General features: G+C 38.2%; 1 protein-coding gene and 1 non-coding gene across 3 annotated transcripts; one reads left to right on the forward strand and one right to left on the reverse strand.

The window, feature by feature from the left end:
* The first annotated feature begins 4,011 nt into the window (after positions 1 to 4,011).
* On the forward strand, positions 4,012 to 51,716 carry ATP6V0D2 (ATPase H+ transporting V0 subunit d2). 2 transcript variants are annotated; one of them, XM_042923672.1, is made up of 9 exons: positions 4,012 to 4,184; positions 16,193 to 16,364; positions 34,146 to 34,324; positions 35,525 to 35,604; positions 37,365 to 37,442; positions 43,560 to 43,736; positions 44,896 to 44,973; positions 46,673 to 46,871; positions 51,339 to 51,716. In XM_042923672.1, the coding sequence occupies exons 1-8, from the start codon at positions 4,055 to 4,057 to the stop codon at positions 46,832 to 46,834; spliced, it is 1,056 nt and encodes a 351-aa protein (XP_042779606.1). In that variant the 5' UTR covers positions 4,012 to 4,054; the 3' UTR covers positions 46,835 to 46,871; positions 51,339 to 51,716. The 2 variants fall into 2 exon arrangements, with proteins under 2 accessions (XP_042779606.1, XP_042779605.1); XM_042923671.1 differs by lacking the exon at positions 51,339 to 51,716 and having other exon boundaries at positions 46,673 to 47,547.
* A 16,351-nt stretch (positions 51,717 to 68,067) lies between these two features.
* TRNAK-UUU lies at positions 68,068 to 68,140 on the reverse strand. Its single transcript has one exon. It is a non-coding gene; the product is annotated as a tRNA-Lys (tRNA).
* Positions 68,141 to 72,089: the final 3,949 nt, after the last annotated feature.

The following is a 72,089-nucleotide window of genomic DNA, read 5'->3' on the forward strand; positions in this document are numbered from 1 at the left end:
ACTCCCTCCAGCAGGACCCCCGTCCTTATCCCAGGAGTAAAAGCACAAGCTGTCCAAGAAAATCAGAACCCAGAAGGCATAGATTCCCTATGGAAATTGCTAACAGCAGCGTATGAGGCCTTAAACCGATTGGACCCTGAGGCAACAAGGGCCTGCTGGCTATGTTATGATATAAAACCCCCCTTCTACGAAGCCATAGGTCTCGCTGCCCCTTTTTCACAGTCAGGAGAAGAGTCGCCAGCAGCTTGCAAGTGGAATCGAAAGGGCCCCGGCCTCACACTGCAAGCGGTCACTGGCAATGGGACTTGTATAGGAAAAGTCCCCTCTAGCCATATCCAGCTCTGTGCCCCGACTAATTACTCTATGGATGAATCTAAATGGATAATTCCAGCTCCTGACAGTTGGTGGATTTGTTCTAAGACAGCGCTCACCCCATGTGTTAGCAGAGATATTTTTAATTCGTCACCCGAATATTGTATCATGGTATTAATATTTCCAAAGGTTATTTACCACCGAGAAAATGTTGTATATGATCTGTGGACAGAAGGGACAGAAGCAAGAGAGTCAATAAGAACAAAACGGGAACCCTTTACGGCCATAACCTTGGCCACCTTATTTGGCCTCGGTACCATAGGGGCAGGAACAGGGATCTCATCACTAGCCATCCAGCACCGAGGGTTCAAGAGCCTAAGGGCAGCCATTGATGAGGCTATAGCCAGACTTGAGGACTCAATCTCGCACCTCGAAAAATCTCTGACCTTCCTTTCTGAAGTAGTCCTACAGAACCGAAGGGGACTAGATCTAGTCTTCTCCAACAGGGAAGTTTATGTGCAGCCTTAAGAGAAGAATGTTGTTTTTATGCTGACCACACCCTAGTAGTCCGAGAGTCCATGGCTAAAGTTAGAGAAGGCCTGCCAAATGGAGGCGTGAACGAGAACAACAACAAGGCTGGTTTGAGTCTTGGTTCAGTCAGTCCCCATGGCTAGCTACCCTGCTTTCTGCTCTAGCTGGGCCCCTTATACTCCTCCTTCTCCTCCTCACCTTCGGGCCTTATATTATTAATAAACTAGTTGCCTTTATCAAAGACCGAGTTAACACGATCCAACTGATGGTCCTTAGGACCCAATACCAACCCGTCATTACCGAAACATTTGAGTCAGACACATAAGATCCAAGATTGGCTCTTAAGGCACCAAAGAGAGGGGAGAATGAGAGACTAAGAGAAAAATTACCAGGTGTACTCACAACTGCAGAGAAAAGACCCCCCCCCCCCCCCCCCCCCCCCCCGCCGCCATTCCCGGAACCAGCCAGGGCATGCCCAGTTGTGGTTTGACCTAAAGGCGGGAACCAATCAAGTTCTGCTGAGTGGTTTGAAAAAAAGGCGGAAACCAATCAAGTTCTGCTGAGTGGTTTGAAAAAAAGGCGGAAACCAATCAAGTTCTGCTGAGTGTTCAAATTTAAATGTCAACCAATAACAGCTCTGTAACCTCAAGAAATCCCTAACTTGTTTGTGCCTGTCTATAAAAGAAGCTGTAAGATCCTCGCTCGGGCCTCTTAGCGTCACCGGCAACGAGTGCGCGGAGGACCGGGTTCGAACCTGCAATAAACGACCCTTGCCGCTTGGCTTTGACTCTGGACTCTGGTGGATTGTTTTCGGGGGGTCTCTCGAATCGGGGCATATCAGGCTCTACATATAAATGTAAAAGATAACAAATTAAAAAGTCTTTTTGCACACACACACACACAATATTCTTTTTTGAGCACGTTGACATCAAGGCTAGCTCTGGGCAAAACTCTGAGGATTGTGAGTTATACTTCGAATGTTTAATAACAGCTTTCCCCCCAAAATGTGTGTATATGTTTATTATAAATTTTATAGTATTAAGGATATGTACCACCCAATTTACAAATAACAATAAAATAATACTCCAAATTGTAAATTCCATATAGTCCATTGATTTTCACAAAATGATTTCATTGATCTTTGTTCAATTCTACTCTCTGTAGCCAAACTTTGGTTGCAATTGACAAATAAATGTAGTTCCAACATTAATGGTGGTTGACATTTTTATTTACATTAAAGATTAGGATGAAACAAGAAAACCATACATCAGAACTTCACTTGTTCCTCATTACGTGAGTGCCATCTTCGCTACATTGGATAATAGTTTTTGAATAATGAAAAACGATTTCTTCAAATTTTGCAGTTCACATTGTAATGGCTATAGATACCACATACTTTTAAGTTTAATTTGCACTGTTAACATTTTCTCCATCATTTTCTCAAGTCTGGACAAACGACCAACAATAATAAATAAAGCCCTGATTTGTACCATTTGCCTATTTCCATAGTATAAACACTCTCACCATGGTCAAATTCAAGCTACAATTAGGACATCATTAAACCTTTACTTGAAAAGATAAGCATAGGAGCACACGATTATACAGAATATCTACCACATATATACAATAGACATAACCTCAAGTGCATTCATAGTAGTAATATGCTAACATGTCCAGGGAATGATGAGTTTGTTTTATAATTTATTTAATTGTAAGTTTGTATTGAATTGAACTGTATAAAATTACTGATATGCAACCATATATATATATTTTTGATCTACACAAGTTGTAAGTTCAAATGATTCAACCTAAAATGTACTCAGGTAGTTTGGGGATGGTGGAATTATTGGGGGGAGGGTTGGATAATGATGATGGTGATAAAAAGAACCTCTATTTACTGAATACTGTGCTAACTCAAGTTTGGCTCTCTGATTTTCAATAACTAAAGCGGAATTTCTTGTGATTCAATCTTATCTAGCTTCTCCCAGTTTGAACATACTGAGACAGAGATCAGGAAATTTCTGGCACTTTAAATTCAATTAAGAATTTGACACAATATATATATGAAAGTGAAATACTATCTATGTAAAATAGTGTTCAGGATATTTGACACAATTTTTGAGCTAAGTATAGGAGAGAACAAGCACTCCTTTTTGGAGCATGAAACTCAATAATTAAGTCCTGGCTTAATTAACTACTTACTGTATTATGAACTGTACATTTTGAACTGCCTCATGGATTCTGAGATCTGGTTTCTTATCTGTGATTTGGGTAATAATACTATCTGCCTGATTTATATGTTCTAGTAATCATGAGATTTAAATGGGAAAAAGAAAATAAAGAGCACCTTATAAACGGTCCAATTTTATAAAGGTAGTGGCTTATTATAGAATCACAGCTCTGTGTATTTGTCTCCAGGATTGTTTTCTGGGCTCGGATCCCAGACAAGGGGCTAGGGGAAGGGGGGGAGGTGGGGTGGGGGGAAAACAGCTATCAGGCTTTGGTATGCGAAGACATTACTAAACATTTGTTTTACAGTAAACAACTGCATTGCTGAATTAGCTTCTCAGGATCCTTCAAACTGCCTGCTCACACCTGATCTATTTACAAAACTTAATTTTTAAAAGAGAAAAAAAGCCCTCTCCTCTTTCTGCCCCTTACCCACTTGTGTTCTTTCTTTCTCTCTCTCTCTCTCTCAAAAAAGAAAGAAAGAAAGAAAGAAAGAAAGAAAGAAAGAAAGAAGAAAAAAAAAGAAAAAAGGCCTCTCTTTCTTCATATTAATAATCTTCAAGAGATTGAGGACAAATGTAATTTACAATTGAAAGCTCACAGGCTCCGAGGGAGGGAGGAATGTTTACCAAACATTCAGGTGTTTCAGGCCTTCCAGTGGCACAGCTGGGAGGGGGACCCTCCCTTTGGGAGGGATAGAGCAGAGCCCTGACCCTCCCTGTCTCCTACTCTCCATGGTTTGCTTCCAGGGTTTACTCGAGTTATCCAGCTGATTCACTGTTGCTGTGAAAACAGGGCTGAGCAGGCTATTGAAAGCCACAGAAACCAGAAGAAACTAGTCATGAAAACCCTGACTATCAGCTGACAGATTTCTTCCTGAGAACTCATAATTGAGCATTTTTTTCCAGACTAGAGCAAATCTTCAGGAGCTGACCAGCATCCGGAGCTGTTTCAGCCCAACTTGGCTCTGATCCCTTTGGTCATGCTGGAGGGTGCCGAGTTCTACTTTAACGTGGACCATGGCTACCTGGAAGGCCTGGTGCGAGGGTGCAAGGCCAGTCTGTTGACCCAGCAGGACTACATAAACCTGGTCCAGTGCGAGACCCTGGAAGGTAAGAGCTGCTCTTCTCACCATGTAAAAAGGGGAAAAGGGAATGACACCTCCCATTGGGAGCTTAAAGAACCGACTGTGTTCCCATGGCCTGAGAGTCCAGAATAGGTTTTTATTCCCAGGGTCCAGACTTCAGGGGTCCATGAACTTGGAGGAGGAAAAAAAAAAAAACAACTCCATCTTTATTTCCAATTTTCTGTAAGTGAAATTTAGCATTTCCTTTCATTATGAATGTAGGCAACAATCAGTGGTTAGTGCTTTGTCACCAATAGAAAGTCAGTATTTTCATATCCCCATACAATTCCTGCAGATACTTTGAAATATCATTTATATTTTCACAATTTTGCACTTATACTAGGTATTACACTTACTCTTTAATCTTGATATTTAATGTCTTAGTAAGTAAGTATGTTTTACACATTTTAAAACATCTTGATAACTGTATTTTAACATCTTTTGTTCACTCGTAATCTTATGTATTTTCATCCTACATATTTATAAATAATATTTGGAGAAGGACTCAGCAAACTGCCCAGGGACAAATGCCCTCCCCACCCCCCAACAAAATGCTAAGAAACTTGGTTTAGAGAGTTTTATTCTATACCTAGTTTATTAGTATAAATTGGTATGAGAGTTTATTTCAGGTTTTTACCTTTAACTGAAGCTTAAGAAAAAAATCAAGAGATGAGCAAGTGGTGAGGCTAACCCTGGATTCAAAAGTACTGACTTTGACCTCTCCCGGGGCTAGGTAGGTGGCCTAAGGCTCAAAACCTGAGCCTCAGTGTCCTCATTTGTAAAATATGATGGTAAAGCCTGCTTTGCCTGCTTTGTTTGGAGAAATAAATGAGATAATACATGAGAAATGTGTTAGAAACTGAAGCACTAGGTAAACGAAAATGATCTTGTTTTAAGCACTTTATTGAGGTGTGACTGACATGCAAGAAACTGTACATATTTAATGTATACAACCTGATGAGATTAGCGGTAGGTATACATCCATGAAATCACCACAATCTATGCCATAAGTCAACCATTACCTCCAAAACTTTCTTCCTGCCTGTTATTATTTGTGTGTGTGTGTGGGGTGGGGTACTACAGGCTCTATGCTATACAGATTTCTAGGACTTACTTATCTTGTGTTTCCAAAACTTTGCACCCTTTGACTGATACCTCCCCATTTTCCCCTTTCCTCTGGAAATTATCTTTAAGCTACAATACTTTCAAAACTTTCCCAAAGATTTTCATCTATGAAACATTATTTTTATTATAAAAACAACTACACTAGTTCATTTTGAAATGTACTTATAAAATCAACACACGTCAATAATAAGGTGCTTTAAAACTTCCAGATATTTCTAGAAAAAGCAAGAAAGCAATAAGGATCAAAACCGCTAGGAAGGGTATTGAAAGCAAAAACAAAACAAAAAACCTGAAGGTGACTTTGCTGAGTCTGAGGGTCCTACGTCACTTGTTTGTAATTCTGACCAGTTAAAGCCAGAGTTAAGGTGGAGCTGCCCAAGTTGAGATTAACCTACTCCTTTCATTAGCAATGGAGACAGCTAGAAAAATCTTTCAGATGATAAATAATTCTGTAGGCTACGTATAATTACAATATAATCCCAAACCATAAATCACTTCAGCATATTAGGAGTTTGGTGACTGAAGAATGTTAATCATGTACAGAAACTCTGCATAAATATTGTGATAATTTTGTGTAGTGACTGACAGTCACTATACACTTATCGCAGTAAGCATTTTGTAATGTATATCATTGGGTTGTTTTGTTTTGTTTTTTAAAGTTTATTTATTTTTGAGAGAGGGAGAGACCAGGAGCAGGGGCAGAGAGAGAGAGGGAGAGAGAGAATCCCAAGCTGGTTCTACACTGTCAGTGCAGAGTCCAACACGAGTCTTGAACCCACAAACTGTGAGATCATGACCTGAGCCGAAATCAAGAGTCAGATGCTTAACCAACTGAGCCACCCAGGTACCCCGATAATTGTTGAATCACTGTGTTGTACACCTGAAATTAATATAATGTATGTCAACTATATTTGAATAAAAAAAGAAAATGTGCTTAAGTTGAAGTAGAAAAAGTGAATGAACACAAGGCAGAATGAGTGTTTCTAACAGAAGCCACTTCAATGAATTCTTTTTAGTTTTCAATCAAGCTTTTACTTTTTTAAGATTATTTATTTATCTATTTTAAGTAATCTCTACACCCAAAGTGGGGCCTAAACTCATGACCCCAAGATCAAGAGTCACACGCTCCTCTGACTGAGCCAGCCAAATGCCCCAGTCCAACTTTTAAATAAGCTAAAAAATGCAAATTTTAACACAAACAATACAAAAAATACCTAAAATATGATACAAAACCAGATTTAGCCAGCTCACTAAAGAATTCAGAAAGAAATCACCATCAGCTTCAATTTGGGAGGAAAAAATGGGTTTCGGACCCTTTCAGAGATCTAGAGAATGACTCTTCTTAGAAAAACACACCCAGGTAAATGCACACAGAATTTTCCATGTAATATCAGGGGTCCTGGGCCACCCAAAGCCATCCTTGCACCCTGGTTAAGAGATCCTGTCACATCCATCAACACTTTGTTGTTCTTTTATCTCAGGTTTCTATCTTTCTTTCCTCCTAATATATTTTTTTAACCACTCATTTCATAACTATGTTTGAATCTGTGTGCCAATCTGTTTGGAGACCCCCAGGAGTGTCAAGTGTGGGTCATTAAACTACGGGTTATACTGGCTGCTGAGAAAATAAATCTAAATAAGGATTTCATGTCTGCAGTTAACAGTTGAGGATGCTCAGGCTTCGAATGCCTCTGTCTAATCTGACACTCTTGTCAGGGATGGAGTATAGACATATCCACAACTCTTTTTCCACTAAAATGTCTGTGCCTCCTGAGCACGAATTAAAGATAAATGATTATGCCTATGTTGATGTCAGCTCCTTTTTGATATGGATAATAATAAGGTCTGCCCTACCTGATTATTTCATAGGACGTTGGGAAATAAATAACTTGGGAAAAGCAATGCAGCTGTTGTATCTGCAAATACACTGAGAGAAACCGAGCCATCTTCTGAGTTGATGAAGAGTTGAAGAGAAGGGTGCCTGGTGGGCTCAGTCAGTAGAGCACGTAACTCTTGATCTTGGAGTTGTAAGTTCGAGCCCTACGATGGATGTAGAGATCACTTAAAAATAAAATCTTAAAAAAAAAAAAAAAAAAAAGAGTTGAAGAAAAAAAAATCAAGGGCATTTATCAGGATCAATGTTAAGGACTTAAGGATTTCTGTTTACATTTGCACAAAATCTGCACTGTACCAAGACAGGGGAAGAAGAGTGGATAAAACTGTCATTGTGGTACTATGTGCTGACACAGACACTTTCTGTAAAAGAAGAGCTAATTTGGCAGAGATTAAATTTGCCTTTAGTGTTATCAAGTCCTCTAGACTTCAAGAGTGTTCTGACATCAACAAATTGTTTTACACTTACTTAGAAAGAATATAAGTTTTCAGGTAAATTTAGAAGAGAAAATGAACATTGTCTAGAAAAACTTTGAAAAGTCCTAGAATTCATAATTGTGCTTAACTGCATATATAATTGTGCTAGTGTGACCAGAAATACTCATCTGTTCCAAGGTTTGCCCCTGACTAACAGTGACCTGAATCAGTTGCTAGGACACTCTGTGACTCTGCTGTTCCCAGAGATAGAAGGGGGAAGCTAGTTCACATGGCCTATCCCATTGGTAGTGCTGGAAGGCTGTACTACGTGGAAACTTTGAAGTCTTTAAAAGTGACTTTGCAGAAAAATAATAAAGTCAAAGTGGCATAAAATGTTCTTTTAAAGAATTAACATTTTGCCGGGGCATCTGGGTGGCTCAGTTAAGCTTCTGACTTAGGCTCAGGTCATGATCTCCTGGTCTGTGAGTTCGAGCCCCATGTCAGTCTGTGCTGACAGCTCAGGGACTAGAGCCTGCTTCAGATTCAGTGTCTCCTTCTCTCTCTGCCCCTCCCTGTCTCTCACTCTGTCTCTCTTTCAAAAATAAACATTTTAAAAAATTTAAAGAATTAACACTTTTTAAAAAATTAAGACTTTTTTTTTTAGAGCAGCTTTTAAGTTAATAGCAAAATTGAGAGGAAATTTTAAAGATTTCCCATATGCCTCCTGCCTGCATCCACTCACAGCTTCATCCGTTGTCCACATTCCCTACCGTGGCCTGTTATAATTGATGTTATAATTGATGAACCTACAATGACACATCATAATCACGGAGAGTCCATAGTTTGCATCAGGGTTCACTCTTGTTGTTATACATTCTATGGGTTTGGACAAATATATTGACATGTATCCATCATTATAGTATACAAAGTATTTTCATTGCCCTAAGAAGCCTCTGCTCCACCTGTTCATTCCTCTCCCCCATCCCACTTCTGGCAACTGCGAATCTTTTTTGCTCTCTTGTAGTTTTCCCTTTTCCAGAATGTGATATAGTTAGAATTATACAGTAAGTAGCCTTTTCAGATTGGCTTCTTTCACTTAGTAACATGAATTTAAGTTTTCTCCATGTCTTATCATGGCAACACTGCTATTTTCGTCAGAATTTTTAATTTTTTTAATTTTTTAACTTTATTTGTTTTCAGAGAGCACAAGTGGGGGAGGGGCAGAGAGACAGAGGGAGAGAGAGATCCCAAGCAGGCTCTGCACCCCCACTGCAGAGCTCAATGTGGAGCTCAAACTCACGAGCCGTGAGATCATGACCCGAGCCGAAGTTGCACACCTAACCAACTGAGCCACCCGGGTGTCCCTCATTAGAATATTTTATTTTATTTATTTTATTTTTTTTAAACGTTTTATTTATTTTTGAGACAGAGAGAGACAGAGCATAAACGGGGCAGGGGCAGAGAGAGAGACTCAGAATCTGAAGCAGGCTCCAGGCTCTGAGCCATCAGCCCAGAGCCCAACGTGGGGCTCGAACTCACGGACCGCGAGATCGTGACCTGAGCTGAAGTCAGACGCTTAACCAACTGAGCCACCCAGGCGCCCCTCATTAGAATTTTTTAAATTACAAGTAAGACTTTTGCAAATATTCTTTCCTCTTCAAAAATGACAAGTTGGTAAAATTAATATTTTAGATCTCTAGAATTTAGTAATTCATATTTTCTAAAATTTTTGGTGAAAAGTGTCCACTGGCTCTCTGAATTAAACTTTTTCCTTTTTTGAAAAGTAATTTTTTGAAAGGGAATGAGGAAAGTTGATTATATCTCACGTTTAGAGGAGATGACCTTCATTCCTTTCCAATAAAAATTAATTTAACAACAACATATTAAACATTTCTGGCTAGAGTCAAGGAAGTAAAATTAAATAAGATACAGTCCCTTCCCTAAAAGGGCTGCCACTCTGGTGAGTAAAAATACTGAAAAAAAAAGATCTTTAAGGGGGCCATTGGGCAGTACCTATCAAAATTCCAAGTGCATATACACTTGGCCTGAGATTTCATATCGCATTGTTTAGAATAGCAAAAGATGGAAACAAATCAAATGTCCATCTGCAGGGAACTAATTAAACAAATTATGTAACATTCACATCACAGAATATTCTGCAGCTATTAAAAAAAAAAGCATGAGGACACTCTCTTAAGAGAACTGATACAAAAAGATCACCAAGATCTATTAAGGGAGGAAAGCAAGGGGAAGAATTATGTGTGGCATAGTACTCTTTAGTAAAAAGGCAGACAAATTTAAAAATATTTTTTCTATATGATGGTCTAGATACAAAGAAACTGAAAGGATATAACAGAAACTAAGAATAGTTTCTGGGAATGAGTGGGCGGGGTGGTGGATGACAAGTATGGGTGACCTTTTACTTTTTACCTGTATTTATACCTACTATCTATTTTTAAACATATATATATGTATGTATATATGACTTAGTTCAAAAGGCTTTCTTCATGCTCCCTTAAATATTATTTGTGCCTCTAATTATAGCACTTTTTTCACCTTGTATTAAAAGTGCATATCCAATACCTTCACTTTCCTGTTCAAAAATAGTTCAATGGTTTTCACCATATAGGATAAACTTCACCCTTGGCTCAAAAGACTGGAGCAGTCTTGCTGATCTCTACCTTGTAAGCATTTCCTCAAAATCCTTCTACCTTTTGTAAAGCTATTCCTTCAGTCACAGATTCCATTCTCTATCCTGTTTGCCTGGAGAACAGTCATTCCTCTTTAAAGTCTCCACTCTGAGTTACTTCCTCTGTAAATTTTTTCCTCCCGTACCCCTATTGGAGTACAATTGACAAGCCTTAACTTTGTACTCTATTATGCCTTGTAACAGTCCTAATTCTGTGACACTTGCATAGATGCGTCATGCTGAGGGAGGACATTTGTCGCACTTGACTATCTTCTAGCTCCCTGAATTACCACAGTTAAGGGCTTAACTCATAATTGAATAATGAATCTATCTCCTCCTATATTCTAAGCTTCTTAAGGGCAGAGCCTATCAATATGTGAGGCCACTGAGGTGTCAGTTAAATAGGTGTGTGGGGGGGGATCCTTTCACAATGTATATGTGTATCAGATGTACACTTTATTGTTTTTTAAAGTTTATTCATTTTGACACAGAGACAGTGTGAGTGGGGGAGGGGCAGAGAGAGAGGAAGAGAGAATTCCATGCTGCCAGTGCAGAGCCCCACACAGGGCTGAAACTCACGAAACCACGAAATCATGATCTGAGCTGAAACCAAGAGTGGGACACTTAACCAACTGAGCCACTCAGGTGCCCCATCAAATGTACATTTTAAATACCTTAAAGTTTGCAGGACGCCTGTGTGGCTCAGTTGGTTGAGCTTCCGATTTTTGATTTCAGCTCAGGTCATGATCCCAGGGTCATGGGATTGAGCCCTGAGTGTGGAGATTTCTTATAATTCTCTCTCTCTCTCTCTCTCTCTCTCTCTCCCTTTGCTCTCTCCCGCTTACACACACTCTCTCTCTAAAATAAATATCTTATAGTTTTATTTGTCAATTGTACTTCAATAAAGCTGAAATTTTAAAAAGAAATATCCATTTTTTTAAAAAAAGGGACAGAAACTATATAATTTTCTGTCCAAGTTCCTCTAGCCTAAGGCTGTGTTTTGTACCTTGTAAGAATCTGAAAATTCACATTAGAAATATCTACATGTTTGGGTTCAAGTCCTAGCACTTCCACTTTCTGGTTCTAGGATATTAAGCCAGCTGCTTAACTTTTAGCATGGTGTTTTCTTATCTGATACTTAGATGGTATCTCCCTGGCCTAATCCTAAATCATCAGGAGCATCAGAAATTCCTGAAAATGTTTTGTAAACTGCATTACCATAAGAATTCCTGGGAAATCATAAGAACCTCCCTGAACTGTAGTGTATACACAACAAGAATCAGTTTCCCCTCTTTTGCTAGACTTTTGAATTCCTGAAATAATTCTTCCCATCTCATGGTTATGATTAATGGTATTTAGTACATGGTTCTATGTAGCTGATTCTGTTCTTCAGAGAGCACCAGTTTGTTTAGAAACATTCATTCTGGTGAATAAGAATCAAAATGTGGAGTTTCAACCTTGGTAACATGGAATTGTATAATGAAGTGCTATATTGGTCCTGAGTTTGTTTGTTTTTTAATTTTTAATTTTTTTTTTAATTTACATCCAAATTAGTTAGCATATAGTGCAACAATGATTTCAGGAGTAGATTCCTTAATGCCCCTTACCCATTGAGCCCATCCCCCCTCCCACACTCCCTCCAGTAACCCTCTGTTTGGTCTCCATATTTATGAGAGACCATGTTTTATGGTCTTATGTTTTATGCCCCTCCCTGTTTTTATATTATTTTTGTTTCCCTTCCCTTATGTTCAACTGTTTTGTCTCTTAAAGTTCTCATATGAGTGAAGTAGTATGACATTTTTCTTTCTCTGACTGACTAATTTCACTTAGCATAATACCCTCCAGTTCTATCCACATAGTTGCAAATGGCAAGATTTCATTCTGTTTGATTGCCAAGTAATACTCCATTGTATATATACATACCATATCTTCTTTATCCATTCATCCATCGATGGACATTTGGGCTCTTTCCATATTTGGCTATTGTTGATAGTGCTGCTATAAACATGGGGGTGCATGTGTCCTTTCGAAACAGCATACCTGTATCCCTAGGATAAATACCTAGTAGTGCAATTGCTGGGTCATAGGGTAGTTCTATTTTTAGTTTTTTGAGGAACCTCCATACTGTCTTCCAGAGTGGCTGCACCAGCCTGAATTCCCATGGTCCTAAGTTTTTAATCACAAATTAAATCTACTAATATTTGAAGTTCATCTATGCAATAAAAATTGCATTAGATGATGTGGAGAAATGATATACAATAAGATATTATTCATTCCCTAAACACTATCTAGCTGAAAGGATATCATAAATAAGTAAAAACAATTAAAATTTAAAAATACAAAAACAGTTGAAACCTATAAATAGCAGATATACTCAAAAGTGAAACAGATCTTCATGGCTATAGGCTAGGAAAATGCCAGTGAGATGCAGGGAAGCAGTTTTGAGATGGTTGGGCACTGGGCCCCAGCAGGGAAAATTAATAAAATACAGATTCCTATATAAAAGCATATAGGTGAGGAGTAAACCAGTTTGGCTGCAATACTAGAATACCTAGAGAAAAGGCTAGAATTTAGACTGGGAAAAATTTTGAAGGACCTTGGAGGTCTGATTATGGAGTTTTAGAAAAACTAATGAGGACAAGAGACATGTCTGAATCTTCAGTCAAATACTTGCAAGCATAGAAAACATGAACATGTTATTTCTCTGAACCTCAGTTTCTTCATCTATGAAATGGGAAATTTTGGTAAGGCTGAGAGTTGATGTCCATTAAAACCATTCTGTCAGTGGCAAGACACAACAAATATTATGAAGGTCATTCTTAATCTCCCTACAACTTTCAGTGACTCCAAGATTCATATAGGAGCATTACAAAATCAAAATAATTATTAGTAAAGATTAAATTTGAGGCAGGGAGTACATGAGGAGGAAATGAACTTGGGAGAATCAATTTAAGAGCTCACAGTAATCTTGATGTCATGTGGCCATTCTAAACCAGGGGCACACAGAGTGGAAACCAGAGAGGACATTAAGGAACAATAGAGGGGATTTGGAGTGAGAAAGTACCAGAGAGGATTTGAAGTTTTATCACCGGGAGAATGGAAGTATATTAACAAAAATGGAGGGAGAAGTTCTGGTTTTATAGATACTGATATATACAAATTAAAATCTGAGTAATTATAAGATGTGATGGCTGATGCCAATATATTGGCTGAGAATAGTCTGATTTAGAGAATAAAAACCAAAGTCTTTAGCGAAATGAATCAAATTATTTTTGAAATAGGTGGTAAAAGTGAGAAGAAAAAAGATAATATTAAGTAGTAGTTCCTATATGCTGGCTCTTCACCTACATCATCTTGTCTAATCCCCACAACAACCTAAAAGTACGAATTCTATATCCATTTTGCAGATGAAGAAACAATTCAAAAAGGTCAGATAACTTTTGTAAGTTCAGCTTCAGCAGGGTGCAGGGAAAAGGCAGGGGACTGCTCAAGGATAGCACCTTTTCCAGGTACCTCTTGAAGGTGCTTCCTTGGCATAAAACCTACCTGGGGGGGGCCTGGGTGGCTCAGTCGGTTAAGCCTCCGACTCCGGCTCAGGTTGTGATTTCACGGCTTGAGTTGGAGCCCCGCGTTGGCCTTGTTGCTGACAGCTCAGAACCTGGATTCTGTCTCCCTCTCTCTCCGCCCCTCTGTCACTTGCTCTCTCTCTCTCTCTCTGATATAAATATATAAATAGAAACAAACATTAAACAATTTTTATAATGAATGAATAAATAAATAAATAAATAAATAAATAAATAAATAAATAAAACCTACCTGCAGTGTGAAAGGTCTGGACATTCACTTTTATAGAGAGCCCCAAATGGGAAACTGCACAGGAAAAAAAAAAATTACCCTTCTCTAAAAATGATCTGCTCACAAGCTAATAGAAGATAATCATAATGTCCCAGATCATTATCCTGTTTCAGTAGCCAAGTGACCTCAGATAATTCCCTGAACCCAGTGACTGCAACCCACAGAAGACCCATTTTTACACTACAACCTGTACGCACACATATGTATATGCTACTCGGTGTTATATACTCTGATATTTGTTACAACAGCCTAATCGAATCCTTTTCTTCTTTGCTGTTTGGGACCTATTAAACTGATTTAGTTGGTAGTGATCCCAGTTTGGAAAACATTCCATTGCCTCATTTGAATAAAAAAGAGAAATGTCACTTGCCACATTACTTCTCCGAATAAAAAAGCAGTGTAATTTTCCAGTCTGCTCTGTGGGTGGTTCCATTGTTTTCTAGTGGCTTGGGAGGTTCGGCACCATACTCTTTTCAAAAATCACTCAAATTAATGTGTTAAATGCTTTCAGTTCCTGCAGCTAAGAAGCCTGTTTATTCCAAATTTATTTGACCACAAAGTCCTTTTTATCACAAACCTATTTAAATAAGCACTTGGGGAAATGCAGAGAAAAAATTATGTTGAACCCATTTTGAAAACTATAAAACTACATGCATTGTTGACCTTATTGGCAGTCAATCATCATCTCAGAGCAAACGGTTCAGATCCTGAGATTTTCTTAGTATCTGAATGCAAGTGTCCCTTGGATTGTTTTCATGCTGGGAAAAAAAGGTTCCTTCTATTTCATTTGCCTCTCCACTGACCACAATATTACAAGATTCCTATGGGGTCTGAAATACTTGAGACGTTGAATTTCAGGATCTCACTGGCAGCTGAAAGGTTTGGAAGTTATTTTGCTTAGAAGAAACATATGCCACATGAGCAAAATATCATGGTTTTGAAAGAAATAACATTTGTGTTTCTTCTGTTGGCAAATATTCCTCAGTGCTGAGAATACAAACTGTCAAATTGTATAAAAATCTGAACTGCTAGAATAAAAGCCAAATAAGACATGGCAAAAAAAGGTGGGGGGGGGTATAATTTTTAAAAATTAAGTTAATTAAATAGGTAATTGAGCAAATGAATTCTGCTGTGAGGTAAAGAATATTTCCAGTGCATAATATACTCCAGATACTAAGGAAGAGTGCCTGCCCTCTGAATCTCAGATATGTTAAGAATCACTTGAGTGCCTAATTGCAAACCCACTGTCTCATCAGCTCCCAGAGCAATCAATTCATAGCCCACTGTGGCTCCCTCTTATCCTCAGGATGAAGGATGCCATTCAAGCCTTTCTTGGGACATCCCCTGCTTACTTCTCTGGCTTCATTTCTTACCTCTCCTCTCCCACTTAATGCTTCAGCAATCACCTGGCATTCAAAAACATGGCCATTTACAGGACGCCTAGTATGGTCTTCTGGAAATGATGTTGGATTTTAAGATAAGTAGATCCATCTCCTAATTCAAGCCTTACTACTATCTGACTCCACCATTTAGCCCCAATGAGACTCAATTTCTTCATCTATAATAAAAGGGTATTATTGATGACTGCCCATTCCACCTTCCATAGCCATGGTAAACATCACTAATAAAGTTCTCTTTTCCATCAAGCTGAGATGGAGTCTTAGTATCCTTCTCTACAGTTTTCTGAGCAGCTATTTCCAAATGACTACAACCGGCTAAGGTAAACTTAGAAGTAGGTGGTTGTTAATGTTCTTTTCAGCTGTGTTAAATAATTCTAGATTTTTTAGATAACTGAAATTCTTCTGTTGTATCAGAATATCTGTATTAACATTGAATTTTGTATTGCTTTAGAGAGTAACACTCAAGGCTGTATCATATAAATACCTTATGTTAAGGTCTAATAAGATAATTTAATATACATTTATCATAAAGTCACAATAAACTCAATTAACATTGTAAAAGCTAGATATGTATATTCAAATTTTAATCTGATTTGAGGTTTCATTTAATTTCAGATGTGAAAATTCATCTCCAGACCACTGATTATGGCAACTTCTTGGCTAATCAAACAAATCCTCTTACTGTTTCCAAAATTGACATGGAGATGAGGAAAAAGCTGTGCAGAGAATTTGAATATTTCCGGAATCATTCCCTGGAACCTCTGAGCACATTTTTTACATACATGACGTAAGTGGTAGCAGGAAGCCCTATTTTTTTTTTAATTTTTTTTTTAACGTTTATTTATTTTTGAGACGGGAGAGACAGCATGAACGGGGGAGGGTCAGAGAGAGAGGGAGACACAGAATCTGAAACAGGCTCCAGGCTCTGAGCTGTCAGCACAGAGCCTGACGTGGGGCTCAAACTCACAGACCGTGAGATCATGACCTGAGCCACCCAGGCGCCCCAGGAAGCCCTATTAATCCCCATTGTGATTGTGCAAATGACCCTCAACAGTTATAGGTGGGGAACTAGGCTGACATGAGGCTTAAAACCTTTTCTCGTTTGTAAGTTTGAAAAAATTCAAATTTTAGCAACTGATAAGCTCACAGAGCCACATATTCACTGTTAGAAAACAGATTTATTTATAAACATGATGATGTAGATGGTGGTGGCCCCCACATGAAGCAGTATTTTCAGGGGCACCTGCCTGGCTCGGCCAGTAGAGCATGTGACTCCTTATCTTAGGGTCATGAGTTCACGCCCCACATTGGATGTAAAGCTTAGTTTAAAAAAAAAAAAAAAAAGGCAGTGTTTTCAGTTTCCATTTTAAAAAGTGATAAGTGGTGCTGATGTTGAAGGATTGTGGCTGCTGGCACTGAAGGTAAATACATATGACATTTTTGGATCACTTGTCAGGGTGGAGCTGAAATATCACAAATTGATGTTAAGGCCACATCTACCCTTTTCTGATTCCCCTTGCAACAGCAAAAGTAGCTCCCATCATAGTTATATGTATTTTATTTCTGTCATTTTCCATCACCAGTAGCTCCAATCTTTCATTGTGAAGGCCTTTCATTCTAAAAAAAAATGTCTGAATTTCCACACAATAATAAATTGTACTTTTATTAACCAGTTAATAAATTATAGACAGTGCTCCAAACTTTGGGCCTCTCCAGTTTTTCTAACTGACAAGCTGGGAACAAACTTCTGCAATAGATGAGCTGTTTATCATGTGTATACAATTTCATTGTAATATACAAAATTGTGAATACTAGACTGGGCCCTAGACTGGTTTACAAATGTATAAAATAAAAATGTTCCTCTATTTCACATCTCCCCTTCTTCCCTTCTCAGTTCCTTTCCCCCAAAGTAAACACTTCTCTATTTCTTATGTGTTTTCTAGAAAAATATTTACATCTGAGTATGTTTATTGGTACACACTCAACCCACCCCACTTCCACATTTCAAATTTATGCAAACGAATCACATTCCTTCTGCACTTTGTTTCCCACCTAATATTTCTCAGAAATGCCCTTGTCAACACCATTCTCTTTAAATAACTGCCTAGAAATTCACGTTTGGTATGTATCATGACCCAATTTACATCTATTAACAGAGAATAATTTTTTTCCATTGTAAAAAGTTTTGTGATTAGCTTATTACTGTGTCAGTCTGGAATTTATTTTTAAGCTAAATTTTTAGCAGTGGAAGTAGTGAATCAAAGAAATGTTCTTTTTTTTTAATTTTGGTAAATTTTGCTAAGTTGTGCTCAACAAAAGTAGCACCAGTTTGCACTCCCAAAACAGTGCATGAGGAGACCTGTGGACTGACACCATTACCAACATTGAATATTATCTTTTCAGTTTTTGCCCATCCAATAGGTTACAAATTATATTTTCTGTTTTTGTTTTAATTTGTGTTTATTAGCAAAATTGAAGATCATTTTGTATTTATTAGTCATATGGGTTTTCTACCTGACCAAATCCTTTGTGCATTTTTTTTTTTATTGGAGTATCCAGCAGTTTTTGTTGATATGTAAGGGCTCTTTATAAATTAAGAAAGTTAGCACTTCATAATATATGTTGCAAAATTATTTTCTCGGGGTGAAGTAATTTTAACTTGGATAGCTTTCTTCCCTGTAGAAACACTGAAATTTTTTAATTAGCTATAATCATCAATCCTTTGATTTGTTGACTTCTGATTGTTGTATCCTGCTTAGAAAGTCTTTCTCCACTCCAAATTCATAGGTAAATTTACCTGTCTTTCATTTCATTCATTCATTGTTGTTGATGTTTCTTTTTTTTTCTTTTTAGATATTTCATTTTTTTACATTTAAAACCTTGGTTCAGGGGTGCCTGGGTGGCTCAGTCGGTTAAGCATCTGACTTCAGCTCAGGTCATCATCTTGCAGTGTGTGAGTTCAAGCCCCACATCCAGCTCTGTGCTGACAGCTCAGAGCCTGGAGCCTGCTTCAGATTCTGTGTCTCCTTCTCTCTCTGCTCCTCCCCTGCTTGCACTCTGTCTCTCCTTCTCTTCCAAAAATAAATAAACATTAAATAAATAAATAAATAAATAACCTTGGTTCATGTAGAATTTACTTTATTGTAGGGAACGAGACGAGGGATCCAGCTCAAATTGCTTTTAACCCAATAGCTGTCCAGCTCTTCCTATACCATGTCTATAAATAAGCAAGTAGAAGAAATGAGCGTGGTTTGAGGCAAGAAGTAATCGCTGATGTACCTGAGACTTGTGGTTGGTGCCAATACACCTTGTTTGTGCAATTAGACTTCCTATCACTGCTGTAGGTTAGGATTTTATTTATAGGCAAGACCCCAAATGCTGATTTTTTTAAGGATCCACAAACACACAGCTAGTCAGAGATGACTATTAGGTGTGAACTTGGATCTGACTCAGTGCAAAGCCCAAGCACTTTCTTTGGGAAGGGTTCTCGGAAGCCTTCCCAGAGGGTCTGACATTGCTGCTGAACCTGGAAATGGGGTAGAATTTGGGGTTGAGGGAGAAGGCTGAACATCTGGGGTTGAAGCATGTAGATGGGAGGGGCACTGCATGTATGTTGAATCACAGGTCAGTTTGGGCAGGAGTAGGCTGTGCCAAAAGGGGAGGAAAGAATGGGGAAGGGAGGTTAGAGAAGTAAGTTCCAGACAAAGTATGCACACTCTTCAGTGGCAGGCTAGGGAAATTGGGCTTTATCACAGAGGAGAGTATTTTTCAATCTGCAAGATTGAAAGAGAGTATTCTTTTAACTGCAAGATTCTTCCTTAAAAAAAAAAGTCTGAAGCGGCGCCTGGCTGGCTCAGCCGGTAGAGCATGTGGCTCTCCATCACGGGGACGTGAGTTTGAGACCCACGTTGGGTGTGGAGCCTACTTAAGAAAAAAATAAAATAAAACATTTTTTAAATAAGAAAAATATGAAGCAGAAAATCAAAATGTAAAAGAGACAAAAGAAGAAGCCAAGTTTGTTCATAGGATTCTTACCTCCTTGCAAGGGTTGAGGTGAAGTACAAAGTGCATGGGCTTGGACTGAATCAGGTCCAGGTTCATATCTAATCTTCAGTGGCTGCCTGATAGAGATGCCTCCTGCAAACATGTCTGGCAAGGGTAGTTATGGAGACACCATCAAAGATTCCTCGGCACAAAGACAAGATGGCCCTATCTGTGTGGAAGCAGAAATGGCAGTCAAAATACTAGACAATATTTATGGAATGTTACATATGCCAGGGCTCTGCTAAATGCTTTATAAACATTGTCTCCTTTAAACCTGACAAATCTTAGTTCTTATCATCACCACTTTAAGGATGAGGAAACTAAAATTTAAGTGCAGTAGTTTGCCTGGGTCACAGATCAAGTGGCGGAGTTATACTTTAAAATAAATGTTGGCAGTAGGCTTTGCAAACCTATTTTGCTCAGATTTTAGATGAATCAAGAAAATCTGACCCATGATAATGACAGAGGACAGTCCAATTTTAATGGAGTCAGAAAGCTGCCAGGTTAAGAGACAGAGCTCACGTGACAGAAACTTGCTCAAAATATATTAGAAAGTGCTCTAGCCCTAAGAGTGACTCTGAGTCACTTGGTCAATGTTTCCTCTTATGTGATGACTCCATGATTTAGTGCTTCCTAATTATAGAATCTTAAACCTGGACAAGGCCTTAACGTTAATTAAGCAAGCATGTTTATTTCACAACAAACATGTTGATCTAGTTAAAATGTACTCTGTTTCTAAAACAAAATTACTTAAAATTCCAAGTATTTCTAGTCATTAACAATGTTTAAAAACTATGTATAAGAATATAGGTGGTCACAAAGCCCTGCATAGACTATTAATGCAAACTGAAAGTGGAGAGGTAGTTTGGGTACTATCAGTATTGTTAGTGGTGTTAGTAATGGACATGTTTTAATTTATCTACTCTCTTGGCTATAAGTTCTTTGTTTTTAAGTTTTTATTTATTTATTTTGAGAGAGAGATACGGGGAGAGAGAGAGAGAGTGGGGGAAGGGCAGAGAGAGAAGGAACGAGAGAATCCCAAGCAGGCTGTCCGCGCAGAGCCTGGAGCAGGGCTCGAAACTACAAATCACGAGATAATGACCAGAGCCAAAATCCAGAGTCAGACGCTCAATGGATTGAACCCCTTGGCTATAAATTCATTAAATTAGTTCTTTTAGTATCTCTATCTGTACTTCCTAGTATGTAATGGGCACTGAATATTTGTGGAATTGATATATAATTCTGTATTTAGCAGCACCTTACACAGAGCTATAAAATACTTCTAGACAACTCAGGATTTTATATTTTATATAGCACTTGAATATTGGTTATTTGCTGGCCAATATGTTAGGGATAAAAACCAGGTGTCATGCCTGAAGATACATTTTTGTATGACCAGGTGAGTGTTTAAAGTACTTTTTAAAAATATATTTAGTCGAGGCTTGCATTCTTTAATTAGCCATAGTCTCTAATACTCCCCTATCACCTTATCATCCTCTGATCTGTCTTGTGTCTTCTCAGTCTCATTCCATGATTCGTCCCACCGCATCATGTGAGTTGCCAGGCTAGGCAGCATCCAGCTGCTCTGTGCAGAATCTAGAGATGTGTTACCATAACAAGAGGTGTACATACGAAAAAGAGTACTAAAAAAAAAAAAAAAGAGAGAGAGGGAGAGTCCTAAAACTACTTTTCTTATTTCTCTTCTAGAATGTTTTGTGAAGTCAGGTGTCTAACTAGCACCCATGAACTTCCATAAGATAATTACTTCCTATTCTATCAGGAAATGTCCCGGCCATCCTTATGGAAATATTAAGTCAACCCTAATAGAGATAGTCTAAATTTAAGTTGTTTTAATAAATACAATCCAAGCACGGCACATTTGTGTGATATAATTACTGTATATGTGAAACTTACTTTGAAAATCTGGAATGGATATTTTTAAATACTTAATAGCAGGAAGATCTGGGGGTTTTGTATACTATAATTATACACAGTTTTGTGAAACAAAAGAATGAATCCATAGCGTTTTAATGAAGAGACTATTTAATATAGGACTGGATTGTTTTATTTTTCTTCCCTCCTACTCAACGCTTTCTGGCAGCATTTCAACTTCTCATCCCTTTTGAGATTAGCCATCTCTTAAAAATAATCTTTCAGTATTCAAAATATTCCATCTCAGGGGATATAAATTTTCTGAATATAGGATGAGCAAGGAAATATGGTCTTAAGTACTTGGACTCATATTAGCCAAGAACTATAAGTTAAGGACCACACACTGATGAAATCTTTAAGGATTTCTTTATAAAGGCAATTCAAAGTTCTTGACTATCCTGATGATGTATTATAAATCTTTTACAGGCTTTGCCCTGCACTATACATTAGGAGGCTGTATACCTTGGTTTGCCCCGAGCGGTTTCTCAGGATGCAGATCTTTTACTGCTAAAACCAGGAAAGTCCTCAGCCAACCAGATGAATTGGTTGCACCATCACTCGTTAGTCACAAAATCAGTAACATAATTCTGGGTCACTTACATTTTTACATTCTAATGGAGCAAGCTGATGTGTTCACAAATGGTGAAAAAATAAGACAGAATTAAGCAACAGCTGTAATAGAGGCTTATGCATTCAACTGGAGGAGGCTAAAGGATGGAATAACTAACTTTGATTTTAAAAGATTTTGCAGTGAAAATAGAATTTGAACAAAATTTTAAAGGGGCATTAAGTTGAAAAAATAACTAGTGAGGCATGAGAAGATTTTGTATGTGGAAATAACTAGTCATCTCAGATGTGGCTGGAGTCTAGATAAGGGCTGGGAAAAGAGAGTAAAGAGCCTGGCCAGATTAAGGGCTTTGACCTTAAGTCTCTATGAGTAAAAGTCAATAAAGGAAGGCTTTTCAGAAAGGGTTCCACTATTGGCATGCTTCCTACATGCTGCTGACTGTACCCCTCACCACATGGTCACCACCTTGTAAGGTGGGGCGTATTCTGCTGAGAAGCCATGTGGAAGACCAGTTGAACACTTACGGCTTCTCTGCCTAAGGCAATGTGACGTGGCTTTAGTTTCTCCTCTAACCAATGGTAAAGTATCTGTTCTTACTGTGTGTGCAGTGTTTGTTCAATAATGGCAAACATTATTGTTATAATAGTGTTATAATAACACTCCTGTTATTATGCCTATTTCCTGGGGCATCCTTAAAGGATCTTGTAACTAGCTAGTAAATACAGAAGCTAAGGTATGAAATCAGGTCACTCTCGATAGCATTCCAAAGATGTTATTTTCTCTTTTTTGTTTGTTTGTTTTTACTTTTCAGCTCTTAAACTGCCCTGAAAAGTGAGGGGACTGATCTGATGTATATTTTAGGAAGATGGTTCTGTTGGTATTGTGAAATGTGCATTGAAGGGATAGGACTTGAAACAGAGAAAACAGAGACATATTTTAAAAGTTTATGCTGGAAATAGAGATAGTGAGGAGGGAACAGGGGTTGAACACATTTGGGAGCTAGACGTAACAGAATTTAGCATCTTGATTTTTGATAAGAAAGAGAAATTCCTGGAAATTCTAAGCTAAGGAAAAAAGAATTTGCAAGTAAGATAAAGGCTTTCGGTTTTACTTTTAATCAAAAAGAACAGGAAGCCCACTGTAAATTAGAGAAAATTATATAAATAAAACACCCTTAATCTCATCATCATTTGGCATTATTTTCATATTCTTTTTTCTATACACTTTAAAAGAACTAGAATCACTCTGTAGATATAATTTTGAATCTTAATTTTTCTATGTATAGTATCAGCATTTTTTTTTCTATGTCAAAAAATTTTCTTAGCATTTTTAAATGACTAAATAGCTTTCCATCTGGTCATGAACATTTTAGAAGTGCTGAGTTTTGTGTCTTCCTTACATCAAAGTCCACAAAGTATTTAATTTGTTAAATCTTGATTTCAGTAATCACCTTCCCAATAATATCATGAGATTGACCTTTTGACACCACTATGCATTTGTGATTCTGAATCTCTGGCCAGAAAAGTCCTTCTGAAATCTTAAGAACTGCAACAACTTAACGGTTTTATATCCAGGGATTCCATGTGGATGTTCAATGGCAAGCAAGTATGTGGCAAAAATGTCTCAACTGTAGCTGCTGATAAGGCTTCCAGCATTTAAACTCTCAAGCACTTTGAGAATTGAAAAACCCTGGTGCTATTCTGCAATAGCAATGCTGGATCTGTCTATAACTGAATGACACTCACTTAGTCAGCATAACATGTACTAAGTGACTGCTGTGAGTGAAGGCCTATGCTAGGTTCTAAAATTAGAGATGAATTGAATATAATCTTGTTCTCTAAACCAGTGGAACAGTTGCTTAAGGTGCAGATTCCAAGACCCTGCTTATAAAAAGTATGTTTTATTAGGCCCTGGAATGTGGTCTGTGAATCTGCACTTTTAATAAGCCCTCCAGGTGACCCTGATGCAGGTGAGAAATTCTTGTAACTAGTCGGTAGACTCTAACCTGAGTCTACAATAGAGCGGTTATGGAACCTTGAAAAGAAGTTACTTACTCATTCAAAGACTTTGTTTCCTCATCTAGAATAGTAATAATTATATACAATATAGAATTGCAAGTGTAATTTGAAAATAGGACCAGCTATGTATTTTGCAAGGCCTAGTGCAAATGAAAATACAGGGCCCTTGTTAAAAAAAGGTTAAGTAATTTCAAGAGAGCAGCAGCAGAGAATTAAACCAACCGTGGCCCTGTATGACTATATAGGTCCCACGCCCATGAAACTGGATGAATGAAAAAATATATAATATTCAATATAAACATATACACGTACCCAAAAAATGCAGCTAATTTTTTGCATTAGGGTGTAATATTCACTGGTGAAAGCGAGAAAAGACTGCATAATGAAGGTGATGCCAAAGCTGAAGACTTGAAGGACGAGAGCGTGTTTGTACACGGATGTGGCTGGGAGGAAGCAAAGCGCAGCCCCAGAAACACAATACATAAAACCACTACTAATGTTGGGCTGCCGATGGCAAGTGACGTCAGCAAAATTAGTGTCTGAGGTTTAAGGATGTTAAGATATTGGATGTAAAAGAGCTTAGGATGCCATCCCTACGACACTTCTCTTTGAGTGGGAAACAAATCAGGGCCAAAAGAGACGTGTTTTTTCCTTCGCTCTTCGTCGACATTCTGGGTAGGGTAGCGACCAACCACCAGGGGACATGACTGATCCCAGTAACCTGCTTTCCAAAGTCTTGCTCTTTCCCCAACATTTGTTGAGTAGCAGAGGTTTGAGCCTGTCTCATAACCTGGAAAGACTGAAATCCACCCTGGTACTGATCCAGATATCCATTGCCGTCCTTGTATTTTACTTTTTTGTGTTTATTTTATTTTTTTAATTGAAAAAGAAGCCTGTGCCTATGTTTTTTTTAAAGAATTTTTTATTACATTTTATTTAGTGCTCACTACAAGGCAGCACTTTTATAATTACTTTACATGTATTAAATTCATTTAATTCTCATGACAACCATATGGGTGGCACTGATATTATCCATGTTTTAGAAATAAGGAAACCAAGATTAAGTAGAGACTATATTTCTGAATATATTTCCCAAAGCCCAGAGGTTTTGATTTATTTTTTTTTTACTTTTTTAAAAAAAAATTTTATTATTTGTTTTAGATTTTACTTTTAGGTAATCTCTACACCCAATGTGAGGCTCAAACTTTCAACCCTAAAATCAAGAGTCGTATGCTCTACCGACTGAGCCAGCCAGCCAGGCACGCCAACCTTCATAAGTTTGATGCATAATTTCTTCTATATGAAAAAGTTTTATGTATATACATGTTTATATGCAAACAAACAAATATAAATATACATAGTTGGTTTTATTGTTTGCTTTAGAACAGTGAAATTATATATATTACCTATAAGTTATCTTTTACATAATCTAGTCAGAATTTTCTTTTTTTCAAAATTTTTTTCATTTTTTAGTTTATTTTAGAGAGAGAATGAGTGGAGTAGAGGGGCAGAGGGAGAGAGACAGAATGTTAAGCAGGCTCCATGCTCAGCTCTAACACTGGGCTTGATCCCACAACCCTGGGATCATGGCCTGAGGTGAAACCAAGACTCAGATGCTCGACCAACTGAGCCACTCATGTGCCCTGAGAATTTTCTGCATGAGCACATAAGATCTATCTTATTTAAAAAATATTTTGCATCTCACTGTGTCACATCTACCATTATTTATTTAACTATTCCCCTTTCATCCATCTACGTTGTTTCATTTCTTTGCTTTCTCAAATAATGTCTCAACAGGCATCATTGTACATATATCTTTGCTTTCTCATGCCAGAATTTCTTTAGCATGAATTCCTAGAAGTGAAATTACTTTTTCAATAGATATGCAGGTCCTAGATTTTGATAGATATTAGCAGATTGCTCTCATACTCCAACAGCATATGAAAGTTTTGTTCCTTTCCTAGTCTCTCAGATCTTTTTTTTTCTTTTCTCATCAGAAGATATAAGATGCTCCAACATCTTCTGTGACTGGTTTGTTGAATATAAGAAAGATGAGATCCACCTGTTAACTGTTCTTGACCAAATGAACAGGCTATGATAGATACAACTTGTTTAACCTCTCTAACTGACAAAAAGAATCACTCCACTGGTGTTTTCCTGTGAATTACCATAGTATTTACATGCATGGCTAAAGAAGGGGTGACATAGAATAATCTCTAATATTATAAATCTCCTCAATGGAAAAGTATTGAAAAAGCAAGGAATAGGCAGCTATGACCCTAGAAAGGCAGCTCAGGGTAAGATACCAGGTAGTCAATTAAGTCCTTCACCTTTGTTTACCCAGTGACTGACAGAGTTAATGTACTTGAATGAACATAAAGAAAAACTTATTCATTGATTGAAAAAAAATCATCATTGTGTCTGTATTCTGTACAAGTATGGTTCAGGCTTCTTGGAGGCCACAAAAATGTACTGAACAAACTCCTATAACTAATAAAGATTGGTAAGAATTATCTGTAAATAATTGTATTTGAAATAAATATGTAAAATGACTTATCCAAAAGCACACAATTGAATAGGGGCAGGATTAGCACTGGAATCCAGTTCTTATGTCCTCGGATATGCAACAAATATTTGTGAATGAATGAGCTAACTATTCTTTATGTTCACCATTGATACTGCCAATATATATTGAAAATTAATTTCACCCCAAGATAAATATAAATACAAACATTTAGAGAGAGAATCAAAATAGCTAGAGAATGGAGAATAATAGGAACATGGGCACTGATGTAGAAAAGGACAAATAAGTTTGAAGAATTTTTAAATCCTCACAGATGGGTTAGACCAAGATTGTAGAGAAGTACTAGAGAAAAGAGTCTTCTAAAGATTCCAGAGCTACCAAGAGTTTGGGAAATGCATAGTGATCAGCAGTCTTGTTCTAAAATATGCTATTATAGGCAGTGCTGACTTCTGAGCAATTTTTTACTATTTTATTTTGCTAGAAGGAAAAATTAGTGTGACAGCAAAATTAATTGCTTTTTAAAATTATTTTAATTTTCACTTCTTCTATTTAAAAAAGGGAAACTTTAGGGGAAGTAAGATTATGTTACCCAAAAGAAGTCAAATTTCAAGAAGGGGCAGATGTTTATGGGGATATTCTAAATCTCAACATTCTCTTTAGCGAGTCAGCCTAAATAGCAGAACTGCCCTATGTGAGGATATGGAGTTAGCACTGGATTAAATGAATCTGGAGTAAAAGAGATGTTTCCCAATGTGATCAAGGAAAACTTCCATTTGAATATTAACACATTGGGGGGTGCCTGGGGGGCTCAGTCGGTTGAGCATCCGACTTCGGCTCAGGTCATGATCTCACGGTTCGTGAGTTCCAATCCCACATCGGGCTCTGTGCTGACAGCTCAGAGCCTGGAGCCTGCTTCAGATTCTGTGTCTCCCACTCTCTCTCTGCCCCTCCCCTGCTCGTGCTCTGTCTCTCTGTCTCTCAAAAATAAATAAACATTTAAAAAAATTAATACATTGGAAAATACTTCCAATAAGGCCCTATTGTCCACGTCACAATAAATATTGTCAGGCCTCTTAGCGGTGGATCAGCACATTTCATTGAGGAATTGCATTGAGGAATGAAGTAACTTACAGTACACCAAGTGTATTTCAGACATCACCCAATCCTGTCTATGGACAATTACTCTTGATTATGCATTTCATGTCCCTGTCCCTGTATTCTTTGTAGGTATCAGTGTGACCTAGCAAACATCACAGTTCTGGTCACCTAAGCAGAACTGTCATCAAGAATGCTGTATCAAGTGTTGCAGATGGAAAGATACTGATTCAACCTCTTGGTAGAAAGGAATGTATGGCAATCAAGTCCTGATATCAGGATGTGGCTCTTACGATCAAGTCACAATGCTTTTAGATAATGAAACTGTTGTAATCACCACGTGCACCAAGTTACTTACTATCCAAGTGCACCCAAATGGAGAAGTTCAGACAGAGCCCTGAAGATTCTCCAGCTAACAAAGGGATTCAGGCCTTTTTATATATAAAAGCAGTTGTCATTCATGACAGCTAGTTAATCAGAATTGTTTTCAGATTAATGATTACATTCCCAAAGAGATAAACATTAAACTGTTTGAAGTTCCAGTATCTTATAGGAAACATCGTGAAATAATGACCATGCAAGGATCATTCTAGGCTTACAATATGCAGAACAGGATGGTAACAAGTTTTATAAAACAGGTATAAATCAGATTTAATGTTTAATAAATATCCCAGCAACTAACATAATTTATGGTCTTGTGGATGTTCCAGTCTTCTAAATGACTACCTCTCAGTTGTTGTCTTTACACCGTAAAGGGGTTAATAACATCTGAGAAAATTTTGAAAAGGTTCTATTGGCTAGAACTCAATGTGAAACTACAGAAATGTAGAAATCTCAGCCCATAAAAGAGTTTAAACATTGCAAATTTTTATACCAAAGATGATGTGGCTTATAATTTTCTGCTCCCCTTCCTCCAAAGTCTGGTTTATAGGAAATTATCTTCCTCTAAGAGTATATGACTTTGCCTTCCTTTATCTGAGGCACTCTGCTAGTGCTTTCATTTGTGTTACTAATACTAATGCCAACCATTCAAAGTTGAATAAATATTTCCATTTTAAGACTGAGAAAATGGAGCTCTTGTTAAACTGGTTTTTAAGTGACAGAGTTAGGTTCAGAATTAGGTTTCTTTGTTTCAAAGCCCGGGCTCTTCTACTGGGACAACTTAAGATTTACAAAATGTCATATGTATGATTTGATTAGTTTACACAGTGACTATATGAAGACAGTGATATTCTACCCTTTCCCACACCTTGATGCTAAGCTTCTTAAAAAGGATAGTCTAGAGTCCTCTATTTTCTCACTTGTTTACTCAAACCACTTCAGTCTTGTTGTCTATGCCACAGGGCCACCCAAACCACTCTAGCTGCTAGGTCCAGTAGGATACATTTTCAGCCTTTCATAACTTGTCCTGGTATTCAGTTGTTGATGTCCATGTCCCCTGCATTCTGTGGTGACACTTTCTCTTCGTGCTCCTTTTCCCATTTTGGCCCTTCCTCAGTCTTCCTTGCAAAGTTTTCTTACTGCCCCTTAAGAGTTTTCTTTTGCAGGGTGGGGAGGGCGGGGTTCTGTTCTATTCACTTTTCTAAAATGCACACTTTCTTTTTAATGATATTATTCACATTCATAGCTGGAGAAGTAATCAGAAGCCAAGTAATAAAGAGCCTTGTGTACAATAATGAGAAATTTGTTCTTTATTCTAAAGGCAAAAGGAAGCCATTGACAGATTTTTAGGAATGAAAGTAGTGATGTTGCTGATAGCAATTACAAAAGAAAGAGAAACATTAGGGGCATTCAGGTTTTGAGATAATATGACTGTGATGTCTATGAGAAGACCAGTCAGTCATAGCCACAAAAAGGAAGTGAAAGAATATAGATCTGAGGCTGAGCAGAGGTTTTGACTAGAGCTGAAGAATAATTCCTCTAACTCACCAAATTATGGCTCTACATTATCTGACCATTCAGCAACTGTTATGACAGCCCAGAATTTGGTAGTTAGCATATAAGAAATATATTTTAATTAGCTTCAAGACCCTTAAATAAGTTTGGGAACAAAAAGAGGAAAAATAAGGGTGCTTTGCTGGATCAGTCAGAGAAGCATGCAATTCTTGATCTCAGGGTCATGAGTTCTAGCCCCACCTCGGGCATAGAGATTACTAAAAAAAAAAAAAAAAAAAAAAAAAAAGAGAGAGAGAGAGAGAGAGAGAGAGAGATAAACTTTAAAGAGAGAGAGAAAAAATAGCACTAAGACCAAAAGGAAATGTGAAAATATCATTTGCCTTTAGCTTTTTTTTCTGAATCTAATACAGAGTCAGAGGTTTGGTTTTGGGGTACCAACTCTGCCTCTTTCTAGCAGTGTGATCTTGGACAAGATATTTAAATAAAGTGGTGGTAGTGATGGTCCTTTCAGCATTGACTCATTGACTAGTGCAGCTTGAGTGAGAACATGCATGCACCGTCTGACACACAGTAAAAGCCTCCAAGAGGGCAGGTATTTTAAAAATTATAATTTTTACAACCTAAAATTTTTGAAATTAAGTCATTCACTCTATCACAATTTTCGGTGACATCATGGTTTTCGTAGGTGCCAATATCAGAGTTATAGAATAAAATATTTAGGAGGGGGCTAAAATGAGGATGTTTGTCTAGACTACTAGTAGAAGAAAAGTTAACCCAACTCATCCTGGCTCTGTCACTACTTATGAACACAACTATCTAAAACATGAGAACATTGAACTAGGTGAACATCCAAGTGTCTTTAAGCTCAGAAATTACTCAAGCAATATCAGCAGTGATTTTATTCCCTACCACTATATCACTGTATGCATGGCCCTGAAGGTCTATAAAGATTAGAGTCTGGAGAATATAAACTATTTCTAGGCATGCCAATCCCCCTGCCACCCCAGAGAGCCAATGATAGTTATATACCAGCATATGTGTGATGGGGATGAGGGAGGGGACAGGAAAGAAGTCCTCTCCCTTCTGCCCCCTGCCATGGACCAAGTGCTGTGTTCTGTCTTCATTTCCTGAACAACTAGGAAAACTGTGCTACTGTTCCATCTTAGAAACAAGACCATTTAAATAATGAGTTGAAATAAAACCAACCTCTATAGCCCTGCTCTTTGCAATATAGGGCTTAGACTATTAGCAAAAAAAAAAAAAAAAAAAAAAAATTAAATTAAATTTTTAGATTTTTTTTAAGCAAACTCTACCCCCAATGTGAGGCTCCAATTCATGACTCTGATACTACAGTCATGCTCTACCAACTAAACCAACCAGACATCCCTAAAAGAAAGTAAGTTTAACTCAATACACACATGAGGACACCTACTGCACAGGCAAAGGCTTGAGTGTTACATGTCGCCTAAATCCTTACAGCACTGACATTGGTTGCCTGTCAACGTTGGTCTAATAGTCCTCTCCAAGTTGGGAATGTTAGCAGCTCATATGCTTTTACATTACAGAGGTGCTGTGGGGAACAATTAAATGTCTGGAGCCTGCTAAGGGTTATTAAGTGCTAGCAATTCCCCTCTCAGGTAATAGTTTTTGAGCCATAAAAGGACAGTTAAATAAGCACTTCCATTTTAATATCATTTTCAAGAGATAAAAAGGAGTCTAAAATTCTATAATGTCTAAATTTAGTACTGCTGTTTGGGAGGCGAAGAAACTTTAGAGTCATGTGCCTTTTATAAAGGGATAATTGCCTGCTTCTAAACTTCTTCAGATGGAATTTTTATTGGGGTAAACTGTCAAAGCTTCACAATGAAGGAGATTCTCTTCCAGCGGGAAATGCACTCTTGCACAGGAAGTCTTGTGACCACTGCAGCCACGTTCCAGGGACAGTGCTTCTAAGAGACTTGGCTTATTTTTATTCATTTACTTTTCAAGCCTGAATTGTGGCAGGGGTTAGTCCCGTCACTGTCAAACCTGGAGAACCTCAGCTCCTCAGTTGGCTGCCCCTTCACTCTCCTGATTCAAAACCTCACCCTCTCGGCTCCCTTCTTCCTCTCACCACTGGACCACGTTCTTTTCTCTCCCATCTTAAAAAAACAAAAACCAAAATCCAAAGCCCCTTGGCCCCTGGGTTTCCATTGAACTGTCTTCCCCTTTTAAGGTCAACTTTTTGTTTGAAATCTTTTCTTTTTAAACCTTTTTACTTCCCACTCACTTTAAACACACGTGATCACATTTCTGCCACCTTCTCCCGTGTCCCTTCCACCAATAAACTCCACTGGAAGTTTTTTCACTGTGTTGCCAGATAACCACTTAATTGCTGCATCTTATGGACACTTCAATGTCTACCTTGAGTTTCTTGTGGCCTTTGATGCTCTGACCACTTCTTCCTAGGACTTGTAGAATTCTCTTTACTGGTTTTCCCCCTCCTTTCTGGTCATTCTTTCTGAGATTCCATCGAGGTCCTCAAATGTTGAGTTTCTCCAGGGTTTTCAGGGCAGAACACTATATGCACTCTAGGATGTGATCCCAACCATACCCAAGACTTATGTTTCCACTGTTAAACTACCCTCCACCCCCACAAACCCCCCTCAAATGTCTGCTCCCAGCTGTCTTCAGGACTCATATTTCTGAAGCTTACTTAGCATCTCCTCTTGGATATCTCCCGGGCATCTAAACTCATTCTGTTCAAAGCATCTGCTCCCACAACAACCTACTCTTCCTCCAATGCTCTCATCTCAATAAATGACTCCATGATCTTGTAAACCTAGAAACCTATGTGTCATTCTTGACTATCCTTGACTGCTAAAGACAGCATAACATAAAGGCTAAGAGAAAGATCCCAGAAGCAGACTGCTTTTGAGTTCCTCAGCTCTTTCATTTGTTAGCTGTGTCATCATGAGTGAGATTTTTACCTTACTTGGCCCCTCTGGCTCCTCATCTGTAAAATGGAGATAATCACAGTACACCTTGTTATCATGACAGTGTTGTTATCATGATTAAATGATGTAACTTTTGTAAAGCACCTCACTATCTGTTTGTTTACCCTTCTCTGTTTTAATCATTATTCTACATAAATCATAACACCCCCTTCTGCTTGAAGGCATTCAGTATCTTCCATCACCCCCCACACCCAGATTCTTCATTTTGTCTGTCAAAACCTTGCTTGTTCAGCCACAGCCCCACCTCCAGTGCCCAGCTCCAGCCAGAGAACTCCTTGTATTCTCTTCTCTGGGGCTTTTCACATACACTTCCTTCTGCTTTGAAGTGCTCTTTTCCTCAATTCCTAGCCACTGTTGCCTGGATAGCTCCTACTCATTTTGCAAGTTTCAGCTTGAATATCATTCCCTAGAAGTCCCATCCCAGGCTGTTTTGGTGCCCAGCTCTGAATCCCCTCACTACACTATAATTTGCCTAGCATCTGTGCTTGGTTACAATTTACTATAATGGATTCTTTGTCCAGTTCCTCCCTCCAACTATATTCTCTGTGAAGTAAGGGACTGTGTTTCTTTTACTTCTCAACCTCATTGCTTGGAATATCTTGGGTGCTGAGCACATGATTGAACAAGCATATGCATCCACAATATCCTGGGCAGAGCTTATATTTAGCCATGTAACCATATAAAATATGAACCTATGGGCTCTTGGGGATCTAGGGAGAAAATGGCTAGAAAGTTCACTACCTGGCCTCATAGGAGGAAAAGAATACAGAATATTTTAATTTTTAAATAAATAAACAAACATTAAATATTTTGATATTAAATTTAATGAAAATTTTTTAATTTTGAATCAATGACGGGCTTTTTTTTTTAACAGGCAGGAAATTGACTTTTTTTGAGAGAGAGAGAGAGAGAAAGAGAGGATCTTAAGCAAGCTCCACACCCAACATGGATCCCAAGGTGGGGCTCAGTCTCTTGCCTTTGATATCATGACCTGAGCCAAAATCAAGACCACTGGCCACTTAACTGACTGAGCCACCCAGGCACCCCTCAATGATGGGCTTTACTACAGATTTAAATAGTCAGTTTTTAAGATAGAGTGAAATACTCCAGGTCTGTGTTCCTCAACTTTTTAAGACCATAGCCCACTCTGAGAAACCACACAATTTCACACTCACCCTCATACCACGTTCACCAATTACAATGTAGGGGTCATTTTCTGCAAATTTCCACCAGCCTAGGTTTTATTTAGCTTTAGTTAGTTATTACAACGTTGATTTTCAAACTATGATATCCCAGAGAGTCAGATATTTTACCCCATTCACATCTCTCAAACCCCAAAGTTTAAAATAAGAAGAGACTCCTATATTTCCTTAATGAAAAAGTATATGCCTGACCTATATTTTTGTTTATTTATTTATTTATTTTTTATTTTTATTTTTTTTACTGGTGGCATGCTTCTTATTCTCATGCAATTGATTTCTTTCTTCTAAACCAGGTGCAGTTACATGATAGACAATGTGATTCTATTGATGAACGGTGCATTGCAAAAAAAATCTGTGAAAGAAATTCTGGTGAAGTGCCACCCACTGGGCCGTTTCACAGAAATGGAAGCAGTCAACATTGCTGAGACACCTTCGGACCTCTTCAATGCTGTTCTGGTTGAAACACCATTAGGTACAAATGCATAAGCAGTTGTATAGCTGCGTGTGCACATCATCATAGTCAGTAAAAAATGCACATTCAATTCATTGTTTTCTCCATGAATATAATATCATACTATACAGATTTATAGACATGGAAGGGACATTAAGGAATCATCTAGTTCAGCTCCTTCATTTTTCAGATGGCAACAAATGAAAGTAACCTTCCTAGAGTCACATAAGATCCATTTGTAACCCAGTAGGAGCTGGGACTACCTCTCGACCTCCACACCTTTGTACTTTGTACCAGATCATAGTAAATAAATGATAGAACTTGTCATTTTTCAAAAAATTAATTTTCTAACTGGGTTCTATATGATTAATTCCTTATCCTTTCCTTTTAAATTTCTGTCTAAATAAGGCTGTGTACATTTTGTTTAGAAAGTTTAGGAATGCCATTTTTCTGAGACGCTCAGGGGTGCCTGTCAAATGACCTGAAGCAATGAGGAAACAAATGCTAATTTCATTATAATGTAGCACTGATAATAGTTCTAGCATTCAAAATGCTAATGGGATAATTTTATATACATTATTGTCAGGAAACCTGGATAGTAGCAGTTCATAGCAATTCACTGTAGATCATTTGTCAAAATAGTTGCTGTTGAAAACAGAAATTTTAAAAAGAAAAAAAAATGGTGTCATTAAATGTGTGGTGCTAAGGGAGTGTGAAAGAAAGAGGGTAAGCCTATAATCATGGATGTTTGATTCCAGGCTCTGTCTGGTCCCAACATGGTGACTTGGGGCAATTCAGTGCATCTCAGTTTCCTCATTTTAAAAACAATAGTATCTTAGTATAACAGAGTTTTGAAAACTAAATATGACACAGTTTTAGCACAGCTCAATCCTTAGCATATAGTGAGGTTGGAAGTGATAAATATTACGATTAGATGAGGGGTAGGGGCACTTCAAAAAGTAAGGCATAAAGTGAACAGGTCCAAGGTGTTGTGAGGATCAAATACATGCAATGTTTAGTGAACAGCTTGCACTGAGTAAATGCTAAATAACTAATCACTCTCACTGTCACCATTACTGGTAGCTTTATCCAGTCTGTGGATTGCCACTCCACAGTGTCCTGGTCAGGAATGAGCACAGATTGGTATATGCAGGAAGTCTTTCCATAGTTGATAATCATGCTTTTGATGAATTTATTTTGTGTGATAATTTCCACTTTCAGCTCCATTCTTTCAAGACTGCATGTCTGAAAATACCCTAGATGAACTGAATATTGAATTACTGCGCAATAAACTGTACAAGGTAAGTGTCTCCCAAAATACTACGGTTTTCTTTTTTACATAATACATCTTAACCAGAGTTCTTTATTAAAAGTTACTTTGCCCATTAGCCAACTTCTGCAATTATGAAGCTATACATGGTTGGAATACAGCTTTTACAGTCTTGGTCTTTTGGTTAAATACATACACGTCAGCTTCCCCTGAAGCAGCAAGATTCTTGAGAGGAAGTAATGCGCCCATCTTTCTCTGTATTCCCAGCTCCTTGCCTGGTGTGCCTAGAGCACAAAAGGTAACAGCTGGATAGGTGAATGGTAGGTGGGTGGATAGATGAGCAAGATGAACCATATCCATTTTAAAACAACCAGCATATAGGAGTGCCTGGCTGGCTCAGTCAATAGAGCACGCAACTCTTGATCTCAGGGTTGTAGGTTCGAGCCCCGTGTTGGATGTAGAGACTACTTAAAAATAAAATCTTTAGGGGTGCCTGGGTGGCTCAGTTAGTTAAGTGACCGACTTCCGGTCAGGTCATGATCTCACAGTTCGTGAGTTCAAGCCTCGCGTCGGACTCTGCTGACAGCTCTGAGCCTGGAACCTACTTTGGATTCTGTGTCTCCCTCTCTCTGTACCCCTCCCCCACTCATGCTCTGTCTCTCTGTCAAAAATAAATAAAGATTAAGAAAAACTTAAAAAAATAAAATCTTTTAAAAAATTAAAAAAACAAAACAAAACAAAACCCAGCATACATAGTGAGCCTTGTGTCATGTAGCATCCATTTCTATCCTTAATCCTATTATAGAGTCTTTGAGTTTCACAGTTAACCTGTCCATTTACTGACAGTGTGCAGCATACGAAGATGACCAACTCCTGGACACTACAACATAGGTACCACCTTGCATGATCTGGCCAGCTATCTGTCTATGCTGCCACCATTTGAGTAGCTCTATGTCATATGCACTGAGCAAACTCTGTCCATTTACACTCATACAACAATAGCATCTTTGGACAGACACTCTCACAGAGTAACTGAAGGAATATTTACTGTCATGCCATTTACATAACTGGTTATGCTAAAACATAAGGTCCTTTCAAAAGCATTGTGTTGCGGGCAATTTTCCTCTTTATAAAGAAACTTATGGACTTAGAGCAGCCATCTTTAAGATATAGCTAACAGAAGGCACTGTTTTAAGTAAATTATAGGCATTAATTCACTTAATCCACACAGCAAAACTATGTGCTATCCCCATTCCTCATATGAGAAAACTGAGACATAGAGAGGAAAGATTTACTTGGCAGAAGTCAGTTAAATGGTAAGTGATTGAGTTGGGATTCAAACACAGTCAGTCTAACTGTACAGCCCAGACTCTGACTTTCCAATGTGTCTTCCATGTTCAAAGCCATCCCAAACGTGTCTCCTGAGCACCAAGAGAGATTAAATGTCGGCACAGGACCAAATCTAGAATTATTTGTTGAGCTCATAAAAGAGTTTGGCACTCTTATTAGAGTACCAAACATTAATCATGTGAAATAAACCCAAGAACCATGCAAAAAAAAGTGCTTGTTAAGGAATCATAAGGTATGATAAGTACAATTTTGTTCTTTTTTAAAGCTGTGCAACATACTTCATTGTGAAAGCTTGTACCAAATTTTTAATAAAATATTGCCCTATGGGACAAGTAATTCAACCTCCATTAAAGTATTTAATAAGCCATGAAAAGCTGATCTACAAATTTCCAAAGGAAAATATCTTTATTTTATTGTTTTATGATCTTTCTTCTTTTTAAGTCTTACCTCGAGGCATTCTATAAATTCTGTAAGAATCATGGTGATGTCACAGCAGAAATCATGTGTCCCATTCTTGAGGTAAGAAAGTCCTTGAATTTCTTTGTGCCAAATAATATGCTTACACACTTTTCACTTGCATAGTCCTACTTATCTTTCTTTATCTTAGAAGCTCCTTTATCTAAAAATAAAATAAACAACATATTTTATTATATATATCATTTGATGCTTTCAGTTAAGAATGGTATTTTGCAAGTTTTCTACATTGAAAAGTTATTTTGGAATTAGAAAAGAAAAATGCTTACAAAATTTGGTCATGATTCATTTTTATGTGTTATGAATAGATTATAATTAGTTAAAAATTTGGTATACTATTAACAATTGGTGAAATACGAGTACTTGTAATAATCACTCAACTTCCCTCCAATGAGGGAACACTGGGAATCTGGGAATTCTCACAACTTGGAACCAAAGTCCACTCTGGGCCTTGTTCCTTATATAAATCCTAAAATAAAGGAAACTCAAACAACCCTCGGGCATTCCAGCTCTGGTTAGGAAGACTTTTGGGGTTAGGTGATTCACAGTTGGCATGCTCACTTAATTATCTGTCAAATGCCCCCATTGCTTTCTACCTCTCTAATTGATGCTATAAACGTCTTAATTTCCCTTTCTCATCAGATTTCATCTGTGCTCAGAGATCCTCCTGTTCACACATGTTGATCTCAGAGATCAGAAGGATCTGGGAACATGCTGGGCATATTTTGTACTGTGTTTCATATAGATCTCTTTTTCTGGCTTCACAAGAATAACAAAATGGTGGAGGAAGGAGGCCGGTACCATTCTAGACTTAGAAAAGCCCTTTGCTTTGTCCTGTGAAACTAAGTTTTGTCTAAAGAATATCCTTAATCATTAGATTATCTGTCACAGTGACTTCATTGGTAGGTAGATTAAATAGTTCAATAACCTGATTTCAAGAAAAGCCTGGTAATGGGGCACCTGGGTGGCTCAGTTGGTTGGGCGTCCAACTTTGGGTCAGGTCATGATCTTGCAGTTCATCAGTTTGAACCATGCATTGGGCTCTGTGCTGACAGCTCAGAGCCTGGAGCCTGCTTTGAATTCTGTGTCTTCCTCTTTTTCTGCTCCTCCCTCACTCCTGCTCTCTGTCTCTCTCTCTTTCTCAAAAATAAGCATTAAAGTTTTTTTAAAAAACATTAAAAGAAAGAAAGAAGAAAGAAGAAAGAAAGAAAGAAAGAAAGAAAGAAAGAAAGAAAGAAAGAAAGAAAGAAAGAAAGAAAAGCCTGGTAAGAACTGCCCTATAGCAAAAAAAGGAAAAAAACAAAAAACTTGAATAACTTCACCTGCTGTATTTTAACCTAATGTTCTGAAACTGCATATGATAAAATTAGTTCCCCTCAAAACATTTAATCTTTAAAATTTTACAGTTGAAGATACTTTGCTATCCCCTGTTGAAACTCTTCAAGCAAAAGCAGTCCTTGAAGTAAAAATTTATCACTGGAGAGCTCCAAAAATTCTTTTTTGCCTTTATCTATATTACACAGGAAGTGGGCACTGATAAATAAATAACATTTTTTTATGGCATACTAAATGTCAGAAAGTGAGCTAGTCTCTTTCAGACATTCTGAACATAAGTAATCTGCTGGCCCTAAGAAGCACTCCCCTTCCTTGTCATAAATTTTTAACTACTAGCCACACTATAAGAAGCCACATTATCCATGGCTCAAAAGTGTAATTTCAACATGGCATAATTCCTGTGGTTTAGAAATGGCTTGTGTGCTTTATACCCACAAACTATGTGCAATAAGAGCTATGGCAAAACTCAGAACATTTCAAGAGGTATACAATGACATTATCAATAGTTAACGTGTATTATGTGCCAGATGCTATCCTAAGTGCTTAATGTACATGAATTCACTTGGACTTCAAAACAGCACAACAACAACAAGATGGGAGTTTAGCATCTATTTTTCAGAAGGGGAAACTGAGGCACAAAGAAGCTAGTAACTCGCCTGATGACACACACCTAAGAAGTGGTAATGTCAGAATTTGAACTCAGGCAGCCTCTCTCTGGTTCCTCTATGTTCATCCACTATTTTACTTATACATTAAAGTTAGCATTCACAATTCTTGTATAAAAGTAAGTACTAATTCATAAGCAAGATCATACTGCATGTGGTATAAAAATCAAAAATAGATAAGAATTATGTCTCTGTAATCCTCAGTAATGCAGAAAGGACAGCATAGTAGAAGAATCCTTGTCACTGGAAGGGTTTGATCAAAATACTGTATAATACCCAGTGTTCTTTCTCATTATCCCTTCCTATACCCATGATACTACCATATTAGATTAGGTTCTTTTTTAAGCTGCGTTAAAAATAAAAGTCCGCTTGAGCCACCTGGGTGGTTTAGTGGGTTAAGTGTCTGACTTTGACTCAGGTTGTGATCTTGCAGTTCGTGAGTTCAAGCCCCACGTTGGGCTCTGTGCTGACAGCTCAGAGCCTAGAGTCTGCTTCAGATTCTGTGTCTCCCTCTCTCTCTGCCTTCCCCCTGCTCACACTTTGTCTCTCTCTCTGTCTCTCAAAAATAAATAAACGTTAAAGAATTTTTTTTAATTAAAAATAAAAAAATAAAAGTCCACTCAACTACCTTTATACATTACACTGAAGTATTAGTTACACAGAGCATGCAATTATAATGTGTCTAATGATATGATCGGAAGAGATTTTTCAGATTTATATAAATATATCAGATCATGTAATTACCTCTCATTTTATTTGTGCAACATTAGAGCACCTCAGTTATCACATTCTTCCATCTATGTTCTTATTTAATCTGGGTTGACAGGAGACTGAAAAAGACTTAATATGGTGAAAGAGAGCATTAACCTGGACTTGCATGCAAACATTTGACCTAATTACAAGCTTGTGAGTTCCTGTGGGGAAAAAAAAAAAAAAAAAGAAATTGACTTATGGTCAAGGGAAATACACTGCAATGTACTGTTTGCCTTTATGCCTTTTATTATTTGTCTTTGCTCTCCTGACAATCTATATGTTTAATGAAACAGTGAAAAACAAGCACAGATGAATAAGTTTGTTTCATCTTCCCTGGTTAGTACACATGCTAATGGGGCCGGGCTTGATTCCAGTTCACTCTTCCATTGTTGTTGACTCTTCCACCCACTGCCCCCACAAGGTATTCCTTTCCTCGAATGATGAACCGGCAAAAATGTGTGATCAGCCCAACTCCATCATGTGCAAGTGATAATGACTTTGAATAAGTCAACAGTACACTTAGTTTTTGCAACAACAACAAAAAATAAGTTATGGTTTTAAAATGAATGAGCATAAGGAACGGTGAAAGGACATAGGACATCTGGCATCCTCTATGCCACACAGGATGCCAGCCCTCTAAAAATGACAGAGAGGGCTTAAGTGAAATCTAATACCACCCCATTTACTCTTCCATAATCAGATGCTGTGTCAAACTGTCTGCTTAGGGATGGTCAAACACAGGATAGCCCTTTTACAATTCCAAGATTATAGTCCTTTTCACTAAGAAAACACACCCTCACACACAAAGAACCTCTAGATTAGAAAAGGGTGCTGAGGTAAATATACAGACGGTTATAATAAAAGGGAAACTGAAGTATAATAAGGAGTCAAAGGAAATCATACCCAATTGGAAAGGAAATAGAAGGACTTCTTGTAAAATAAAAATAAAAAAAAAAAAGCCATTTAATGGGACCCTTCAATGTAGGTAAGATTTCAACATGGAGAGTTCTGGAATGAAGTACACACATTGTAGGCAGAGGGAAGAAGTATTTACAAGAACAAGAAGTTGGAATGTGTGTGGTGTTTCAGATAACCAATTGTATCAACCAAAGTCCTCTCCTGGCATGGCACGCGAAGCCTTTCCTGTTCTCTTCCTAGCTACCTGTCCAGCCTTCTTCTTCGCGAAGCCTTTCCTGTTCTCTTCCTAGCTACCTGTCCAGCCTTCTTCTTCTTCTTCAACTGCTTTCCCAGTGCCTGAGCCATGACCATTCCTCCACAATGTCATGCTTTAACTTCACGCGGCGTCCTCCTCCAGAATGGCCTCTGCTGCGGGGCCATCTGCAGTTCTGCTGCCCCACCCTACTTCTCTCTGGAAAATCCCAACATCTTACACAGCAATGCATGTCAATTATTTCTCAATAAAAGTGGGGGGAAACAGGAATAAAAACCAACATCTTAGAACTAGGAAGCACCTTGAGGGGCATGTGGGACAATTGGCTCTATTGTTGCTCCTCCTGCTCTAATTTTTATTTCAAGGTTTCTTATTGCCATGAAATCTCCCTCTTACATTTCTTCTCCTGTCCCTGGAAGGTCTAAACTTACTGCTAGGACTGGTGACATTCAGTGGCCAGAGGCAGCTGCCTTTGCTTCCAAATGAGGCCACTCCCTGCTTCTGGGTCACCCACGCTTTCCATGAGATCAATCAGAAGGATCAGAAGGAACTAAAGCTCACCCTCTTGATAGGAAACACCTGTTCTAACAGAAGAGTTCCAGCAAAATCTGTTGCAAGTCTAGATTCGTTAGTCAAAAGTACACTGATCAAAGGCTATTGCAGAGCAATTTATTTCAGCTATTGTGTTCGTTCAAATAACCTTGGGATACTGTTAAAATGTAAGCCCTGGATCAGGAGGGCTGGACTATGGCCTGAGACTCTGCATTTCTAACTTTAGCTTCCAAGTGACATCAAAGCTACTGAACCATGAAACACACCTTGAGTAGCAACATTGTAGAGAATATTATAGAAATTTGAAAATAAGAGACTCACAGACCATCCTGTTGGATTCAATGATTCAATGAAGATTCATTGAAGATTCAATGATCTTCTTATGCACTTCCAGGCACTGGATATTAAAAATAAAAAATAAAAAGAGTGACATGATTTCCCTCAAAGATTTTACAGTGGAGTAGGAGAGAAAGAATTTCCAGATTTTAAAAGAATGCAAGTGCAGGGTGTTTCAGGAATGTAGAGTTTTGTAGCTCAAGGACACTATGATAAACTCCCATGATAAGCAGAGAGGATCCCAGAAAGGACAGACTGAGGTGGAATGGTCAGAAGAGGTAGGAGAAGAACCAAGAGATAGAAGAAACATGGAGACCAAAGGAATAGTAAGAAATTTCAAGAAAAACAGAGTGGTTACAGGAAATAGGCCTGACATGGAGCTGTTTGCTCCGTTGCCTAGTGGTGCTGAGCACAAAGGCAGGCCATGAGCATACGTGACCCCCCTGAAAGGTCATGAGGTCAAACCCTATCATCTTACAAGTGAGGAAACTGAGGCCAGAGAGAAAGGTAACTTGTCCTGGGCCATGTAATTCTTAGCTACTGAGTTAGATTTATTGATGTCCAACCTAGGACTTTAAAGAAGAAAACCAAAACTATTAAAGAGCAAACAAATGGTGGGGTGCCTGGGTGGCTCATCGGTTAAGCATCTGACTCTTGATTTCGGCTCAGGTCATGATCTCACTGTGTATGAGATCGAGCCCCTATCTGGCTCTGCGCTGACAGCACAGAGCCTGCTTGGGATTCTCTCTCCCTCCTTCTCTCTCTGCCCCTCCCCCACTCACATTCTCCCTCTCTCTCTCTCTCTCTTTCTCTCTCTTTCAAAATAAATAAAACATTTTTAAAAAGTATAAACAGATGGCATATAGCATAAAGTTTCATTATGTAAAAAATCCTACTGACATCAATAACCAGAAAGAGATGTTAATATTTATTTCATGTACTTTTTGCTCCAAACACCCCCCAGGCACTTCCACTTACATTATCTTGTCCTATTCTTGAACAGACCCCAACAAGTAGGTTTATTCCCATTTTCATGGAAGAGATATTTTAGACTCTAGTGGCCTATGTGACAGAGACACATGAGTAACTAATTGCAGAGTTCCTGGGAACTAAAGTTTAGTGGGGTTTCAAGAGTCCTAACCTATTATCACTAGGTGATCCTTTTCTGGGAAGCAAAATTACTCCATTGAGACTAAGGGAATATTAATAACACATATTTGTATTAAAATTAGACATAAATCCAGAACAGAGAGCAAATCACTCTGGACATAAATTTGTCTACTTAGGGTTCTGTTTACAGCAGTTAGTACATGGTTAGATTTTGCTGATACTATGTCTTTGCAAATTCAGTTTGAGGCTGACAGACGTGCTTTTATCATCACTCTTAACTCCTTTGGCACTGAACTGAGCAAAGACGACCGGGAGACCCTCTACCCGACCTGTGGCAAGCTGTACCCTGAGGGGCTGCGCCTGTTGGCTCAAGCAGAAGACTTCGATCAGATGAGGAGAGTAGCAGACCATTATGGAGTACGTGACCACACTGGGGACCCTGAAAGCCTCATGCTATTTCATCACGTGTACTTTAGAAGTTCACACATCAAAATTACACATCTTATCTAAAGCAGTTATAATGTTTGTAAGGTAGAAAGCAATGTCATTCTGTAACTGTGTCTCCCAAAGAAATACTTGAAGTTTCTAACCCATACTACTTGTTGTTTTTTTTTTTGTTTGTTTTTTGAGGTTCCTGCCAAGCAAGTACTTGTTTAAATCTCCAAGGAGCAGTCATTTGAGCACTTCATTTGAAGTGCTTGATAAAGCAAGTTCCCCAAGGGACTGGTGCAGTGTTCTGGATATGTGAGCTCATGTCAAAGTTATATAAAATAGCCTGACCCAGTAGTCCTTTCAAGTGCCCGTTGGGGAAACAGGCTCAGGTACAGAATGTCTACCGGAAATACAAGGGAGAATATGGACATATTGGTTTATACCTTTTCAGTGGCCAGAAATAGGCACTGGAATGAAGGCTGCTATGTCCTGCCCTTAATCCACATCCAGGTTCTATACCTCATCCCCAGATTCCATTCTTTCTAATTTACAGAAACATGATTTCCTCCAGGTAACTTTTCCAGAACTGGAATAACACTCTTATCTTTTCCTATGGGTTTCTGAAGACTTCCAGAAAAGAGAAGCCAGTAAACTGCATAAAACTTTGTAGTATCTCATGTCATTGCAAGAAGGTTTTGAGCATAATATTAAATTTTGAACGTTTCCCCAATCTCCACCCCTTCCACACCTGAAATTCCATGTGAAGTTTATCAACTGCCATGCCAAAGAACCCATGAACCTGTGATGGTTAAACCTCAAGCATTCATTTAGCCTCTATAATGTGCCCAACTAGCCCTAAGAACTGAATGTAGAAAATAGCTCATCCAATGTACATTGAGAGTACAATTGCATTTGCTGCTTCTTCTAAAGACCTGAATAAGCCAATGGCTAGAATTCCATCCATACTTTTTTATCTGGATTTTTGGGGTATTTTTTCAGGAGGCCAAAATCCTACAAAAAACCATTCAGCCCTTCTGGATAGATTTTTTAGAACAGACAGATACGTCATTTTCTATATAGCCAGGAAAATACCCTCATATATAAGAAATGAGAATTCGTTTAAAATAATCTTTTTGTTTTTTAGGTATATAAGCCTTTGTTTGAGGCTGTGGGTGATGGCAGTGGAGGAAAGACGTTGGAGGATGTGTTTTATGAGCGTGAGGTATGATATAAATGGAAATGCTATTAGTTTATGTTCTCTTTTTCTCTTGCTCTGGGATTTAGATGTTTTCTTACTTCGGATTTTCTTTTTGTGTGTGGCGGGTCTTTTTACAGTTGATCAGTTCACTTGATTAAACACACTCACAGTTTGATGGCCAAATGGGTATTAGCATCCCTGGAAGGCCAATGGTTTTCATATGATGGCTTCCTGTGCAATTGTCCTACCCAGAAACACATAGTGTGCATAGTGATGCTCTGCAAGGAAAGCAGCAATTCCATAATTCACCAGAGAATCAGAGCTAGGACATTCCCATGATCATATATTGACTATCCTCATGCTGTACACTCTGTTAAGTGCATCTTACTCTCTGATCCATTCCTTCTTCAAGAAGGATTTGTCTACGGTTATAATATAGCTTATGAACACAATTGCAACACTTACTAATTATTTGTATAGAAATCCATCCAGAGAGTCTAGATGATTCTCTTTCTTAAAAAGCAGAACACTTAATCCATTCATAGTGAATTCCTGGGCTACTAAACCATTCAACAAAAAGGTCTTTTTTTGAGGGGGATAGTAAGGTCTCCCAAATTTAGAGAGTTTTTCTGGTATATTCTATTCATTTCTCTGAAACCACTGGCTCTTCCCTTTTAATTGATTGACAGAGAACCCTAAAATCTATCCAAATTTTAGGGTAAGGCTGGCTCCACAAAGCAGTACGGGACCCTTCCTGTAAGTCCTACTGTACACATTTTCCAACAGCTCTCTAGTGCCTGTCACAGAAAAAAGTAAAAACAATGCAAGTTATCCCATATCTTAGGGATATTTTTAAAATTCCACACTATTGCACAAGTGCTTCAAAGAAAGCTGTTAAGAAAGCTGCCCTTGGCAGGAAAAATAAGTGTCTGTTCCTGCAAGCAAGGACATCCACTTCCTGAATACTTGGCTTGAGGTTTTCAGAGCTGCACGAGGGACTCAGTACCTCTCATCCTTTTTTTCAAAATGGAAAAGAATAAAAGAATTATTCCATTTCAGACTTCACCCCAGTTAAACAAATTTTCTTTGAAAATTTTCTTTTACTGATCTACCTTCTGCAGAAACAAAACAAAACAAAACAATTCAACCATATGTCTTGTTGCTGCAGAGCATCTTAAGAAAGCTCATAATGTCACTCATTCCAAATCCCAGGGGCCTGTGACATTGCCATGGAGGACAGTTAGATAGCCTACAAACCTTTTTAAAATGTTCAAAGTTGTGGCCAAGGAAAAGCAGTTTACCTAAGTGAAACAAGCCTCTGGCCAAAAGCCAACTATATTACTGCAAAGTTCCACACAAACACCAAGATTTTCGTTATCTTTGTGGTAGCAGTGCTGCTCAGATTTGGAGTTTGTCTTGCGATTCTAGAAACCTACTTTGTATTTATTTATATTTATTTATTTATTTATTTATTTATTTATTTATTTAAACTTGCCTTTTTAAAACTACTATTGTCTACCTTTATCTATAGAATGACATTAATGCTCCCTTTAGAACCTCATGGGTTGTTACTGTTTTCTTCTATTTGACCCATTTTGGACATTGCCTATTTAAATACAAATAAGCACCGCACAAACACAAGTTAGTCTGTAGCTTAATGTTACTTCATAAATGTAGTATGCTCCCAAGAAGTGATGGTCCATATTTTTTTTTCTTTCCTCAGGTACAAATGAATGTGCTGGCATTCAACAGGCAATTCCACTATGGTGTGTTTTACGCATACACAAAGCTGAAGGAACAAGAAATGAGAAATATCGTGTGGATAGCAGAATGCATTTCACAGAGACATCGAACTAAAATTAACAGTTACATTCCAATTTTATAACCCAGTGAGGGACCTCACATGCGGAAAATCTTACATAGTAAGAAGAGGTTCTGAGGGGAAAAAAAAGAATTGTGTTATATTATCTGGGTTATATAAAAATAATCCACACCATTGCGGACCCACTAGAAACATAGTAAATCAGCCCTGAAATAATATTTCTTTTTTTTTCCAGTGGCCTTAAATTTTGTTTCCCCATTTATGTCTCACTTTTTACCAGATCTTAGACATTAATCCTAATTAACCTATAGTACGTTTCCTATTCTTGTTTGGTTGTATTAACAATCAGATCTAACTAAAGTGTTTTACTCTTGCTTTCCTATGATTCTCCACAGGCCCAAGTACTGTCTGCTTTTCTTTTTCCTCCCCTATGTCCACAAAAATCCAGGGCTATATGAGGCCAACATGGATCACATGTCATGAAAATATTGTATTTTTTTTCCTAATACACTTTTACTGGTTGTCTTGGGAAAGCTACACAATTCTGAATCATATTCCTTAGATGCAAGTAGTATTAAATTTGTTATTAAGGCTCCTGTTTAAACTTTCCTCACAATTCCCTTTAAATCTCTTGCAGTTCCTTCATGCTTTGCCTGAGAAGAAAGTAACCCTGCTAATTGTATTTCATTCATTCAGAAGAATAAATCTCACATTCAGTTTACAAGATATGGACTTTTTATAGAATTTCTTTAGAATTTCTACCCAGGAAAGGAAAAATCAACAAACACTGGTCAAGTTCTTTCTTTAAAAATAACAGATTCCTAAGTAAAAGATCTGTATTTACTATATTTTAAAATATAAACATATAGGGACGCCTGGGTGGCTCAGTCAGTTAAGTGTCCAACTTCGGCTCAGGTCATGATCTTGCAGGTTGTGGGTTTAAGCCCCAGATCAGGCCCTATGCTAACATCTCAGAGCCTGGAGTCTGCTTCAGATTCTGTGTCTCCCTCTCTCTCTGCCCCTCCCCCACTTGCGCACGTGCTCTCTCTCTCTCAAAAATAAATAAACATTAAAAAATGTGTCTATATATATATATATATATATATATATATATATGAAACTCTTTGAGTGTATGTACAGAGAATCTACATATACTTGTATCTAAAATTAAGCACCTGGACCAAGGAGTAAATCTATTTTTCTGCCAAATCCAACTTTTTCATAGAATATTTTGGTAATTTTATTAATAGAAATTTTTAAGCATAAGGAAAAGCAGTGGCTCAGATTCCTGAAAGGAAAGTCAAATACCTAGATTTCCCAGTGCAAAAAGCCTAGCTCATACCCATGTCATGGTGGCTAAAGGCCAGTGCCTTGTAAAGGGCTCCACTGCAGACTTGTCAATTGGCCCCAAAGAGCCTGGTTCCCACATGTGGCCTCTGGTCTGGGAAGCATCCTCCCTGACTTGCTCCTGGCCATGCATGAGTTTCCTGGACCAGGAAACGCCTATATTTTACATTTTAATCTATGGTATCTGCAGTGGGAAGGTCTAAGGCTTCAAGCTGAGAGCAAAGATGATAATAGGAAAGAGGCAGCTTAGAGAAAGTTACTGTGAGAGGATTCTCAGACCAACCCTTGCCCACTCACCTCTGCATGGTATGTATGGGGGGCCCTAATGGGCCATAATGCAACAGGCTGAAGTTATCCAAAGGGCCGCAAGTCCCTTTCCTTCTACACAACTGAATGGCTCCAATTCCCCAAGCCCCTTCCCCAGTCAAGTGTAACCAATGTGTGACTATATGAGCAAGGAACTTCCCTACAACCCTGTGAGGCAAATAGAACATGCCCCCATTAGGAAGATACACACGCTGCAATGAAGAACTTGCCTTGAAACAAAGCAAAACAAAACCAAAACTGTGAAGAACTTGCCTTGGATTTTAATAGCTTTCAGGTGTCTGAGCTGGGATCTGACTTCTCTGTCATGCCCTAGGAAACTGGTCTACAGTGGAGATCATGGACCTTTGAAAAGCATTTTATCTTATGTAAAATGAGGCCAAAAGTCAATTATATATGCAGTGTAGAAAACAATGAGGCTAAAAGCCTTTTTCTAAGCAATTGAAACTGAGACTCCTTACCATCCCTTTCCCACATTCTTCCCAGCAGTATTTCATCAATTGCTCCGATTTCCACCTCTATAGTCTGCTGCATGGCTGGTCTTGGAACACTGTATTCTAATGAATTCTATACCCAGAACTGCATGCAGTCTACAGCAGTCCTGCCTATACCCTAGTGTAGACTTCTGTCCATTCCTTACCCTTTTGTGTCACCCCTCCCTCTAGCCTTGCTCCCGTTTCCTTTTGTATCAGTTCACATGCCCTTCTTTATCAGTCTACCCGTGGACAGGAACTAAGTCTCTAATGAGGTTTTGCAGTTGGGAGAATTTGCGGTGCTCTATGGGATTCAAAATAGCAGTTGCAATTCTCAGGATATTTAGAGAACATCTAAGAAGAAATGCAGTCATTTTATCTGTTCCAGATGCCTTAAGAAAGAGCATGGACTGAGGGCAAATGGAAATGACCATCCTGGATCTCCTAGATCTGGAAGAGTTTGGCCCAAGGCTAAGTAACTATTGCTGGACAATGAAGGAATTCACATAACCATTCTGACGTGTCCACCTCCACCTCCATCTCAACCCCCAGCATGGCAGCAATGTAGTAAGACATTGAGAAGGTGAAATAAAAGAAAACTAGAGTGAAGGAAGACTTGATGATGATCAGATCTGAGGATTTCATTAGTAGTAACTCTTATGTTTACCACTATTTTAAAAATGCTGTTAATAATGTCAGATCTCACAGATGGGATGTAGGTATGGGAAGGATACAATTACAGTTACTGTTGTGTCTTAGTTTCAGGAGCAGATAAAAGTCTCCTTATTGTTTGACTCATTTCAGCTCCTTTGAGTCATTTTCTCTTCATGTCAGCAAATGGAAGCATTAATACATGTATGTATAGAATAGTATTGCGAGGAATATATGTGACATTATCAGAGGATGTCATTCTTGGTGATTTCATCTGACTTGCCACAAATAGCTGATGCCAGGATTCGTGGTGTCATTTTGCTATGTTGTCATAAAATGTATAAGCTTTATACATATGAAAATAGGATCTAGGAGCTATAATAAGTTCCAAACCACCTGCCGTAAGCAACCTCCCATGTTCTTCTCATTTACATCTTCATTAGTCTATCCAGCCCCCCATTGATCACTTTTCTACCCCTTTCCCCTTCTCCTCAGTTACCCCATGCTGTAGGTTTTGGCTTCCACTGACTGAAGACTTGATCACTGAGTCCAACTCAGCAGAGCCATCCTCAACATGGACACCTGGCTGTTTAGGCACAGGAAGGCAAGTTGGGATTATCTTTGGAAAGAAGAGAGAATAAGAAGATGCATGTAGAGACTAGTGTAAATCAATATATTAGAAAGGAATTGTCCCCAAATAATTATGACTCTGACCCGATCCACAAATGCCATTTAAAAGTTAAGATCATTGGAGCACCTGGGTGGTTCAGTCGGTTAAGCATCCTACTTTAGCTCAGGTTATGATCTCAGCAGTTCGTGAGTTCGAGCCCTGGGTCAGGCTCTGGAGCCTGTTTCAAATTCTGTGTCTTCCTCTCTCTGCCCCTTCCCCACTCACACTGTCTGTCTGGCTGGCTGGCTGTCTCTCTTTCTCTCTCAAAAATAAATAAACATTAAAAAAAAATTTTTTTTAAGTTAGGATCATTGACAAACTATAAAAGTATATCAGTAGCTCTATGACAATGGTGACTTCTGGAACCCCTGAGACTATTTTTATTTGCTAGATGGTGTGGATCTCTTATTGACAAAGTTGGAAATAAACTTAAAAATGTAAATGAGAAAGTATGAGGTCTCAATTGCAGTTAGCAAGGAATAAGCATCCAATCACTAGAGAGGATTGCAGTGGTTTAGCATGTGTCTGCTCATTCTTTGACATGCCCCTCACCAAGAGATGGAGACTTTGTCCTTTTTCCTAGAATTTGAGCTGGCTTTAGTGACTTGCTCATAACCAGCAAAATCCAGACAAAGTGGTGCTGTATGACTTCTTAGACAATGCAGTTTCCTTTACCTGCTAGTTTGCAGTCCTGAGCTACAGGTAGATAGTCCAGCTCTTTTGAGGTTCCCATACTGTGAGGAAGCCAAATCAAGTGTGGACACTCAAGTCACATGGAGAAGCCAAATATAAGTAAATATGGCAGCCCCAGTGGAGCTCCAACAATAGCATCAACTGCCAGCCATGTGAAGAGAGTCATGTTGGAAGTGTGTCCCAGTAAAATCATCAGACACGAAATTAAAGGCCAAGCCTAACACCAGACCACAACTATATGAGAGGCCCCAGCTGAAAACCTCCTAGACAAGTCCTTCCTAAATTTCTGACTTGAATCCTTGAGCACAATAAAATGGTTGTTTTAAATCACTAAATTTAGAGTACTTTTGTGCAATACTACCAAGTAGGACAATGGTGCTTAGTGACCATCATTGGATGTCTCCAACAGGTTTTTCTGGCTACTCTGAAGTCCTTTCTAAGTCCTATATAAGCCTCTCCCTCTCCAGTCATCTCTGCAGCTGGTCCAGACAAACATTGTTTCTGGACATGTCACCTACAAGTGAGTCTTGGACCTGGAAGGACTACCACTATACCATTTGAAGACAGAAATGCCATTCCCAGAGCCAGATATGAATAAGCAACTCCAGTTGACAATGTACCCGTCTTGTTTTCCAAGAAGACTTGGCAGCACCAGATTCACTGATATTCAATCTAGCTCTCCGGAGGTAAAAGCCATTATCACCTTGGTCATTTTTTGAACAAACAGCAATTCTAGAATTTAAATAATTTATACATTTTCATATCTTATTTTTGTTGGTTTTTAAAATGAACTATTCTCTTATTCGTGCTGAGATATACATTTTTTTGTATAAGATGCTTGCAGCTTTTCATTTTTGGTTTGTTTCAATGCGGGATTTCTTTTTAATTTTCTGGTTTTACTTAAATATAAGAGTGGAATACTAATATATTTCCGTTTATTTCTGCAACATCAGGAATTTTTAAAAATTAAAGATTTTGTTTTTTCAGCTTTTGTTGAAGTATAATTGACAAATAAAATTGTAAGATATTTAAAGTGTACAATGTGGTGATTCCATATATATGTACATTGTGAAAGAAGTCCCCCATTGAGTTAATTATGCATCCATCACTTCACATAGTTATCTTTTTTTCCCCCATGAGAACATTTAAGTTCTGCTGTCTTAGCAAATTTCAGTTATACAATACAATGTTATCAACAATAGTCACCATGTTATACATTAGATCCTCAAACCTTATTCATTTTAGAACTGAATGTTTGTCTCCTTTTACTAACCTCTCTATATCTTCCCATATTCCAGCCTCTAGCAACTACTTTTCTACTCATTATTTCTAGGGGTTAATTTTTTTCTTTTTTTTAGATTCCACGTGTATGTGAAAATTAAAAGGAAACATATGGCTAAGATTTTAATAATCTTCACGATTAGATTTTTTAATTCAATAATATTTTACTTAAGATTTTCAGAGCCCATGGGGCACAGGTGGCTCAGTCGGTTAAGCATCCGACTTCGGCTCAGGTCATGATCTCACGGTCCGTGGGTTCGAGCCCCGTGTCGGGCTCTGTGCTGACAGCTCAGAGCCTGAGCCTGCTTCAGATTCCGCGTCTCCCTCTCTCTCTGCCCCTCCCCCGTTCGTGCTCTGTCTCTCTGTCTCAGAGATAAATGAACATTAAAAAAATTTAAAAAATAAAAAGAAGATTTGCAGAGCCCTGGAAGAAAGATGGCCATAATTCTCAGCTCCCAGTGTCCAGATCATGTGATACTGCAAAAGGATTCACTTTGCTGGTGTGATGACAGTGATTTACATGGATAAAACTTTCAAAGCCTCAAGGTTTTTCAGTAGGAAGATCAGAGGAAAGTTATTTAAGATCCACACATGCAAATACATAAACATAAATCATATTATAAAGAATTAATACTTCACAGTTTAATTGTCCCTTGTGCTAAATATAATTCTGTGAAATACTGGGATTATCTGAGCCATAGAACTTAACATGAGTTGGGGCACCTGGGTGGCTCAGTCGATTGAGCTTCTGACTTCGGCTCAGGTCATGATCTCACGGTCTGTGGGTTCGGGCCCCGCATCGGGCTCTGTGCTGACAGCTCAGAGCCTGGAACCTGTTTCGGATTCTGTGTCTCCCTCTCTCTGACCCTCCCCCATCCGTGCTCTGTCTCCCTCTGTCTCAAAAATAAAATAAACATTAAAAAATTAAAAAAAAAAAAAAGAACTTAACATGAGTTGTTAACAGTGACTTGAATCATTTGGGTTCACATAACCCTTTAAGAATCTGATGAGCACTATGGACACCTTCCCTCAGAATAATAAACATCTGCACATTGACCCAAAATTTTGCATAGTTTTTGAAAAGACTACAGACCCTTTAAAATCTATTCACGTGCAACCTAGAGTTCCATAGACTCCAGGTTAAAAACCTCCATTGATTAGGCCAAGGAATGAAAGGAAACAACAAGTTATAAAGTAATGGGTGGGAAAGAATTTAATTTAGAGAAATAAAATATAAATATCATATACCCTTCCATCTTTTGGAAGGGCATCCTGTTTAGCTGAGCAAGCATGTTCAGAATGGAGAAACATGCTTTGATAGAAAGGGCTCCTCACCTGGCCAGCAAGGTCAGTCATGTCAATCATGGAGACGATTGAGGAACAGAGGTCACAATCAGTTTGCTCTCATTCTAAATTAAAGTTATAGTCCAAAGCATCCAACTCTACTTTTTGAAACTATTGATGTTCATATCCATCCAATGCATTAACCAATGCTACTTTTTTTGCAAGAAGAGTAGATGAAAACTTTGTGGACTGGTTAAAAATAAATGCTGATCTATAAATATAGTCAACTGATCTTTGACAAAGACAAAGGCAATACAATAGAACAAAGACAGTCCTTTCAACAAATGGTTCTGGAACATCTATATGCAAAAAGAAAAAAAAGACACTAGAAACAGACCTTATACCCTTCACAAAAATAGCTCAAATGGATTATGATCTAAATATATGGCCTATATAATGACCTAAATATAAAACAGGAAACTATAAAGTTCCTAGAAGATAACTAGGAGAAAAGCTATATAACCTTGGGTTTGGTGATATCTTTTTCAATACAACACCAGAGACACCATCCAGGAAAGAAATAATTGATAATCTGTATTTCATTAAAATTAAAATTTTCTGCTCTGCAAAAGACAATATCAAGAGAATTATAAGACAAGCTATAAACTAGGAGAAAATATTTGCAAAAAACACATCTGGTGAAGTGCTTTTACTCAAAATATATTAAAAACACTTTAAACTCAACCATAAGAAAGCAAACAACCTGATTAATAAATGAGTCAAAGACCCTAACAGACACCTCAATAATGAAGATATACAGGTAACAAGTAAATGTATCAAAAAAGGTTCCATGTCATATATTATCAGGGAAATACAAATTAAAAACCATAAGGTTCTATTACATACCTATTAGAATGGCCAAAGTCCAGAACATGGGCAACTCCCAAAGCTGGCCAGGACACAGAGCAACGGGAACTCTCATTCATTGCTGATGGTAATGCAAAATAGTACAGCCACTTTGGAAGACAGTTTGGTGATTTCCTCAGAAGTTAAACATACTCTTACCATACAATCCAGCAATCACTCCCCTTGGCATTTTCCCAAAGGAGTTGAAATTTATGCTCACAAAAACCTGCACATAAATCTTTATAGCAGCTTTATTCATTATTGCTAAAACTTGGAAGCAACTAAATGCCCTTTAGTAGGTAAATGGATAAACTGTGGTACATGTAGACAAGGAATATTATTCAGCACTAAAAGGCAATGAGCTATCAAGCCATGAAAAGACATAGAGAAACCTTAAATGCATATTGCTAAGTGAAATAAGATAATCTGAAAAGGCTGCATATTGTCTGATTCCAACTCTATGACATTCTGAAAGAAGCCAAACTATGGAGACAATAAAAAATTTATGGTTACCAGGGGTGGAGGGAAGTGGAGGAGGAGATGAACAGGTAAAACAGAACTTTCAGGGCAGTGGAAATATTCTATATGCTATTATAATGGTGAGTATATGTCCTTATTCATTTGTCCAAACCCCTGTAATAATCGACACAAAGAATAAATTTTAAGGTCAACTATGGGCTTTTGGTGATTATGATGTGTTAGTATAGATTCGCCCTTTGTTAAAAAGAAAAAAAATGTACCACTCTGGTGAGTTATGTTGATAATGGGGGAGGTCATCTATGCATGAGTGGAAGCAGGGGTAAGTTGGAAATCCCTATACCTCCTTTTCAATTTTGTTGTAAACCTAAAACTGCCCTAAAAAAAAAAAAAAAAAAGACTTAAATTCTGACCAGCTGATATTTCCTGAAGCTTATCTTCAGGATTGAATGATCAAATGGGAAAAATTACTTTTAAGGCTTCATCTTTGGTGAAATAGAAGAAAACTGTGCTCTCACATTTCCTCATGGCACCTAGAAATGAATCATTTCTATCTCCTTAGTCACCTTTTATTGCTTAAAGCCAAATAAAAGTAAGTCAAGTGGAATAGCAAAGAGTGGGCAGGACAGATGCATAAGCCCTTGGTAAATATTATAAATCCAGGAAGAGCAGGTGGAAATTTAAATCGGTATATTTCCTAGAAGTAAACATACAACTTTATGTTCAGGAAGTAGCCTCTGCTATCCTGCTTTGATGAGGCCATTTTCAGGCAAGACTTTGGAGAGAGGAGTTGTATGTAAATCAAAAACAGCTGGGCCTGGGCTAACCCCCTCCTGGGCCACATGGAAAGCATAAATTGACTTAAGACAGGAGTAATTGTAAAATATGGAGGGCAACAGCAAGGAGAAAAGGGATGCCTCTGTAAAAATTAAGCAGACCTCAGCACTCAGTTCAGAGAAAATGACTTGTTTCAAAATTAGCTCTCCATTGAAGCTATGAGAATAGCCTCCTTTGAGAGATAACTTACCTGAGGAAAAATAAGTAAAAACAAATGTCGTGAATATTGAATGAGGAACATACTCTTCTTAAGTCAAATTAATGCTTTAACCTTTTCTCCCTTAGTCCTTTTAGGTTTTCCCTACGTATTTTCCCAGCAGGGTATAACTATTAGAAAGCAGTAAATTAATTAGGAAAGAATAGGCTCAGAACAAAAAAAAATAAAAGCCAATTTCAAATATAACTCATGGGCACTATGGAAACAACAGGGTTTATTTAACCTCTCAGAGACCAACATAAGGCAGAACCACTGCTTTTGTTGAGCATCAAAAGGACCCAACCTAATAGCTACACACAGGTTAAGAGGCTCATCTCAAAATCAGCAAGCAGTTCATGGAAAGTGACCCCCAACCTCTGACATTCTATGAACGTGGTTGCAGATACAAAGGAAAAGCTCTCTTTTTATTAAATAAACATTATAAAAGAGACTGATTTTTGTACAAAGCTGATGTAAACTGAGGGTCTTTCTTTTCAAGATTGTGAAGTGCTAATATCCCTATTAAACTATTTTAGGGATCCTTGATTCCATGCCTGATGTAAGCCCACAGCAAGAATTTAAGAGGTTTGGAACATTTATTAAGAAAAGTAATAATAGGGGCTCCTGTGTGGCTCAGTCAGTTAAACGTCTCACTCTTGATTTCAGCTCAGGTCATGATCTCATGGTTTGTGAAATCAGGCCTCTCATGGGGCTCTACACCGACAACGCGGAGCTTGCTTGAGATTTGCTCTCTATCCTTCTCTCTCTCTGCCCCTTCCCTGCTCTCTTGCTCTCTCTCAAAACAAATAAACATTAAAAAAAAGAAAAGTAATAATAATGGGGACATAGAAGCTACATATGTTTTTTTAAACCAGAGTTTCTCAGCCAGTATGTCAAAGCACATAGCTATACCATACATGGGTGATGGGGTAGAGATGATTCCAATAGCCTTGGGGTACCCATGGTCCCCAGTCTCCTCTGACCCTTGGCAGTCTTTCCTGCTTGCTTTCAGATGCCAAACAAATGCTATCATTTTATATTTACACAGGGATATGGAAAGAAAACAAACAAGACAACAGATGAGTAACTCATCGTTCCTCCAAGAGATATAAGCAAGAGTAGCAGAGCCCATTTTCATACTTTTATGATACTCTTTATGGGTCTTAGAACCCCTGATCAGCACAATTTGGTTTCTATGTTCCCAAAAGATTAGAATTCTCCACATTCTCAGCAGCTAAGTCTATGTCTTACAGCACAAATTCAAACTAAATATCAACACGTCTCCAAAAAATATTAACTTATATGGATGATCCATTAACTTTTTACAGTAAATCTCTTTACTTTAATGGTCATATCTTGATCTGACAACTTTAGTAATTAGGCTGAATATTCCTTTGTTTCCTTATTCAATATGGCCATCTGAGAAACACGTTTCTATTTTGTCACTGGTGTATCTATCCTAGAAACACCAAGAAATAAGATAGATGATTTAAGCTGGGTACTGAAACACTAAAATGGGTACCATGAAAAAGAATTTTTTCTAATTATTTTATTTATTTGTTTGTTTATTTGTTTGTTTGATTAGAGTAGGCTCCACACCCAGGGTGGAGCCCAATGTGAGGCTTGCACTCATATCCCTGAGATCAATACCTGAGCTGAGATCGAGTAGGACACTTAAGCAACTGAGCCACTCAGGCATCCCAAAGCACAGAATTTCAGAACCAGAATGGACACTAGTTCAAATAAGGGAACTATATTCAGAAGAGCTAAGAGTAGATGAATCAAAACTGGATCTCACCCAGCACAGCCCAGTAACCATCTGCAACTATTTTCTGATGGCTCTTTCAACATCATAGCTCTTTCCTGGTTTGCACCACCCCCTCCCCCACCAACCCATTTAAAAAGTTTCTGAACCTTGCTCAATGAAATGAGTTAGAGCAAGTAAAAGAATAGAACTGAACCACGCTGTTCACTGGGGGGATAAATCTTTTCTTCCGTGTCCAATGAGGACAGTGGTCCATTCTGGGGTCAGGGCCACCTCTGTCACCCTATATTTCCCTGCCAGATGCAGGCCAAACTTGTCAGCTATTTCCAGTCCATCTATGGCTTAGTGGTCTTTTGTGTACTTCTTCAAAGCCTGTGTGTACAGCCTTGGGGGCCTGAATCCTTCTGCCTACTTGTGTTTGTGACAGAAGCTAGAAAATTGCTCTGTATTCTCTTTTAATCCTCCTTTACTTTCAAAGGCTGCAACCACTCATTGCTGGGAGAAGGTTGTAATCTTTAGTTATCAAAATTTACTTGTTTAAAAAAAATTTTTTTTCAAATGCCCTGACTCTTCTATTTTGTACATGTGTGCATTCTACTTTCTTAGTGGTGGTTTCATTTTTTATTTTCTCCTTAAGTTATATTTGAGCCCCGGGTTGGGTGTAGGGATAAATAAATAAATAAATAAATAAATAAATAAACTTTAAAAAAATGGCAGAAATCCTATCAAACTACCTTAAAATCCAAAAAGGAAACATATTGCATCATGTCATTGGGAATTTGAATTGCTCATGGAACTGGATCCAGAGCTTCAGAGATTTCATAACGATTGTCTTTCTAAGACAAATATCATATGACTTTACTCATATGAGGACTTTAAGAGACAAAACATGAACATAAGGGAAGGGAAACAAAAATAATATAAAAACAGGAAGGGGGACAAAACGGAAGAGTCTCATAAATATGGAGAACAAACTGAGGATTACGGGAGGGGGTGTGGGGGGGGATGGGCTAAATGGGTAAGGGGCATTAAGGAATGATTGATGAGTTTATGTTTGTGATTAATTGATTTATATATTTGGGTGCTCTCACATTTGGTACATAAATGTTTACAATTGTTAGGTGTTCTTGGTCTATAGACCCCTTGATTATGATATAATGCCCTTCTGCATCCCTTGATACAGTCTTTATTTTAAAGTCTAGATTGTCTGATATAAGTATGGCTACTCCGGCTTTCTTTTGTTGACCATTAGCATGATAGATGGTTCTCCATCCTCTTACTTTCAATCTGAAGGGGTCTTTAGGTCTAAAGTGGGTCTCTTGTTAACAGCATATAGATGGATATTGTTTTCTTATCAATTCTGTTACCCTATATCGTTTGATTGGAGCATTGAGTCTATTGCTGTTTAGAGTGGTACTGAAAGATATGAATATATTGCCAGTATGTTGCTTGTAGAGTTGAAGTATGTTCATAGTATGTTGCTTGTAGAGTTGAAGTTTCTGGTGGTGTTCTCTGGTCCTTTCTAATCTTTGTTACTTTTGGTATGTATGTATGTGTGTATGTATGTATGTATGTATGTATGTATGTATTTATATTTTCATCTTTTCTCCCCTCAGAAAGTCCTCCTTAAAATTTCTTACAGGGATGGTTTAGTGGTCACAAACTCCTTTAATTTTTGTTTGTCTTGGAAACATTTTATCTTTCCTTCTATTTTCAATGACAGCCTTGTTGGGTAGAGAATTCTTGGCTGCATATTTTTCTGATTCAGCACGTTGAATATATCCTGCCACTCCTTTTTGGCCTGCCAAGTTTCTGTGGATAGGTCTGCTGCAAACCTGATCTGTCTTCCCTTGTAAGTTAAGGATTTTTTTTCCCTTGCTGCTTTCATGATTCTCTCCATGCCTGAGTATTTTGTGAATTTGACTATGATATGCCTTGTTGATGGTCGGTTTTTGTTGAATGTAATGGGAATCCTCTGTGTTTCCTGAATTTTGACATCTGTGTCTTTCCCCAGGTTAGGAAAGTTTTCCACTATGATTTGCTCACATAACCCTTCTACCCCTATTTCTCTCTCTTCCTCTTCTGGGACCCCCATGATTCTGATGCTCCTTTTTAACGAGTCACTGACTTCTCTAGTTCTTAAATTGTGCCCTTTTGCCTTAATCTCCCTCTTTTTTTCTGCTTCATTATTCTCCATAAGTTTGTCCTCTGTATCGCTGATTCTCTGTTCTGCTTCATCCTTCCTTGTCACTGAGGCATCCACTCATGATTGCAGCTCAGTTATAGCATTTTTTATTTTATTCTGACTAGTTTTTACTTCTTTCATCTCAGCAGAAAGGGATTCTAATCTATTTTCAACTCCAGCTAGTCCTCTTATTATTGTGATTCTAAATTCTGGTTCAGACATCTTGCTTGTATCTGTGTTGGTTAAGTCCCTGGCTGTCATTTCTTCCTGTTCTTTCTTTTGGGGTGAATTCCTTTGTTTCATCATTTTGAAGGGAGAAAAGGAATTAATAAGGTAGAAAAAATTAAAATTAAAATAATTAAAATTAAAAAATTAAAAACACACACACACACACAAAATTGAATAAATGATGCTAGATCCTAGGTGTGTTTTGGTCTGGGTGTTGAAAGTGGCTTGATAGATTAGAGAAAAAAGGGGAAAGAAAAAAAAGGAAACAGTTTGAAAATTTGAAAAAAATGAATACACTTTAGTAGACTAAAATAAAATGATGGAAGTAAAAAAAGAATTTGAAAAAATTTACACAAAAGTAAAAAATATAGTACAAAAATTAAATAAAAATATTTTTAATGAAAATTGAAAATAAAAATGAATTTTTCTCTTTCTGTATTCAAGAAAAAGAAAAGAAATGAAAAAGAAAAAAAAAGAAAAAAGAAAGAAAAGAAATTGAATAGATGGACCTACTAATAGACTGAAATACGGCTGAAATTATTTCGTTTTTCCCCTAGAAGTCAGACTATGAAGTGCTTTGTAGTCCATAAATTAAGCAGGAGGTGAGACTTCTCTTCTTGAGCAGGGAGGTTGGCCCAGTTGGGCGGGGCTTAGTGTAATGGCTCCGTTCTCCACTAGATGGCGCTGCTACCCTTTTGGGGTTGGTTGTTGTGGCACTTGTAGCTGTGTATGCGCATGCACGGGATTGGTGAAAATGGCGGCACCCAGTTACCCAGTCTCAAGTATCAGAATGTTCTCTCCGATAAGCAATCATGCACCTGTCCTTTGTCTTCAGCTTTCGTCCACTCCCCGCTTTTACACTGTCCATGACCAAGCCCCACGTAGTACCTCTCTGCTGAGTTTTCTCTCGGATGCGGCTGTTTTCCCCGGCTCCTTACGTCTGAGGGACCGTGGCTTTGACTCGTTCTGCCCCTCTACGGAGAGTCTCACGGAGCAATGGCCAAATGCCGGCCGCACCCAGGAAGGTTTGCGTTACTGTGCTGCTGCTGATGCCCAGAGACTACAGCCAGGTGCCAGCCCACCCCAGAAAAAGTTCGCGACGTAGTGTAGTAGCAGCTTTTCAGGGATTATGGAAAATCACAACACACCTCTAGCACCAGGCTTCACCTTTAAGGACCTTGTTCCAGCACCAGCGAATGTGGCCGTTCTCTGGGGTCTGCTGGGCCCAGGTTGCCTCACAGCCTCTACCAAATGTCCTTCCAGCAGTGGAACCGCTTTTCCCCGTGTGGCCCGAGAACCTCCGGGACCCCACTCTCCTCCTGGGGATTCGCCCTTCCCACCAGAGCACCGCCAGGTATTGAGCTGAGGAGTTGCAGACTTTGCACTCCCCTTGTTTACAGTCTTAATGGAATTTAAACCCTCTTCTTTCTCCTTTCTCCCTTTTAGTTCAGTCCCTGCGGCTGTTTCCAATTTTCCACTTTCTCTCCAGCTGCTTTTGGGGAGGGGTGCTTTTCATATATTCTCACCACCATCTCCGTCCTCTCTCCACACGCAAAAGCTCCTGCCTGTCCTCCGCAGCTTTTCTCTCTCCAAGTTCAGCTCTCTGCGCCGTGTACCTGCTGAATTCTGTGGTTCAGGTTGTGCAGATTATTGTGTTAATCCTCAGATCAGTTTTCTAGGTGTGCGGGATGGTTTAGTGTTGGTCTCGCTGTATTTCATGGACATGAGATACACAAAAAAACTTCCATGCTGTTCTGCCATCTAGGCTCCCTACCTCTCATTCTCAAGAGCATTTTAAAACCTAAGATCTTATCATTCTCTTATTTAGAACTCTTCCATTGCTTTGGAAATAAAAGCAAAATGTTACTATGACCCATTAGGCCCAGAATGGTCAGGTCTTTGCTACTTTTCTATTTTTTTCTCCTATTGACTTCTCTCTGTCCAACTATTACACTCCCACTGGCCTTCTTACAGATTTCCAATACCCCGTACTTGTTCCCATTTTGAAGCCATCATACCTGTTCTCTCTACTGGAAAACTTTTTCACTGGATTTTGACATGGTGGGCTCCTTTCCATCAGGTTTTAATGTCACCATGTTGCCCAACTCCAGTGGGCAATTTTCATAACTTTAGAATTGTGCAAACCACCAGTATACAATAATAATGCATATTCATCTCATCAAAGAGGTCTTCTAATCTTAATGAGATACCTCACATTTCCTTTTTTTCCTTTTTTTCCCCACCTCACAATTCTTATAACAATTATAACCATAAATGTATTTATTTGTTTGTTTTGTAATATTGGTCTTCCCCATCCAACTATGCTCTATGAGACTAAGAAATTTATCTTTTTATCACTACTGTATATTAGTATTTGGCACAGAGGCTGGCACATGGCAGCATTTAATATAAATTTCTTTAATAAATTAATGAGCAAATTCTTCCACCTGTAAAATTCTATGATTCAAATTATAGAACTGCTAAAAGATAAACTATTACAAATTTCAAGAGTTTATTTAAGGGGCACCTAGATGGCTCAGTCAGTTGAGCATCGGACTCTTGATTTCAGCTCAGGTCATAATCTCATGGTTCTTGGACAGTGCAGAGCCTGCTTGGGATCTCTCTCTCCCTCTCTGCCCCTCCCTAGTCATGTTTTTGCATGCACACACATGCACACTCTCTTAAAGTAAATAAACCAGCAGCACTATAGACAATAGCCAAAGCATGGAAAGAACTCAAATGTCCATTGATGGATGAATGGATAAAAAAGATGTGGGGTGTGTGTGTACGTATATATACGTATATACATACATATATATATATATATATATATATATATATATATATACACATACATATATACAATGGAGTATTACTTGGTAATCAAAAAGAATGAAATCTTGCCATTTGCAACTACAGGGATGGAACTAGAAGGTAGTATGCTAAGCGAAATTAGTCAGTCAGAGAAAGACAAATATATGACTTCACCCATATGAGGACTTTAAGAGAAAAACAGATGAACATAAGGGAAGGGAAACAAAAATAATATAAAAACAGGGAGGGGGATAAAACATAAGAGACTCTTAAATATGAAGAACAAACAGAGGGTTACTGGAGGGGTTATGGGAGGGGGATGGGCTAAATGGGTAAGAGGTATTAAGGAGTCTACTCCTGAAATCATTATTGCACTATATACTAACTTAGATGTAAATTAAAACAAATAAATTAAATTTAAAAAAAAAAGTCTTCCCAATTGTAACTTCAAATCTAAAGATTCAAGGCTACCACATACTCTCTTTTTAAGCCCTACCTGATCTCAGAGAAGGTAATAAAAATGGAAACATATAATACTTTAAAAAAAAATAGTATTTTTAGAATAGGAGAATAAATTTAATTCTTGGACAGAATTAAATACTGTTCATTTGAAAAAAAAACCCAACACATATATATGCAGCCCCCAAGAGGAGGGCTATGGTGTTTGCATTTGGGTTAATTCTGGTGTGGGGACTTGCCTGTAAGTGTAAAGCAAGAGTCTCAGGAGACAGCAGGGCATACCTATGTAGTAGGGCACATTCAGGGTGCTAACTGCTCTGTGGGCACCTTCATCCCTCCTGGTGCTGAGAGGTGCCCCATGTCCCTGAGGACTAGGTCCTAAAGGAGCAGGACCTCTCTTTAACTTAGTCTTTGTGGCCCTGCAGATACTTTCTAAAAAGGCAAATCATAAAAATACAAATTCTGAAAACAAACATAAAACAGGGTGATAGAGGTGATAGAGGAAAGTTTCTTGAACCATCAAGAAGGGTTTATATCCAGTGTGGAGGTTTCCATTTAAGCAGATAGGAACATTATTTACCTAACTTTCTATTAGAATTTACTGTATGACTGAGTTGAGGCATGGGGAGGGGAGGAGACTGAAAAAAGAGGAATGATGAGTTCCTAGAAACAAAATAGGAGACATGACTGTGGGCAGCAGTGTAGCAGCAGACAATGTGATGAAGGACTTGGGGAGGAATGGGAAAGGAAATGGGCAGAGTAACTGGAGCTGCAAGACAAGCACATGAGCCGCTCTAGGAGATTGGGGAAGGGAGGCCTTGGGTTGGAAGCAGAAAAGAGTACTGCACGAAGGGCACCATCTGGTGATGTGCAGGTTGATCTGGGAGGCGATGGTCCTCATTTATTTTAATTAATGAATCTTTAGCCAAATGTAATCTGGGAATAAGGTAAAATTATTTTAGTCATATATCTATACCTGTCAATATCAAATAGCAAATGTTTGATTTTGTTTAAAAAGAAGTATAATTTGTTTTAAGCAAACGCTGTGTTGTGAATGGATAGAAACTCAAAGACAATTAAGAGATGGTTTTCACTTTCCAGGTGCTTTCAGTCGAGTGACTGGGATAGTCACATGCACCAGTCAATCTAATGCAAGTCTGTCTAAAGAAGGTATGAATAGAACAATTGAGCTTGTACTTTGTGCCCGACTGCGTATTACTCATTTAACTAAATTATTTTACCTATCCTATAGCAATCCTAAGAAGTAGATATAATTATTTCACTTTCACAGATGGGGAAACTGAATCTTAGAAGTTCAGTTAACTTGCCTAGGGACACAATGTTCTGGAAATTAGGGAAGATAGATTCAAATTCCTCTGACTCATACTCATTCCTCAAGGCTTTTCTGCTCTAACTAGTTAATTTCTTAGAGTCAAAGTGTGTTTATTTGATACCTGACAAGATTTAAAATATTTATTTTTGAGGCTTTCATCTACTGGGTTCTATCCAGCAGAGTAAAGAGATTGTGTCATGGAGGGGTGGAACAATAGTAATTCAGTCATTATCCTAATTTTTCGGGTGAATATGGAGAATGAAGCTCAGCTCTGAAACCATTTTACTCCTTGATTTTTTAACTCTCCACTCCCACATACTATCAAAGCAAATAACAGTGTTTGAGTTAGACTTGTCTCATAATATTTCTCCATGACTGTGAAGCAGGTTCTGGAGAAAATACAAGACAGGTTAGAAAAATAGAGAAATAAAGACTAGGATGTCCAAAATATCTACATCTTTCATTACTTTCCTGCACTTTGGTCTATATTTCACATCTTGCTAAGTGTAAGCCAGTTAAAGTCTTAGGACCATTGAATGGCTAACTTGGGAAGTGTCTCCTTTGAAGCTCTCTTCTTTTGGAATGACGCAGTTGAGAAACAGTTAGCAATTTGATTTATTATTAAGTGCCTAGGAAGAGTGGATGGCACTGAGGAAATACAAGGCTATTCCATCGTGAGTGCATTTTTAGCATTCCTTATCTCGAAAAAAATTGTAGAACTACAGAGGTTTCATAAGATGCCATGAATTTATGTGGCTTTTAGTCTGTGTTTGGGCATGGTTTACTTAATCTTAACCTCCACCTGAAGGATTTTTTTGTGGAATAGCTCTCCCTCTCTCCCAAAGGGTTCCACATTTAAGTAAAGAAAATTGTTTGCTTTGAACAGATGCCTAAATACTTCCTAATATCAGGAGATCATACTAAGAGTATGTAATAAATATGAAATCTCCAGAACAATTATTTCAGAATAGCTCTGATATTCCTTTAGTTCAAAGTACAGTGGCCTCTCTGTGTGCCTTTCTGTTCCTGATAGTGCAAACGGGGTATGGCTTGGTGCCTGGTAGACAGGCAGACACTGGTTTAAGTAATGTTGGGGACTTTGCAATTAAAGTTAAATGCCATTAGCAGATGTTTGAAGTAATTTCTATCTCTCTCTTTTTCTTTATTTAAAAAAGTTTTTTTTTAATGTTTATTTTTGAGAGAGACAGAGAGACAGAGTGCGAGTGGGGGAAGGAGACACAGAGAGAGAGAGAGGGAGACACAGAATCTGAAACAGGCTTCAGGCACTGAGCTGTCAATACAGAGCCCCATATTGGGCTCAAACTCCGGAATGGCGAGATCATAACCTAGGCTGAATGAAGTTGGACACTTAACCAACTGAGCCACCCAGGCACCCCAATCTCTCTTTTTCTAAATATCATTTACCTTTTACTCCCTTAATATACCCATTAATTTTCATCACCAAAGTGGAATATTCTGTACTTCTGGTTTTATTCACATGCTTTGAACCATTTGAAGGAGAAAGATAACATAATTAGTTGAATAAACAGTGCAATGCAGAGTAAATCTCACTTGATAGTTCAGTCTATTGTTTTTCTTTTGATGTACTTCATAACCAGGGGAAGTAACCAGTTCTTTATATATTCTTAGACTCCTATGAATTTCAAGGTAGATGTTAAGTGTTTGAGCAGGCAGGCAAATTGGGCTGAGAATCATTACCCAGGTTTATCTTGGTGTTCAGAGAACACCATGGAGCAACTTCAGTGAATTTCCCTGTCCTTTGGGTTTGTCCTTTGTAAACACCTGTGTTTGTGGACCATGGGAAGTAGGCTCCATTTAGTTAAGTAGTTCTTGGCCAAAGTATATTTCTGTGATCAAATTGGCTTGGCTTCTGACTGTGAGTGCTATGCCAGCTGTGACTGCAGGCAAGAATGACAATCTGGCTGCTCCACTCTCTAAGCAAATGCTGTGCTTGAACAGATCCCATGTCCCCTTTTGCTGTAAGGGTGAGGTACTGCTGCAATACTTGCCTCACATATGGGTTTATTCATTCAACAGATATGTGCAGTATGCCTCTTATGTGCTGAGCATCGCAGTGCACTCCAGAGATGTATCCGTGGCTGAGCCATCAGGGTCCCCACCTTTCAGCGTGTTTCCGTATTTTCACGGAGTGAGACTGTGGCAGTCTCTCAGTCTAGTTTTACTTTCTCTATCTTCCTGAGTACTGAAAATATCTGTGCCGAAAGAAATCCATGGGTCCTCTAGCCTAGTTGTGTTTTGGTCTTTCCAAATTCTGTTAAATTTATTAAACAGGCCATTAGACTGAAGTGGTTCCAATACCTTAGCAACCTAGGAAAACAGAACCAAATCTAGGCTTGTAAATGACTCGAAGTTAAGAAATCAAAAGGACAACCCGTCATAAGTAGCCAATAGGCTTTTCCAAATAAGACAAATGCTTAAGCCATAGCCAATTGAATGATTTCCTTTCTTTGCTTCAGCCTTTTCTCCATAAGTCTTTCTCCTCACTCCCAGCACTGGAGCACTTTTAACTACTTCCCATGTGCCCAACTGGAATAGATTTTTACTCAAATAAGCTTTTTTTTTTAAATGTTTGTTTGTTTATTTATTTATTTATTTTTATTTATATCCAAGTTAGTTAGCATTTAGTGCAACAATGATTTCAGGAGTAGATTCCTTAATGCCCCTTGCCCATTTAGCCCATCCCCCCTACCACAACCCCTCCAGTAACCCTCTGTTTGTTCTCCATATTTAAGAGTCTCTTATGTTTTGTCCCCTTCCCTGTTTTTATATCATTTTTGTTTCCTTTCCCTTATGTTCATCTCTTTTGTCTCTTAAAGTCCTCATATGAGTGAAGTCATATGATATTTGTCTTTCTCTGACTAATTTCATTTAGCATAATACCCTCTAGTTCCATCCTTGTAGTTGTAAATGGCAAGATTTCATTCTTTTGATTGCCAAGTAATACTCCATTGTGTGTGTGTGTGTGTGTGTGTGTGTGTGTGTGTGTGTGTGTATAAAACATCTTTTTTATCCATTCATCCCTCAATGGACATTTGCACTCTTTCCATACTTTGGCTATTGTTGATAGTGTTGCTATAAACAGCATACCTGTATTGGTTGGATAAATACCTAGTAGTGTAATTGCTGGGTCATAGGGTAGTTCTATTTTTAATTTAAAAATACTACTGTTAGAAATTAAATATCTTTCCTTATAATTTCAGAATATAAAAAGGCATTAAAAAGGCAAAATAATAATACAGTGTTCCCTGAGGGGCTGCTGAACTGAATAAGCCCACTTGCCCTTTTTTGTTTTGTTTTGTCTTGTTTGTTTGTTTGTTTTAAGTAGGCTCCATACCCAACGTGGGGCTTGAACTCAGGACCCTGAGATTAAAAGTCACATGCTCTACCAACTGAGCCAGCCAGGCCACTCTGCCCTTGTTTGAAATGACTCCAGACAAGTACGTGTTTTGCAGTTTAGGGATTACTTTTTCTATAACTTTCTTTTTCCTTCTCTCACTGTCAGTGTGATAGAAATTATTTTTTATTCTTCTTCTCTAGTTTCTTTCTATTGAATCTGATTTGCTGCTCAACTAACCGAAAGCAATAAAACTAAACTTTTATACCAGCTCAGTTAGGTCTAAAAGAAGAGTAAATAGAGCTCAATGTAAACTTTAGTACCTGGAATCGTGATACAGCTTTGAATTCTCAGTAAGCCCTTTGACTTGATGGATTATTTTCTATTTCCTGAGAGCTGAGATTACTTTGTTAAATAACCAGTGGGTACGTGAAGAGTTTTTATATTAGTGTTCTTGTTGACAGGAAGTGGTGGGGCTGAATCAGAGGACTGATATGTCCTCTAAATCAGTATTAAATAATGTCTGTGTCCGTATGCAAAGACCGTGGGTAGTGGAGATGCCAATTGCCAAACTGCATTACAAAACCAAGCCTTTAATTCCTTCTGATTATTAAGTATTCCACTGAGTGTGTGTGATAACAAAACAGGAGAAGATATTTTCTTCCCAGGGTTCTGCCAATTCTCAGCTTGGATTTAACACTTTGGCTGAACACATTTCCCCTTTCTGTTTCATCTGGATAAATCTTGCTTTTTTCGTTTCCTGTCATATGAAGTTGTGTTTACAAAAGGGCCATATCATCTTTGGGTAGAAGGTATTTCACAGGGCACTGTCAGGCTAATTAGCAAGGAAAGCTGCTTAGTGCAAGCTGCTATGGAAACGCCAGATACTACATTATGTCAGACCGTGTCATTTTAATTGGCATTGAGGGAAAGTAGACCTAATCTCTAGGAACAATTTAAGCCCAAGTCCTTTACTAATTTGACATGACATTTTATTATATTTTATTGTATTGTATTTAATTCTATTCTATTCTTCAGCCCAATTAAAAATGTTTTTTATCTTTTTTTAAGTTTTTTACCCAAATTTTTATTTAAATTCTAGTTTGACATGGCACTTTAAATCTGAAGTGGAAATTCAGTTTCTAGAAGGGGGAAAATATAATCTTTTTATAAACAACATGAAAATGGGACACCTGAAAAGGAAAAAAAAAAAAAAAAGGACACCTGAAAAGGAAAAAAAAAAGATTTAAATTGTGTTAATATGGTTTGTAGAAAAGATTATTGTGTATTTGCCTACCTTTGCTTCTGCTAAGTCTAATCTCGTATAAGGCAATCAAATCCGTATGCTCAAAAAGCATCACTGTGTGGGCTTATGAGAACCTAATCATTAACCCATGGAATAGAGAATCTACCAATAGTGTTTGCATCCCTTTAGTACTTTTCTAATTGGTGCTTTGGTTAAGATTTTTTTATTTGCAAGCAAAAGAAACTGACTGGCTAACCCAACTGAAACAGAATAGGTTAAAATGTTTGCTCTCAAAATCAAAGGAAGGGCAGGATTCATAGACCTTGAAGAGGACAGAAATCAGAGCAGATGCAGGGAAATCGTCATAACTGGTTGTTCACGAACCCTCTCTCTGGGATACTCACGTCAGATGACTCAGCTCTGAGAACCTTCAAATTTTACATATCTCAATTTATTTTCAAATGTCTGGAGAGGGAATATCCGATGGGCCCAGCTAGATTTAGCATCTCTAGTTTTGGATGAACAGCCAATGCCAAGGATAAGGGGAAGAAAGTGAAAGGGAAGGCAGTACAGTCAGGGCCACTTGGAGAATCATTGTGCACTGAGCAGTAACCCCACTTTGCATCTGTTATTGGTGAGCTTATAGTCAGGCTTTAGATTCATGTAGTTATAACTGAACGAACATTGATTTTCCTATATTTTTATCTTTTAAAATTAAAAAAATAATTGCAACACTTTAGTGAGTACCTATAGTATGCCAGGGAGAAGACAAATTCCAGATATAAAAAGGCAAGCTTGTACTCCAGAGAGAGATGCAGATGTGTAAGTAATGTAATTTGTATTATAATGGATATAATTCAGGCTTGTGCATATTTAGGAAGTTACTAGAAGCTTTGAAGGAAAGTGTCAATCTACATACACCTGAAGATGTCAGGGAAATCTTTCTAGAGGAAAGACTATTTGAGTTGCATCTTATAAGATAAGTGGGAATTTGCTATGTAACGGGAAGAGAGGCATGCCTTACAGAAAAAGAGCATTTTTAAAACATGCAACACCTACAACAGATAGAAGAAAAAGACATCATGGTTCATTTAGGAGCTGTGAGTAGATTGGTATTGTTGGAGTTTCAAAATCTGAAGGAGAAGTTGCTGAAAATAAGTCTGAAGAGAGAGGAAAGTCCCTGAAGTTTCTATTATGAAACATTAAGGTGAATAGACTAAATGCTTTAGATAATGGAGAGTCTAAATGATTTATGATTTGGTGAAGTGACATGATCAAGGTTGGTTTTAGAAAAACTACTTCAGCAGCAAGGTGGAGGAGGGTCTCAATAGGAGAAGAATACCAGCTTGAGGACTGCTGCAGGAGAGCGGAAAGGGAGGTCCATAGGAATTCAGTCTTCTTTCTCTGGCAACAGCCTAGATGGTGGGCTCACTAATGGAGATGGTGGGCTCACTACTGAAGAAAATGTTCCAACTGTTTAGAGGTCAAGTGCTTTATGAGAATATAGAAACACTAGAGACTTGTATTTCTGAGTCAGATATACAATTTAGCTATCAAAGTGTGGATATTTATGAGGTTTCACATATAGAATATTTAGAATAAGCACAGGCCTTAGGATGGAACCTTGGAGACAATTAAGGGGGATGGATCAAGGAAAAGACTGAGCTGGAATTCAAGAATAATAGGAAGAAGATCAGTAAGGGGCAGAAATCACAGAAAGTAACAAAGGAAAGGGAGGGGAGTTCCAAGAAAGTATATATTGGTTAGGATTAGACTTAGCTGCATATTACAGTTCTTTCTCATCCAGACTAGATGTGGAGTTAGGCAGCTGGTGCTAGTGCAGGGGCTCCATTATCATCCAGTTCTTTCTAAATTCTACTCAGCATCTTGAAAGTCTAAGTTGGTTGGCCACAGTTCAGCCCAGTACAAAGGAGGACATATTGAAGAGGGGAGGGAGCACCAATCTTTTAAGATAGCGGTTTACTCTACATTTTGTACAATACTTCTACTTCCAGTCCATTAGCCACATGGCCACATCTGACCTCAAAGGAGCCTGGGAAATATACATCATATTCTGGGCAACCATGCGGCCAGCTAAAAATGGGGCTCTGTTTTACTAAGGAAGAAGGGGGGAATAGACCCTGGGAAAAAACTGGAAGTCTCTGCCACAAAGGAATTGTAAATAATGACATAAAGTGAAGAGAGTTCTTATAAGATAAGGTCTGAAAAGTGTTTATTGTGACAACCTTGGCAAAATTAGTTTCTTAAATGGTGAAAATGTAAGTCAAATTATCAAATTGCAGTTGATGGAATCCTGGCTTTACAATCAGGAAAATGAAGATGAATATAGATTCCTCTTTCAACAAGCTGGTCTGTGAAAAGGAAGGTAAGAGGTAAGATCATAGTTAGCCCAGCCCTCTCAAGAATGGAGTTGATGGACACTCAGGGCTAAGACTTTGATGGCCTATGTGCAAGCTGGAGTGCAGGAAGCCAGCCATGAGAAACAAGACAATGGCACAATCTTCTCCTGGAAACTGAGTCCTCTTCCCACCTTATCCCAGTTTTTCTGGTTTTTTGGGGGAAGGTGTATTCTTATATGACCCATTTTCTGGTCAAGATTAATTGGTAGAGGATAAAATTGGTCCAAAGAACCCTACCTCAAGAACTAGTTGAATAAATGAAGAGTGGTTAATTTACTTAAATGAGCCAAAGTATCTCTACCATAGGATTTTTAGATTTCGTACCAGAGAAAATATCGAGTCAATTTCATTCC

The sequence above is a fragment of the Panthera leo genome, chromosome F2 (genome assembly GCF_018350215.1).
Source record: "Panthera leo isolate Ple1 chromosome F2, P.leo_Ple1_pat1.1, whole genome shotgun sequence".
Lineage (NCBI taxonomy): Eukaryota > Metazoa > Chordata > Mammalia > Carnivora > Felidae > Panthera > Panthera leo.

What these genes read in the sequence shown, in the direction of transcription:
- ATP6V0D2 (XM_042923672.1), top strand. Translation starts at nt 4,055, where the DNA reads ATGCTGGAGGGTGCCGAGTTCTACTTTAACGTGGACCATGGCTACCTG. An exon ending in CCAGTGCGAGACCCTGGAAG is followed by an intron (nt 4,185 to 16,192) that starts GTAAGAGCTGCT and finishes ATTTAATTTCAG; the next exon opens with ATGTGAAAATTCATCTCCAG. An exon ending in GAGTAGCAGACCATTATGGA is followed by an intron (nt 43,737 to 44,895) that starts GTACGTGACCAC and finishes TTTGTTTTTTAG; the next exon opens with GTATATAAGCCTTTGTTTGA.